Source organism: Leptosomus discolor, chromosome 9 (genome assembly GCF_034619465.1).
Source record: "Leptosomus discolor isolate bLepDis1 chromosome 9, bLepDis1.hap2, whole genome shotgun sequence".
NCBI lineage: Eukaryota > Metazoa > Chordata > Aves > Leptosomiformes > Leptosomidae > Leptosomus > Leptosomus discolor.
In genome coordinates this window covers 42,896,111-42,953,542 of record NC_141399.1, presented here as the reverse complement: position 1 = coordinate 42,953,542, position 57,432 = coordinate 42,896,111, and the positions used below count along the sequence as shown (strand labels likewise).

General features: G+C 37.9%; 1 protein-coding gene across 1 annotated transcript; it reads left to right on the top strand.

Moving 5' to 3' along the window:
- The first annotated feature begins 4,911 nt into the window (after positions 1-4,911).
- THOC2 (THO complex subunit 2) lies at positions 4,912-56,462 on the top strand. The gene is made up of 39 exons (XM_086470442.1): positions 4,912-4,994; positions 10,520-10,578; positions 12,863-12,954; positions 14,174-14,225; positions 16,351-16,421; positions 17,189-17,310; positions 18,108-18,241; positions 19,925-20,091; positions 20,721-20,813; positions 23,240-23,395; positions 24,221-24,393; positions 24,544-24,739; positions 27,144-27,185; positions 28,294-28,424; positions 28,512-28,613; positions 29,851-29,935; positions 31,238-31,331; positions 31,791-31,871; positions 32,151-32,247; positions 34,063-34,180; positions 34,947-35,126; positions 35,629-35,793; positions 36,483-36,758; positions 37,205-37,346; positions 39,763-39,920; positions 41,249-41,377; positions 41,894-42,025; positions 42,113-42,297; positions 43,057-43,241; positions 43,543-43,645; positions 44,022-44,458; positions 45,330-45,388; positions 46,937-46,972; positions 51,178-51,315; positions 51,651-51,720; positions 51,797-51,954; positions 52,615-52,691; positions 52,791-52,838; positions 55,611-56,462. Exons 1-38 carry the CDS (start codon positions 4,933-4,935, stop codon positions 52,816-52,818), a joined length of 4,785 nt encoding a protein of 1,594 aa, XP_086326568.1. The 5' UTR covers positions 4,912-4,932; the 3' UTR covers positions 52,819-52,838; positions 55,611-56,462.
- Positions 56,463-57,432: the final 970 nt, after the last annotated feature.

Sequence of the window (57,432 nt, the reverse complement as noted above, 5' to 3'; positions counted from 1 at the left end):
TTCACATGGACTTATAAGAAAACTGTTTCACTACCTATGCTTATTTAGTATTCTTAATTATTTTCATTAAAAACCTGAAAAGAATAACTTCGAACAGAGAATTGTAATGTGTTGAAAAGTGTACGTAATTCTGAGCTACAAATAATTATATTTACATATGAAAAAAAAAGTAATATATTAGGACATGACTTTGCAAAGCCTTATATAAGAGGAAAACTTTACTCATATCTAGTCTGTGCCGGTCTCGGCAGGTAAAATTACTCACCAGCATAAATGTTCATAAGAATAGGCTCTAAATGGATTGCAAATAACTTACAAGTTATCTACCACACAGAAGAATTGCAGCATATCAATGCCCACAGGTAATGCATTTCCTTTACTGTAAAAGTCCTACCATTCACCACCATTTCACTAGACCATTTAGTTAGAATAAAGGAAATGTATAGACAATATGGAAAATGTAGTAATGCTGACTTGGTAAAATTGTTGGACAATAATTAACTGTATTTTAATCCCAGGCCTAATTATTCCGTAATTACTTAAGTATTTAATAATCTATTTAATTAATAGCCCAACCCTTACAGTAACAAAATACTCTTCTACTGAGTCACTGTTGAGTTGCGGATCTACAACACTTACTGGTTTTCTGAAATTCCTTTCAGTGATATTCACTTTGTGAAGCTTTAGAAACCATGAAACCACTTCAATCTGTCGTCCTTGAAAAGCTGTATCACACTCTAATGACATTTTAAGTGCTTATATTCTACGATTCAGATATCCAAATATCCTTGTACGTTAAAGTTGCAGGCGAATGCCTGTGAGATAAACATACTGAAACCGGATAGTTCTGAGAAACCCACTGAAAGCCATGGGAGCCAGACAGCTGACCTACTTTTGCAAAATCTTTTGATGGTCTCAGCTGCATCTTTAACACCTTTGAAAATCTGCTTTTGTGTAATTAATTACTGTGGCTGCTAACTAAAACGTGAGTGTTAGAGAATACTACTTATTAGGGCTACAGGGCACTCTGCTGCTGTCACAGACCCAGACCACAGGCATTTGCTACAAAAATCCACAGACTTTGAAACAGTAAAAACTGGCATTGCACTGTACTGGCACACTATAAGGTCAACATTTAAAAAAAAAAAACAAACCCATACAGGATCTTTTAAAGGAAGTTTGTAGCTCTGGCCAAGAGGGAAGGAAGACAGTATTTTTAGTGAAATTGCTCTCAATGGTGGTTAAGAGATCTAAGCATTTGCAGCAGCAGTCAATATTTTGCAAGAAGGTGAAACACTGAACATTTGTCTACAACTGAGTAACTTGTCCACTTTAAAGCCAGACTCAATTATGTAAGCCCATATTTCAGTTTACAATACTTTGTCTCTGTTAGATTGTTCCATTGCTGAATTAACAAAATCCAAGTAAAAGAGAAGTTGGAGTTTTGCAATTTATAGTTATGACACTGCCATCGTGTTGTGTGCATTAGCATTTGAAGATACAAACATCGCTGTGTTGCCATGAAAAGAAACATGAAGTTACTGTATCGACCTGAAATGACTTTTCCTACACTTAGAACTCATGAGCAATGACCTTTGTATTGAAGTGATTATCTTCTAGGAAGAACCTTCAAGCAAAAGTACATGCTTCTCATAGATTTGATAGTGATTATTTGTTGTTAGGCTATGCTTAATTAGATTTTCAAATTGTTTCTGTCACATATAATTCTATGTAACAGCTCCCTTTATCTTCGGCCTGTGTTACCAATATGCTTCACAAAAGTGCTTTAGTTTCCGTGAATAAACTTGGCATCTAACCTTTCAGTCCTGCAATGACTTGATGGCTTTATTCTTCTGTATTTCTCCACGAGTGCCTTTTCATCCTCACCATGAAGGCAAAACTTCACATGTTCGCATTCAGACCTTGCATAGCTCTTTGCCTACATAAATCCTTGTTCTTAACACCTTTTGCTGGCTTCTTGTTTTCTGTTTGTGCGTCTCTTAGGCTTATCTTCTAAGCACACCTATTGCACTCCCTTGTAATACCTTCTCATGTTATTCCTTAGGCTTGAAATTCTGTGCCTTTTATCATTCACACATATGTTTTAAGTGTATTTATTTCATTGAACATTTAAAAGTAACCCACCATAAACACATTAGGCGCTTTTCATCCGAGCTTATCTTACCGCACTGCATACTATATGCCTAAAATGTAGTTTGTGTCTAATTTAAAATTCAAGTACTGGAGGCAGAGATTCTGTCTCCTCCTTTACTACTTGTGCTACTGCAGAGTTCAGGGGCTGTAATGGATCCCTTTGTAGTAGGTGTTGTACACCCAGATCAAGAACAACAGCGTTCTGTGTAGGACACAGCTTGCACAGGGACTGGCTGGGAATAATAATTAAAACAACACTATTCCCTCTCTCAGTCAGCAGTTCCATGGATTTGCTGAAATTCTGCAGACTTTCTGATGAGGGCTATTTTCAAAGCAGAACAACACTTCTAACAAAGCGCTTGCTGTATGTTTCTGTTAAATGGGGAGGACACAGCATGCAGCAGAGAAACCACAGCGGTGTCAGCGCTGAAACAGGCACAAGTGCACTTAGGACTCTTTTTTTTTTTTTAAATTTCAAATTCTCCATTTTCTTCAGTTACATCATATTTGTCAAGTGATTTACACATCAACAGAGGAGGAAGCATGCACAAGGCTGAGAAGGTAGGTGAAATAAAGGCTTCTTAACAGGCAAGAGGAATTTCTGGAGAAACTAAAAAATATGTGCTGTTTGATGAAATGAAGTATTTCTTAACTCATGTGTCCTGATCAGCAGCTGAAGGAAATTAAGAACAGCTTGGAGAGACTTACAAAGATGAATAACATGTAATAAAACGGGCATATGTGCGACAGAATCAGAAGAAGACATCCATATAGCTGGTTGTCCTGAGTGCTTATATCCGTAACTAAGAGGATGGACCATCTGCAAAAAGGTCAAGTTTCAAACATACTACAATGCATCACTGACACTGAATTTCTATTGGAGGCTGTAATAGAATGAATACTGCGATATAATCAATTAAAGAAATGAGTACTTGCAGCTTTAGGGTTCAATACTGCATCTTCTTTCACAAAAAAATACCTCACAGAGATGTTACATGAGCATGGCCATATTAAAAATGTCCTAGAAAGATATGTAACTAGAGAGTGTAGATTTTTCATAATAATTTTAATATAAAACTTTTTTTTACAATTTTTATTAAAAGAATTTACTGAATTTACTAAATGTACTACTCAATGAATGTAATAAATAACAATTTATTAAAATCATACTAACTTGTCAGGGCGTCATGAAAAATGTTTTAATTTTCAAAATAATACCTAAACCGCAATTGAAAAACTAATTTGATAATTTACTGCTAAAAGTGCCGTGACAAAAGGTGAAGAAAATCTGCTTATTATTTCAAAAGATAAAACCTCTTCAACTTGCAACATGGCCCACAAGGAATGCTGATGTTGTTCATCGTCACGGACAAGAGTCTCTGAATTTTGAATGACTAGAGTCATATTTTTCACACTTCCAGATATTTAGAACAACTGAACACACGCATATGTACCCCTCTGCCACGCATGGTTTTGCTTAATGCTTCCCACTACACATGCAGAACTTGAATAGCAAAAAAAATTGCTATTTGAATAGCAAATAAAAATGAAGGACTAGGTGAGGGCCGCCTAAGTTCTGAAAATCATAACATCTTCTTTATTTCTCTTCAATTCTTTTCTTTAAATCCTTGTTTGGTGTGTTAGCTCTCTGTTGGTCAGTTAGTCCGATGTTGGCTCTGCTACTTGTGTGGTGGTTGCCGACACATCGACACGAAGCTACGCACTACTTCCACGCTGCCTCGCTTTGGGTCACTGTGAGCTCGAGGGAGAAGTTGCTTACATGGGAAGGCAACATCCAAAAAGAGTTTATGTGTTTCCAGCTTGGCTTTATTAGAGGGATGGCGGATCCACGCTTTCAGCCTGTGCTCCTGGTTAACTCCCACCCTTCAATGGAGTCTCTTCAGCCATGGAGTTACACTCAGCTGACAGTTTTGCTGTGTTTTTGGGGGAACAGTAATGCAAAGCACCACGTAGGTTTGGGAAAACAGCAGAGCTTTATTCCCATTACAGAATCCACCTTTTTAAAGAAATAAAAGCTCTCGCTGTTTTCAAATCGTGGTGCTGGAAGCTGAACTGTGAGCTCAAGATTCGAAAAGTAACAGCACGCTTCTCAGCTGGCGACCTTCCCTGAACAGATTGAAGGGGAATCCATGAAGGATGCTTTGTGTCCCGCACGCATTCAACCCATCTCACACACGCGCTGCCGCGGTGTACTTCCCGAACTGTTTTTATGTTTGCAAGAACCCTCGCTTGCAGCATTTTCGCAGACTCGCGAGGCGAGCTGCCTGACCACATGACGCCCGGCTCTACGCTCAGCCTCCCACCCCACCAGTGACGAGGAGGCTCCCCCAACCCACAGGAATTTTAACCGCAGGCTGGGCTGACCGCGCTTGGGGCCGCAGCGGGGGGTGCCCGGCCGTGCCTTGGGGCGGCCCGAGGGGCCCCGTTGGCAGCCCGGCGGAAGGAGCGGGCCCGCCGGGAGCGGACCAGGCCCCGCCGGGAGCGGACCAGGCCCCGCCGGGAGCGGACCAGGCCCCGCCGCGCGCCGACCAGGCCCCGCCGCGCGCCTCCGCCGCACTTAGGGGCGGCGACCGTTGAGCGGCCGGCCGCGCGAGCGCGGGCTGACGCGCAGGCGCGGGGCAGCAGCGCGCGCGCGCGCGCGCGCCGTCTCCCAGGGTACGGCGCGTCCGCGTCCCGTCGTTCCTCGCGGGCCGTTGCGTCCCCTCTGACCCGGGCTCGGTGCTCCACCATCCGGGCTCTCGGCGCCACACGGGGAAGATGGCTGCGCTGGTCCCTGCCGAGTGGATAAAGAACTGGGAGAAAGGAGGCAAAAACGAGTTGTGAGTGCGGGGCGTTGGGGCGGGGAGGCGGAGGGGCGCTGCAGGCCGCCGGCCCGCGGGAGGGAGCGGGGGCTTGGGCCTCGACGGCCGAAGGAGGCTGGGGCGGGGGGTGGGGGCGGCGGCGAAGAGGTGGGAGCGGGCGGGGAGGACGTCGCTCGGGGCTGCGTCCTTGCTGCTGGGGCTTAGGGACGAACCTCTGGTCGGGCGGAGGGCCCAGGCCGCTTCCCTATCCGGCTCGGCCTCCATTGTCGGTTGTTAGCGACCTCCGCCGAAACTCGTCCCCCGTAGCCGGGCCTAGCTCTCCTGGCGCCCGTTGCCCGCGCCCCGAGCGCCCTCTTCCTGCCTCTGGGTCGGGTTTGTCGGGTGTCGGGCTCCTCTTTAGCCGGCCCCCCCCGGGGTAATACGGAGCCTGCAGCGGTCTCGTTTCGCTGGCTTCACGATGTTGGCCTTTCTGGCAGAGGTCTCGGCTCCCGTTCCCCCCTTTTTACCTATTCCGAGGGGACTAGCGCTGTATTCTTTGATTCAGGATCAGGTAGTCATTCCTTTTTATCGTGCAAGGTAATCTTTGTATGCTGAGGGGTCTGGTTGCAGCTCCCCAAATCAATCAGGGCCTTCTGTGTATCTGTTTTAAGTAATCTTGACAGGTTCACTAACTGTGCTGCGTGCTGTGTTGTAGGAGTACATCTGTTCAGGGGGTTCCTCACCAGTTTGTCTTTCATGTTACGATGTCATCTTGGATAAGGATGTCCTGTGTAGTAATTATATGTTTTTAAATGCCCTTATTTTAATTATCCTGTACACTTCTGGTTTTTGTTATAATTAAAAAATCCTATAGTTTCAAATTGGGGGATCACTTTGAGAAATGCCTCTTGATATTCTCTCTTTTTGTTATTTTTCTTTTGTTCATCTGCTTTAAAAGGTTGTGCAGCTATGGTAATGATCTTCCCTGTACGTGAAGGAAAAGGTAGTGGGGTAGAGAAGAGAGGGCATAGAAGCTTCCTGCCCAAAACACTGTTCTCCACAGACCCTCCATTTTGTAGTGAAGAGGCCCCCCTTTATAGCCGTGTCACTTTTGGCTTTGAGTTGTGCTAGAACCATTGTAACATTAGTATGTAAGTGTGTTTGGATGTGCATGATACAAGGCTAATGAAAATGTCTTCTGTACCCGCATTTCCAACAATAATAAACATGTTCAGGAGCCTCCAAACAATGCTGAGGTTTGCATTATGTTTTTAATCTGCTTAAGATTTTATGGCAATAGCTGAATTTGCATCCAGAATGGCAATATTATACAATAAACACACTTTTTAATGAACTTCAGTGTTTAGAAACTTCTGTATGAATAACAAAGAATAAAATGTATAAATGAATAGTGATACCTTTACAAAAATGCACAAATGACAATAATAAACCACATTTCCTGTTTATACATGACATTACATACGTGGAGCTGCGCTTGGTAGCTTTTCTGTAAAGGTCGTTAACATATGATTATGATTTTTTTAACTTACCCTGCTATGATCACTGAGATTGTGTGGAGTTTGCATGAGGACAGAAATTTCGTAGTTGATCATATAATGGCAACTACATTTTTTTTTAATTTGAATTCCCCAACCTTTTAACTGTGTAAGAGCCAAGTTACCTTAGCTTTTGGCCATGGTAGAACCTTTTTTTGATTCTCCCCTCTCCCTAGAGCAGTACTTCTTAACCATGATGGGAAGAAAGTGTTAATCTGCTGTGGGACCAAAATAAAAGGACAGGCTAGATTTCTGTATTTGTGGCATTTACACTTCATTTGGAATCCTGCTTATATGCAGTTCCAGGCATGATTTGAAGAGTAGTTTGCAAAAGAGGCCATACATTTTAAAAGAAATGTGATTGTGTCTGGATAGCAGTTGTCAGTTTTTGCAGTGATAGTTTTATAGGCATGTGGAATATGCATCAACTTACTTTCTAGGAGAAAAGAATGTATCTGTAGCCAATATCTAGAGAACTTTTTAGGAAACTTGACTTTTTGGGGGAAACTTTGTGTTTCTTTTTCCAAAACTTCTTATCCCTTCTTTTACTGGAGGAAAATAAAATTATAATGCTATTTTTCAAAAATGAAACACAAGAAATATTTTAAAACATTATTTAAAGGGAAATAAATTTAATGATACTTATTATTTTTATGGAATTATTTATTTTATACAAATATGCCCAGAAATGTAAATTAGGTCGAGGCCTAAGTCTAGGCCAGAATTTTTCAAAGTTAAGGCAATACATTTTATTGATAAACAAGTTAGAAAAGTGGGGAGTGGAAGGATACTGCAAAAGGACAAAACTGACATTTCCAGCAAATACAGAATTTGCAAAAATTTTTGAAGGTAGTGGTTTTTTTTTTTTTTGTCTCTATGGTAGCTTGGTCTAATAAAGCCTGTGCATGAAGTCAGAGAACATTCACTCTTGTATGGAGGAGTTTGTTTTGTTTTTAAACAAATGGTGGGCTTATTCACAGGGAGACAAATACCAACTTTGTTGAAAAGTGAGGATTACAGGAAAGAACCCCGCATAATTAGCAGAAAGAAAAGATTAGGTCTTGTAGAAAAAAATATTTATTTGCTGGAGCATGAAATGGCTTACACGATCTGACTAGATCAGCCTGAGATAGTATTTTGGCAGTTTCTAGTTACCTAAGTGAAATGTTTTGAGGGAATATGAAATTCTGTAGAGAGAAGTAATTGATTTGTTTTTATTTGGCATTTCAACTTCTTGCTGTGATGAGTAATGGATACCCAAGATGATCCCTGTATGTTTCCTTATGTTTTCTTTCTGAGCGGCATGGTGCTGTTCTGGCTGTCCTTGAAAATGTACAGGATTTGTAATATTGCTGTAGTCTGTGGGAGGTGCTGTTATTGGGGCTTACCCGATTTTTTAATTGCATTTTACATGCATTATGTAGTTTTATCTTTGGATGAGGGGATGTAGGTTTTAGTAGAGTGGAGAAGTCGTCCGTTGTAAGCTTGCGGCGATGAACTGCAAGATGGGAGTAACAGAATTTTCAAATGAGCTCTTAACAGCCAGTTTGGATCTGTTTAACTGAAAAGTCGACCTGACAAATTTCCGTTGTCCTGGGCGTTGTTTAAGTGGGAAAGTGTTGTGTGGCTTTTTTCTGAGTTGATTAATCGTACTAATATTGACATTTTTATTCTGGTTTTAATTTTTATTTTATTTATGATGTGCTCAGTTGCGACTAGATGAGCTAATCTCAGTTTAGTACTAGCAGGGAGGGCTTGAGCCCTGTGTTCATCCGCCAGGGCACTCTCTACTCTGGTGCTTGTCTGCCCCCCGGTAAGCTGCTTCCACTTGCAAAGTTGGCGGAAGGCTTGTTTCTGACCAGTTTTCTGCCAGGCTTGTCAGTTTATGTAACGGATTTAACTGACACGAGGGCTAGAGCTCTGTGGCCAAGAAAGGAAGAAGTGTCGGTGAATATGTCCATTTCTGCAGCAACCAGCTGTTAAATCGGCTCAGCTGTACTGCCTGGCAGCACCTTCCGGAAAGGCATCCTCCTCTGGGGACAGAGTGCCTGTGTGAAAGACACAAGCACAATTATTAAGTTGGATTCAAGGAGTAATACCAACATCTTCTTTTCTGCTACCAAAATTTTCCCAGGTAGACTTTCACAAAAATAACTTACTTTTTTTCCTTCCATTTTAATAATTCTGGGGGTTTTAATTACAAATATAAAGCAAGTTGTTTTACAGACTGATCTTAAATAGGGCTTCTTGTTACATCGATTCACAGATTTGTGTCTTCAAGTAGTGTGAAGTTGATGGTACTATTTTGGCATTGCTGGAAAGGGAATTGGAAGAGGTTAAAACTTTTATTATTCAGTCCAAGCAGACAAGGTTGTTGCTCAGGTAACCTGGTTGATGATATCACCTTATGACATAGGGGTCAAAGTGTGTATCTCAGTAGGTAATTTTTTTGAATCAGATGTTTCACTTGGTTGTTACTTGTACATAGAGCTTAGAAATGAGTGCCTATAAGGTAACTTCTTTACGGAGTAGTAATTAAAATTTATGAAAAGCTGACTTGGATCAAATTGGTACACCCTTTGGGGACAGCTGGGGAAAACCTCCTGTTGCTTCTTCAAAAAAAAAGTGCACTTTTCATTCGTGAAAAATAAAATAAATTACCTACTCCCCTATTGAGCTGTCTCTGTTCTGGTTATTTCCAAATATAGTACATTCTCTTCGATAGCATTTAGAATGTCTTAGCCATACCGTTGCTTTTTGCTGAGCTTGCATATTTCTGCTGATTACATTCTATGTGAAACTGCCCATTTCCCAGTTGTCTTTAAAGGTGCATATACCTTGTATTTGCTAATTATAATCCTTTGATTGCTGGAACACCTGTTTAGTCATAGAGAGGTAATAATCTCTGTAGGATGCAAATAGAATGAATAATGTATTGCTACAGAATCCTTTTTTACTGTTTATTTTTCATGATAAACCTCTGTAATAATTGCACATACCTGCCTTATTTGTGAACATGCTTAAAAATCGCTCCCACAGGAGACTGTAGTCTTGCCATCTCATGTAGGCATACGATGTAGCTCTGATACTGTCTGCAGTTTCTGCATGTGAAAGACTTTCTGATGAAAAATACGTGAAACTTTTGGTTGAAAATCTGCAAGTGTAAAGGAAGTTAAGGTAGTCATTGGTGTCTGTTAAAATATAGGTAAATCACTACCTTTTTTTTTTTTTTAAACACTGTTGCTTTTAGATGTGAAACTGCTTTTGAAGCCTTGTGGTGGGATGACAGTAGTAGTAGAGGAGAGGGAAATTCCTTGTAGCTTAGAAGCATGTCCATTTCTAAGCAGTCAGTGTAGTAGAGAAGCCTGCTCCTTGCACATCTGTTTTATAACACACAGAACTATTATTTCACAGAACAGTCTGTAGAGTATTTAGTGTACTTTTTACATATACTGATGTGATTGAGTGGCCCTCAGGAGTGACTAAAGACAATGTAACATGCCAGGTCTTTGCGTCCTGTAGTGGATTCTTAGTGACTAGAGCAGGTAAAATTCTGTCTTACTGTTGAGAAAACATTGCATCAGGAAATCATGCACATAGTTTAATGTTAAAAATTTTTTACAGGCCACAGTTTGAAAACAATCATAGTCATAATATTTATGAGAAGCATTTCCTCATCGGTTAACAACAGTAGGTTAATGCTAGCGCTTCCATGCAAATTGCCTAGTGGTTCACTTCTCTGTGTGTGAGCACATGTAGTGTTAGGAAGAATATTTCTTTTTCAGTATATGATATATATATGAGATCTCTTGAGAGTCTTGTATTGGTTTACTGTGTAACTTGTGTGAAGTAGTGTTTACGCTATGAAAATTAAAATTCAGTCAGCCATTTAAACTGCCCAAATTTAAAGTTTTTTTAGCCAGAAAAAAAAGCGCCCCAAAACATTTGATTTGGTATGCTAATATCTAACTATTTTATGTTTTTTCTTTTTTATTTCTTTTATTTCAGTGTGCAACTATGTCGCACTCTCAGTGAAAACAAAAGCCATGATAATATGGGTTTCAGAGGTAAGTTGGTGGTTTTTTGGTTGTTTTTCATTAAATGAAAAAATGCCTGGAAACAGTTGACCATGGTACCGCTGCATGTATCTGCTTGGAACATTAACGCTGATCGTTAATGCCTGCCAAAGGCGAATACTACAAATAGTAAGGCAATACACGCACAGAGCTAGGTTTGTCTTCAGACGCCCAGGTGAGAGATTTCTTGGAGAGTAGTAGGTGGTGTGCGGTAGTCCAGTATTTGGTCTGTGCTGTAGAAGATGGCATTCCATTTTTCAAACTCAACATACAACTGGATTTTATTCTGAAAGTTAAACACATGAGCACTAACGTATGCAGGTGTGATTGTGTACTGCAGAAAGTAATTTTTACAACCGTACCCGAGTAACAGACTTTTTCTTCTTTGTTGGTGAAAGACACTGCTGTCTTTAAGTTTTAAATTTGCACTTTAAGGAATCCTTGGTGTTTAAAGAAAAATTAAATTTTTGTTTGCTTTGCAGAATCTGTTGGAAGAAAAGTTTCTATGTTACAAATGTGCTGCGCTGTATAGCTGGTGTTTTGGGCTCTTGCTAAAGTAGTCATAATGGGCAATTGTAATAGCAGAAAAGATAAACCAAGACGTTTCAATATTAATTATAAGTAATATTATTAAGTAAGAAGCACTTGTTGTTCAACAAAGCAAAACCGCTATTCCCAAAGTTTTTGAAGAAAAGCCACCAAATGTTCTCTGTTCTAGACAGAGGTTGACAATTTCTATATGCTGTTTTCTTTTTCTTTGTCCTTGCTGTCAGGATCTAAAAGATCCAGTGGGAGTGACTAGATAAATACATGCAGTGGCTATACTGGAGGAATTAATAGACAGTAGAAATATTTGAAGTCCTTCTGGTGATGGAAAAGCCCCTGAAAATACAGATACTCAGGAGTGAGGTGCAGAGATGCTGGCTGCTAAGAATTTGTTAGAGTCCATGTGACGTGGATCCAGTTCTGAAAACTGCCCTGGCATTTGCATTTCTGCGGTTTAGTTCCAGAAAGAGGTTTATTGAAGTCCAGTGTGCCACAAGCTTATAGAGACGGCTCAGATTTGGCGGTGTACCCCTGTAACAAATTCTCCACAATGTGGGGAGCCACCTGAAGAGGCGTGTCTGAGGCTACGCTTGTGGCTGGTTTGGGTTCATCATAAATTGTTAAATTGGGTGCTGCACCAAACTGTCCTCTTGAATTGGCCTTCCAAGTAGTAGAGTCATGTTTTACATAGAATTGGTGGCTAAACCAATCCTGCTATGTTAAAGTCTTTAGCAATTACTGTTCTTTGCCAAAAGCTCTGTGATAGGTAAAATTAACCTGTCCATTTAAAAAAAAAAAACAAACAAAAAACAAAAAAAAAAAAAACCAAAAACCCCACCCACAACCAAGAAACAAAAAACCTCCTTTTAATGCAGCTACAGTGGTCTGCAGTCACCAAGTTGAGTGCTTGATTTAAGTCATTAAGATCTGTAACTTGTATGCCCATGGCAAATACTGTTTATTGAGCAAACTGCATGGTACAAGCACAAGGTGTGAGCGTGGGGTTTCATTATTTTTCCTATACTAAAAATTATAGCAACATTTTGTCGTATGAGTTAAGAACAATTCCATAGAAGTTTACCGTAGCTGTTTTTGCAACCACCATGTTTAACATTGCAAGGGTTTTCTTGAATGCAATACCTCTGTTTAGTGTTTCAGCTTAATATAAGCTTTTGTAAAACAGCGTTCTCCAGTTGTGGGTGCCTTTCCTTAAAAAAAAAAAAAAATACCCCCCCCCCCCCTTGTTAAGCATTTTTTCTCCAATTAAATTTTACTTTGTCCTAGAGAGTTTTGTGAAAGCGTATCTGTGATGAGATATGATTAAGAAAAAGTACTAGAATATTTTCTATGTGTTTCCAAATTTATTTGTATTACGTATGGTATGATACCTATATGAATTACAAGTTAAAGGTGTTTTTGTTAAACCAACTGCAAGACTCAGGTTATGTGCAGGACTGTAGTTTTTCATCCCACTTTACTGTTATTCCATAAACTCTCTAGGAAAAGTGGATCATCTCTTACTATCTATCTGCTTGTGTGAAGTCTTAGATACTGATCTCAAATTTAATCTGTCAGCAGTAATGAAGTAATCCCCTTCGTTGGTAAGAGAAGCATATCCTCTCTACTTAACAGGGTGTCTGAAGGCTACAGCATTATTGTGAACATTGCCTTAAAAGTTAGACCAAGGACTACCTAATGTGTTCCTTAATCATCTGTTTTCTTTCAACAGATATCCAGCAGGCTTTGTATGAGCTTGCATACCACGTTGTCAGAGGAAACTTAAAGCACGACCAAGCTTCTAACGTTCTTGGTGATGTCATAGTAAGTATAGATTTGTAATCATAGCACACTTACTAAACTTTCAGTTTGTTATAGAAGTCTGAATGAAAATCAGGCAGGGTAATACTCAACAGGCTTCTCTAAAATGTCGTTCATGTCAAGTCCTTTTTCTTCATCTGTGTGCACTTGCAATATACGTAGCCTGTCGGGTTTTGTTTTTTCCCTTGCTTTTTGTGGTGAGGAATAGCTATATTTATTTGAGCATGAATTAAAAATTAAATCATTTTTTAAGGGCATATGAAGACTGAAATTTTTAATTAATGCTAAAAACAGAATTCACTTGCTTATGCAGCATGTCTGTAATGCCACCTACTGGTTTTTATGATTTACATCTTTCTTACAGTGTAACAATGTGCGTGTCTGCCATTTTACCATTGAGATGTCTAAGTCCCAGGACTGCCTTTAAAATAATGCATTAGACTTATTTTTATTTGGAAAAGGTTTCTCTTAAAATGCTTTGAATAAATAGAGAGAGTAGGAAAAAGAGTATTTTCTTCTAAACCTCTAAGGTTATGAAATGTTGGTGTAACTGAAAACAAACCCAAACAAACAACAAAAAAACCCACAAAAAACCTGAAAAAATGAATTTAAAAACATCTTCTAAAACTGAGTTCTTATTCCCTGAAAGTTCTTAGATTGCTGTTTTGACATGTATAGAACATTAAGAAAAAATACTTTTGCAGTAATCTCTTCTAGGATAACTGTTTTAGGTTTTTAAACTTCTGCATTGAGTCTGAGAGAAGTCAAGTCTGAACTGCACCTTGCTTTGGGGTAGCTTGTGGTAACGTTTGAGCTTTAGTTACTGTAGGAAATTTGTTTGGTGCCTGAGAAAGTGTAGTTCACTGTACGGCCTGGTGCTGCTCTTCAGACGGGGAGTTCCATTGTGCTAGAGAAACGGAGGGAGTAACCAGAGGGTTTTGTCCCTGGCCACTAGATACTCTTAAGTTACATTAACATGTTATTTCATTACAGGTCAATAATTGGTACAGCAGTTAGGTTAGATATTCTTCAGTAATTTATCTTCTTCATTATTAATTTATCTGAATGATTACTTGTTGTTAATACAGTTAGTAATAATCTGCATTATTAAGTAATCTGAACTGTATGATGAAATATTGTTTTATGTAATGGGATAAGAATTTTTTAAGTGAACATATTGGAGCTTCTGTAATCACTAAGTATGATCCTTTTTCCTTTTCAGGAATTTCGGGAAGACATGCCTTCCATCCTAGCTGATGTATTCTGCATATTAGGTAAGCTGGGTTCCCTTCCTTTCAGCATTGTGACAGATTTGGAGAAATACATGCTTTGTGCATTTGCTTGTTGGCTTCTTCAGGAAATTTCGTTGAATTTGTAAAGCATGACTTCTCTTTACAGAATAGGTGTTGGTTCTTTCTCAGTGTATCTGCACTTGTTGTTAATATCTTTTTATTCTGTGTTGTTCTGTTACAGTTTCCAGAAGTTATACTTTTAAAGACAGTGGAAGTTGATCTGCCAAGAATAGTTAAAGGAGCTAGCTTGTAAGAATGTTGGATGTTAGCTAATGGAATCAGTCATTTAGTGTTCTTATCATTCGTACAAGTATTTTAAATAAAAGTTGACTTACTGGTGGGTAGATCTTCTGTTCTTGGAATGTGTTTTGTAAATATTTTTATCTGTATGGTCACTCTTAGTGACATGGAGCTTGTACTAATTGTCCAGAAATCTAAAGGCAAACAACATCGTTTGCCAAGTTACTATCTGCCAACTGAGCAGGCTTTAAAGACGTGTACTTCTCGTTCTGGTAATAACTTCTGGATTTTTATGTTGTAATGTTGATCCAAAGCTGTTTCTCTCATATTTTTAGAATTTTTATCCTGTATACTTTTTTACACATCATAGTTTTAACTGCTTGCAGTTTTTGTTTTGTTTTATGTATCTATGTAATTTCAACAAATTCTTTTGACAGTCTGCTCATCACGGACCCTGGTTGTTTTTTTTATACTGCAGGAGTGTGGCATCTTCTGTGCTGTGGCTGCCTGCGTACATGAGGCACCTCATTAAGTTTGCATGTGCAGCCTGGGTTCTGTAACATCCAAATGATGAATTTTGACTTTGTTTTATTCATAGTTTCATGCTGTGTCCTTGTATCAGCTTTTTGTGATGAGTATTTTTATAATGCAGTATTACGTTGATATCCTTTTGTTTTTTAAACTGGGTTAGAAAACAGATTTGTTGCTTCTTGAACTACTTGAATAACTGAAATTTGTGTATCTGCCTTTTTTTTTCTTCTTCTGCCACTCCTTCCCTTCAAATTATTGAAGGATAATGCTGTGTACCCGCTACTAGAAGAGAAATAGTACGGCTAAGGACCTAGCTTTCAAAGTTGACAATTTCTTGCTTGTTTTTAGTGAGTTTCCTCTAACGCTTTTTCCCTCTAACCAGTGCTTGCTACTATCAGGATTTTTTTTTTTCCCTAATGTCATCATCTTATAGTTAATGTGTTTCACTATATGAGAATTTTATTTTATCCACTCATCCACATTCCCTGGACTAATTTTTTTCCTGCAGATTCTTCTTTGGCTGAAGGACTTGGCTGCTAGGGTCCAGACTGAGCTGGCAAGTCTGTTGCCTCCAGTGCCACGCTGCTACGTCACTGGTTTTCAGTCTGTTTTGGGGCTTCTTTCTCAGATTTTTGTTGATTTCTTCTCTGTGGGTCTAGTTTTAATGTGGGTATGTGTGGGGTGGTTTTTTTAATTCTTCTTTTTGGTAATGTCTACCTTGCATTCTTTTATTCAGTTTTCCACTCCTTTTGAGCTCCTTGCTTCCTGTAACGCTATGCTTTTTTTTAAACTGCTTTAGACAAGTGTGCTTCCTGGGCCATTGTTTTGTGGCCTCTCTTCCCACAGGAGTGAATTTATGAATTGCATTCAGTAGCTGACAGTGCGAACGAAAAGAATGGAAATACGGAATCGTAGCTGGTAAAAGACTGCAGACCAGGCAGTGAACGGTAGTTACTCTGAAGACACGGGGAAAGAGACTAGAACATTGCGTTAAGGCTAGGACCACCCGCTTCTGAAAAGATTTGTATTTCTCTTCTTTTGTGCTTATTATTGAGTCTTAATGCTAGCCACAAACCTTATTGCAACGGAGAGAAGGGTGAGAAAAATGGTGGCGTCCCTCTGGTTTCTGTTCTACCTTTTCATGAGATTTGTGGATGTGTGAGAATTGTCATCAAAATATATGCCAGGCAGCTATCATGTTACAAACGAGCTGCTTTGCATTGTGTTATCATTAGCATTTATTGGAATAGTTATACAAAGGAGAAACTCTTATAAATTCCACAAGTAATGATTTCTTTTGTCATTTTTCTTTTCTTTTTATCATCCTTTATACTAGATATTGAAACAAGTTGTTTAGAAGAAAAAAGTAAGAGGGATCATTTTACCCAACTGGTATTAGCCTGTTTGGTAAGTTGCACTTAAAGTCTCTTGGTAAAAGTATATGCCAAAACCTGACAAGAAAAAGCAGGGAGTTTTGAAGCTGGTTTGTTGTTTTGGGGGCGGGTTTGGATTTGATTTGGTTTGTTTATTTGAGGAAAAGACTGTTAGAATGTTTTAACAAATTCCCGAATAATTTAAAAATGCGTCTTCACATGTTATGGTGGAGTAATATAGTATAGTTGTCCCTTGAATTCTTTAAAGAGTTTTGAGAGAACTTAAATTTCCCTCCCCTGTCAGTTCAATGGAAATTTTGCTTCTGAAATACGTTTTGAACTGGACCACTGTGCAATCTCCTCTATTTGAAAGTGGTGTTCCTAATCATTTGGAATAAATCTTGATTTGTAGGAAAATACAGCATATGGACATAAGGCTTTTCTCCCTGAATATGGGAGACTGGGTATAACCTTTGTAAATACACAGTTCTTAGTAATAATATCCCTAGATGCTGTGCAATGTGTACTATGTAACCAGCAGTTAGGCTCTAGGCCTTGTTTCTTCAAGGTGCTCTTGTATATAAAAATCTACCACTGTTAAATTCAGTTTCAGTTGAATTTAGTAAAAAACACGGAAGTTTTGTCCACTTCTGTGTTCGAAGCAGAATGCATTTGATACCACGGTGTATTATGAGATTTGTACTTTTTTTTTTTTGTAGGCAGAATGCATATGTAGCCTAAAGTGATAATGAGATGGTTTTGTAATTGACTAATCTGATGTATGTTTTTGGTGTGTTTTAGTACCTTGTGTCTGACACTGTCCTAAAGGAGCGCTTAGATCCAGAGACACTGGAGTCGTTAGGACTTATCAAGCAGTCTCAACAGTTCAATCAGAAATCTGTTAAAATAAAGACAAAACTATTGTAAGTTGTTTGGGGGAGTGGGTGGGGAGAGGCAATGGTAATTAGTCTGTAGCAATGTTTTCTAACATTGTATTTTAATAAAATACTCAGTTTTCATTAGGAAATGCGTTTTGTTACACTTTAACTTGTCATTGACAAAAAATGTTGTTAGCCCTCAGTTTCGAAACTCTTGAGAAATGGAAAATCTTTTTTTCATGTCAGCTGTTGCTATGCCTTTTGCTAACATTATTCCAAATGTGCAGATTAAATACTTAATATTTAATTGTATTTGTGAAAAATGTGAACTTAGAGTATAAGAAAATTAGTTGTTGTTGTTGTATCAGTTAAGCATAGGCATTTGTTTTCATAAATAAGTGTGGTTATGTTAGTTTTGGCATCACAGGATATGTTTTTGTGGGTATATGTTTGCTTTTTGTCTCTGCACCCAATGTTTCAATCTCAAAGAACACCACTTGAAACTAGAACAGGTCGTTAAGCACGGACTGTTACAGAGCTGTTCTCCAGAGTAGTGTGTAAGAGCAAGCTTTACTGCTAGGTGTAAGCATAGTCTTGCTTTTCAATGGCCTGCATTTGAAATAACAGAAGAGCTGGATTTGTTTGGAGAACACTTGCTACCTTGCAGGTATTCATTGTACTGCATCCTGTAATTTTTGTAATAGCTCAGTTAAATTACAAATTCTTAATAATGTGTCCAAAACTAACATTCTGTGTAACAAATTTAATATTGATAAGAGCATAAATAAGCTTCACTGTGGACATGTGTTACACAATAGTGTTTAATTTCTGTTTATTTGCAGTTATAAGCAACAGAAGTTTAACTTGTTAAGAGAGGAGAATGAAGGTTATGCAAAGCTCATTGCGGAACTGGGTCAAGACTTATCTGGAAATATCACTAGTGACCTAATCCTTGAAAATATCAAATCTTTAATAGGTAAGGAATTTGTTGAAGGAATATGGGCACTGGTTTTCCTACATGGTCTTATGACTGCAGAGAGTGACTACAGACTACTGTTTGAGATAGTCTGTGGATCAAATAATGTCATGCAGGCGTGTAGCGTGATAGTAACACATATTGGTAGATCACCTTGGATAGAATTATGACACTTGGAAGTTCCTGTTTCTGTGGCAAAATTAATTTAGGGAATGTTGCGTAGTTAAGCTTAGATACTGAATTTATGGTACAGCCTCAAATACACATGCTGTGATTTTTGATTCATTTCAGCATATTTTTTGAGGATGTGCTTGTCATCTCTTAGCAGGCAGATTGGAGCATAACAAAGTAATGCTTTTTATTATTTTAAGGTACTCAGTTCAACGCATGAATATTCTTTTAGTCTTAAAGAAGTTGAACAAGTGATTCCTTATGAAGAGAAATGAGAAGTAGTAAATGTTCTTTCGTTATCTAGTTCTGGTTGTGATTTGTCCATGTTTCCAAGTTGAGTCTTGGTGAGAGTGTCTCAGTCAAAGTGCAGAATACATTAAAACCAGGAAATATCTGTAATTTGCCATGTTTTACCCTTCCTTTTTGAATAAAGAATTTTATACAATATATTGATGTTTGCCCCAGTGCCTATTTCACGTCGTGCCAGTGCAATGATGGTCAAAAGACTACGCTACTGTTTTATAAAAGATAATTTTTCATCTATCGCAGAATTTTGCCTGAGACTGTCAAATCCCTATAATAATACTGGTGGTTTTGTAGGAGAGCTAGAGACGAGGATGGTTTTGCTAGTTATTACAGTAAAAAATACACACTCATTTTGAGGAATTTTATAGCTGTTTTCCTGTCTTCTGGAATTTTAGGAATTGCAAATAGCTTTTCTATAAATTGTCAATTATTTTAAAGTACTGACTTCCAGTAGGACCAGGTGTAGTGGAAAAGGCTTTTGGGAAGGAAAGACTGATGCAATTATATATCTGCGTAGTGCATATGCCTGGTTGAAACTTCTCATGGCACCATGAAGAAAATAGTCTAGATGTGGATTCTTTTGGTATAAGTAGTATTTCTATCTTGACTGTGTCTCCTGGAGTGTTAGTGGGAAAGTTGATATAGTAAAATGCAGGTATGATTACAACATTGGCTTAAGCTGATCTGTATCCTTGCTCTTGCTCCCCTCAAAATAAACAAACTGTTCTCCCTAATGCTAGCAGTAGTAATAGATTGACAGACAGTACAACTGGGTGGATCAGGGTCTAGCTCAAACCAGAACAATTTTTGGGGTTTAAAATAATTTCTAGCTGGCTGATTAGTGTGACTGCATGGATATGTGTGCCAGCACAAGGGGAGAGGAAGCAGCCCATGCCTTTTGCTGGCACTGTGGTATTAGCGAGGTTGGGTTTTTACTTAATAAATGTTTGCCTTAAGATGGTAATTTCTAGTTTTACTGTAGTCTGAACTGGAAGTCCTCTTTAGTATCTTTGCTTAGTTCAACATAAGTCAAAAGGATCGATGATGTATTTACAGATGATAAAGATTATTTTGCCGGAGATAAATCCAGGCTCAATTTTAACTGAGAAGAATTAACTTTGAAAACTAATGCATTTGTGGTTTAATAACAGAAAGAAGATGAAAAGTAGCAATGCTAAGCCTTTCTACTCTGTTCTTCTCCACCAGGATGTTTTAACCTTGATCCGAACAGAGTTTTGGATATTATCCTAGAAGTCTACGAGTGCAGGCCTGAGTACGATGACTTCTTTGTACCACTGATAGAATCTTACATGTACATGTGTGAACCTCAAACTCTATGCCATATCCTTGGGTTCAAATTCAAGTTTTATCAGGTAATGTATTTCCATTCTTACTTTTTGGTTTTGGTGGTTGGCTGTCCTCAGTGTTGAACTGCAGTCAGTAATAAGAGATTTTTGCTGCAGATTTTTTTTTTTTACCTAGAAATTGATTTCTGAGATGTAAAATTCCAGTATTAAAAGCAATAATTTCATTATTTGAGTGGAAGTCTGTAGTGCATTTTAGAAGAGAATGCTTAGCATTCTCCAAGACAGACAGCTGAAAACGATCTTGATGCTTCCATTTGAACTTGTATAGTTATATAAGGACTGACGTTAGCGAAGAGATTCTACCTTATAAACAAAAGACTTATCCCCAAGAGTGAAGGGCATGTTTGCAAGGGAGTTGATACTTGATAAAATACTCAAGTTTTAGATGTGTGTTTAGGAATTGCGTACAAGCATGTAAGGTGTGAAGATAATCAATGTTTTTGTTTCTGAAAATTCTGATTGGGTATTGCAGTTGAGTCTAGTGGCTTTAGAGTAATGGTGGTTAAATAACATGGTAACAAGAAAACTGTGGCTTAATGTGTTTCATCAACTTTGAGTATTTTCTTTTCTGTTTCGTGACCTGCAGCGGTTTTTTTGGTTTTTTCCTTGAATTTGCAATCTTGTCCTTTTTTTAGGATCCAAGTGGTGAGACACCTTCCTCCTTATACAGAGTTGCTGCTGTCCTTCTGCAACATAATCTCATAGATTTGGAAGATCTTTATGTTCATGTAAGTGACAGTGCTGCTCTGTCAAATGTCAAAAGTAAGAAAATTTTAAAAAAGCGAGCCAGGTGGTTTACCCTATTCCTAAAGCTTCAGATTAAGGACATACTGTGTAATACCTATAAATGTACATATTTTCTATCTTTTAAAATTTCCAACACTTCCTAACGCTGCAGATGAACACACACTGAAATATGGATGCTGATACACTTTCTTTGAATTATCTGTGTAGCGCCCTCCAGATTGTTTACCTCCTGCATGAATAGGAGATAGGAGTTAAATGCCTGAATATGCCTTAAATGCCTGAGTAACCTTCCTTAAGAACTAGACCCTCTGAGTGTTTTGCTCTACAAGATCAATTTCTGAAAAAAGTGGTAGGACAATCAGCTCTTAAGTCTTGTACAGTGCAACAGTAGGATTTTTTTTAATGTTACTTATCACTGGCGTCTCATTCCATCCCCAAGAATTCTGACTATGTGTTAGGTTGAAAGAGGAAAATGGAGTTATGTGTTCAGATTTAGTCAGAGATTTATCCTCTCCAGTCTGACAGTCTTATCAACCAGCCAACATACCCGTTTGGCAGATGGTAAACAAAATGTTACAGATATCGAACAATTTTACATTATACACCAACTCTTAATTTCAGAATATCCACAGATATTTTAAGACTCTCAACTCTTCCACTGAAATCAAGGAAATAAGCCCTAGTTACAGCTATGGAAACTTTGGAATGTAGTCCTGCCATTATTTGCGTGGCAGTTAATAGCATTAGTCACAATCTGGTGTGTCAATAACTGTCTTTGGCTTCTTAGGAGTATTTTGGCTAAACGTGTCAGGTGGAGCAAGGGTAGGAGGGTATGTCTCAGATAGTGTGGGGGGAGGAATGCAGGAGAGTAATGAGAGTTCATTAAGGTATGTTTGTACGCTTACAAAACAAATGCTCAGACTCAGAAGTACAGTGGCTTGTGCAATCTCAACTCAGACCGGTACAGGTACGGGCATGTTTTGTGACAGGCTCGTGGCTAGAATGGTCCCTGCGTTCATTTATACTGTTCATCTTCTTCATGTTGATTCTCAGTCTCACTTTTAATCTACCTTCATTCCAGGATCTCTTTGCCAGTCTCTCTGTCTGTCTTTGCACGTTTGGGATGGCATTTTTTTTCCTCTTTTCAGTTCATGCTTAATTTAACTTGCTATGGGAGTTTCAAGAAAATAATTAGCGTGTAGGTGTGGAGTCTTAAGGGGTATATATTGTGCAGCTCCTATACAATAGCAGCTGTCAGGGTTATCGTTCATATCAAGAATGTTCTCCCCCCTGTACCCTCCCTTCCCCTTCCAAGCCTGTAAGAAGAACTGTTTTCTATTTGTGTGTGTACACACACACAGCCGTGTATAATATGGATTGCAGCCTGAAGGTATGATTTACCCCTTGAAATTCTGCGCTAGGTGTTTCTTTGTGAATCTTTAGTAGGTCATGTGTGTCTTCGCATGAGAAAAATGTAGCTTTTTAAACATTTTACCTTTCCAAGTGGGATTCTTTCTTCCCTAAATTTCTATGAAATGGAGGAATTCTACTATCCTTTTTTCTGAAGAAGGTGGTGCTTAATCTTTCTTCTACTGTCAGCTGGGAGGAGAAAAAAACAGTATAAATCTTTCAGTGTTAAAAACAGTAGAAGACAAGATTACTGTATCAAAGAGGTCATGACTCTACTTATTTGCAGTTAAATTTTGAGCATGATTTTAGGAATCAAATTGAAGTTTGGCTTTGTGGGAAGAAGAGCATTTCTTCTGTCTCACAGCTTGACCTTTTAATTTTCAAGTGCAGGATTATCTTCCCCACCCTGATTGTTCTTAAGTACAGGACTGTGCTGAGGTTTTGTAGTAGCTATCTCTTAATGTGAGATGGTTTTTAAGGAACAAATGTTACATGTTTAATGCACATTACTGATAACCAGGAAATTTGGTAAGCTTTACATGGTATCCCTTTAAAATAAAGTGCAATCAAAACATGTGTCTAAGTAGGTTACCTGGTTTTCCTTGGTGATGACTTTTTTTTCATTTCGATAAGCAAGTGCAAATTTGTGCTTTTGAATATTCACTTTGTTTTAAGGCACTGAATTTTGTAAATGTGAATAAAATCAAGTATGTGCGTAATTGTCACCGTGTAACTACAGCTGAATGGTAAATCGGAGAGGGGAAGGGGAATTTGCACCACTAGTGGCTGTGAGGAAGTAGAACAGTGTTGTTTCTCACGAGTCCTTGATTTCGGAATACTTCTTTATTGGGATGGTGGTAGCAAGGAAAAGAATCTCCTAGGGAGTAAGTTTAGTTGATCAGTGACAAGGAAGGACAAACGTCTGCTTCAAGCTCAAGTGATCAAAAGTAGCAGTAGGTCACTTTAAGATACAATGTTTGTTTGTTTGTTTTTTTAGCTTCTTCCAGGGGATAATACTATTATTGAGGAACACAAGCGAGAGATAGTGGAAGCTAAGCAAATTGTCAGAAAACTTACAATGGTTGTCTTATCCTCTGAAAAGACCGAGGAAAAGGAGAAGGAAAAAGAAAAAGAGGAGGAGAAAACTGAAAAGGTGTGTGTGTGAATAGTTCTCTTTCCAAGAAAATAATTTTAAATTATTTTAAACTGAACATAATAATTGTTATGAAAACCTTTTTATATTTATGTGAAACATACAGGTACGTGGAAGGCTGGTCTCTGTCCTGTGATTGCTCTTCGGTTATACTGAATGGGCAAAACTGCATGGTTTGGGGGTTGTTCTGGTTTTCTCTAGGTCTAATGTTCTCGGTTCAATGGCTAGTTAATTTCTTTCTTCCTTTTTGTTGTGTCAGCGCCACGAAGTATGTCCCAGCATTCATATACTTCACAGTCTAACAGCTGTGTTTTCTGGGACCTCTGACAGTATAATCCTAGTTGATTTCTTAAAAATAAGGATGTTAGTAAGAGTTCATTCCTTATTTCTCTCAATCAAGAATTGCAAGAGAAATTAAGAGACTTTTAAATCCAGAACAACACACAACGCAAAAAGATTCTTAAATGCTTGCATTGTTCTTGAAATGTCATGTAAAGGAATAAGCTGCAGTAGATCGTGACATTTTGAAAAGTACATGATCAGACATATGTCAGACAACTTTGTAAACTTCTGTTTTGAACTTTATTTTTAACTTTTTTCTATGATTCAGATGTTAGCTTCTATGTGGACTGGTTTATTATTGCTTTTGAAGTGTGTTTATTGTCTAAATGTCTAGCTGAGTTTTATTTTACATGCTTTTTTATGACGTAGTTGAAATACTCGGGTGTTTTTCTAGCTGTGCATTACAGCTGCATACTGCTTAAGGAGAAATACTAAGATGACTTTCTGAATACACTTTTTCATTAGTTGTTTGTTATCTTGCAGCCTCCTGATAATCAAAAGCTTGGTTTATTGGAAGCTTTATTAAAAATTGGTGATTGGCAGCATGCACAAAGTATTATGGATCAGATGCCTCCGTTTTATGCTACTTCACACAAGTCTATTGCAATTGCCCTTTGCCAGCTCGTACACGTGACGATTGAACCTCTGTACCGCAGGTAAAGTGAAAAGTAGAATCCTGTTGCTACGTGGGGGAAAACTACTATTTCTTTATAAGCATGAATTCACTAATAAGCCTAACTGTATTGATATGTCTCTAAAATTTTCCCTTCTGGTTTATGTGAAATGCTGCACATCTTATTTTTCAGAGTTGGTGTACCTAAAGGAGCTAAAGGGTCACCAATTTCTTCTTTGCCAAACAAGAGGGCACCAAAACAAGCAGACAGCTTCGAGGACTTGAGAAAGGAAGTGTTCAACATGCTTTGTTACCTTGGTCCTCATCTCTCCCATGATCCCATTTTATTTGCAAAAGTGGTGCGCCTTGGAAAAGCATTTATGAAAGAGGTTGGTATGACGGAACAGCTTGTCCAAACTTGAAAAATACCAGTTCATCTGATGTAAAAAAAAAAAATTAAAAAAAAAAAAAATCAAGTCCTACTAATTGTGTGTATATTCAAATACTGAAACATAAAATTTCTTTGACTAAGGACGAATTTGGAGAATCTTACTTTAATTCTTGATCCTCTTCATGATCAATAAACGTTTTTATGAACAACTTGAGGCACTTCAGGTTTATAACCAAGAACACCTAGTGATAACTGCTTTCTCATTATGGTCCTTATCTTTTAAAACATTATCTGTCTATGGATTTTTTTTAAAAAAATAAGGACATATGATACTATCTGCATGGAAGCTTTTACATTATTAGAGTGACAGTGTAGACAATGGGGAACAACAACATGATACACATCCAGTACGTAAAATAGTACTTTCTACTCCATCTGTTAGGTTACCTGGAAAGTGTTGGATGTCGCATCTTCTTAATTAGTGGGGTGTCCCCCTGTTCTGCCAGTTAAAATGCTGCTGTTCTTGAGCTTGTGTCAGTGACAAATCTCTGGATGCCACTAAGGATGAGTTCCGTGTTGAAAACACCCTATAAAGCCTTAAGTTGCCAACTTGAGAAATAAAATGGCCTCTTGAGATTTGTTGTTGTCTTTTGACCATGACTTTACCATATATATATTGAAAGATCGGTTGTATAACCTGCTTTAAAAGGCTGCAAGTTGCATTTATATTCTGAACTCAACGATTGAGGATTTTAAAAAGCAGCTCAGAGAAACTTCGGAATTCATAGTTTTTAATGATTATTAAAACAAAGGCAAAAAACCCCCTCAAACTTAAAAATCACTATTTTTGTTACCTAGCTTTTAATTTTAACTTGTAACTGAAAGTTGGAGAGGTTGGTTGACCTAAACAGTATTGGAGGGGAGATTTTTCAGTTTATAACTTTTTTTGTTAAAAGTAGTTTTATTTCAACTACAACTAACAAATATTGGAATGTTCAAAATTGATCTACCACCTGAGGGGAAGCTTTCATGTCCAGCAGTACTTGAAGATGCAGAGCTAAGAACACAGATAATTCTTGGGATCGATGGTATTTCTGTCTAACTTGACAGACTTTTGTTCAGAGCATTTGCTCTCATCGGTTCTAAGATGGAGCGATAGGGTGACAGAAGCTACACCAGGTTTGGGTTCTGAGTAGCCCTGGTAATAAAATCATGGTAACTTCAATCATTTCTGTCTTCCCCTACTCCCATATTTTTGTAGGAGGTATAATTTCTCAGCATCTTCTCATACAGAAGGATAAGGTTTCCCAATAGTTAATGCACTTGAGTTACAGCATGCTTATTTCTTACTTGCCTGTGAGAAGATTTATATTTGAGTGATACGCTGTGTTGCACTGACAATGCAGTTAATTTGGAAATTATCATTCCAAGGGAGTAATTAATTTTACTGCTGTCAGCAGACTGTTAGGACTCCTCTGTAATTAAGTTCAGTCACCGAAGGTTTGTGAGAAAGCCCTTATTTCTTTGTTGGTATGTACGGTAGAATGGTGATTGCTTGGTTATAGGAATCTCTCATGTAGTTTTACTGTAAATATATGATTATAATAGTTTAATGTGTTTCTGACAAGAATGAGCAACATTTTAGCTATTTGCTTTAGGTCGGAACTGTGAAGAAATTCGTCAGTGACAGAGTGGTTAAGGTAACATAGGGAAAGTTATTCTTAATGCGCTATTGCCATCAGCATGTTCTAGTTATGAAACTACATTTAACACACAGTAGAAATACCTGTAACTGGAGGTGATTTGACTGCGAGTTAACCCCTACAGTAGTTTAAAAGTTAGGCTACTAACATTGCACTGCAGCTTTCGTGCTCAAGTGTACCTTTAAAATAATTGTGCACTTACTGGTGTGATAGCTTAATATGCTTTTCGTGGCGAGTGGAACAAGAAGAGAGAGAAGAAAGTAATGTAAATAATAAAACCCTCTGAAGCTTTTAGTCTTTATTTTAAGAAGAAAGATGGGGAAAATAATCTATGGCTGTTGATAATTGGGTTGAAAGTCCTGGGGTTTTTTTAGGTAGAGGGTGAATGCTTAGGGCATTTTTTTTCCTCTCCAGTAAGAATATTCAGTATTTCATATATAATAGTAAGTTTCCTTGATATTTTAGTTATTATCTCTCTTCGAACAAAAGTGTGCAAAGCCCCTGTATGGGTAAGCCATGCATTTCATCGATACGTTTGCATTTCTGTTCAAAAATATTTTAATGGTGACAGATCTGGAAAATTAAACATTTACGAGGCATGTGGCCCTTCAGGTTTATGCTTTTGCTGAGGTAGCCTTCTTTTGAAACCGTAACTGTAGATAATTAATGTAACAATTAACTTAATTGTCTTTGTTACAGTTTCAGTCTGATGGAAGCAAACAAGAAGATAAAGAGAAAATGGTGAGTTTCTTTTGCAGGAAGGTGTTTTTATGCGAGATTGTAATTGAGACCAAATGTTTAATAACTGAACAGCTCTTCTTTCTTTGTAGAGTTTTGTGCTTTAACAAGTGTACGTTATAGACTTCTCTTGATTTTTATAGACAAGTTTGAGCCGGTCACAGGGGTGTCTTCTGTACTCTTGTCCTTTTTTCTTTTTTTTCATTCTCTTTCGTTTAATAGTACAATGGCTAATTTTTCTTTATTGGCTAATTTATTTCTTTCTAAATTTTCTAATTTTTTGAGTTATCAAGATGGGTCACAATGAAACCCAAGTGTCCAGTTGAGATCTAACTTAGAAAAACAAGGGGGATTTTTTGTGTGGTTGGTTGGTGTTTTTTTTTTTTTTTAAATCAGCCAGCAAGTTTTCAATGCGAAGTTTGTGCAGTTTTCATTATTACTTTCATTATTCTTTATTGCTCCTGTTTCTCTCTTGTCATGATTTCCTGACTTCCTGAATCATTGCAGAGAAAGTTAATCTTTTCTGTTTGGTTTTTTGTTTGTCAGTGGGTTTTTTTTGTTTTGGTGTTTGTTTGTGGGGTTTTTTGTTTGGTTTTGGTTTTTTTTCTGCTACGGTTATTCTAACATAGCTCAATGGGAAAGAGAAATGTTTAAGAAAGGGGGAGGATATGCTGCTGGAATGTGTCAAAATGAAGCCAGGATACCAGCTTCAGGTTTTAATGTGAAATTTTGAAAACAGAAGTAGTGGCAAGGAATACCTAAATCCATTGGAAGCAGTTGCCAAAATCTGTTTTCTCCTGTTGCGCTTTGTGCAAGTCCGCAGTGTATCTGTTTTTAAATGGTTTGTTTGATTTGAAAATACAAGTGCAACTTGCTGAAAACTTCAGGGGCTTGGTTCAAGTATCTTATATAGGCAAATAAAATGTTGGCAGTGTATATGGTCCATAAATTATGTAATAGAAGATTTATGGTGGGTTTGTTTAGGAAGCCTTAACCTTGTGGCAGACTTGTCTTTTATCAATCTGAGATGTGCCGTTTGTGGGTATCTGCATAGCGTTGCTTCTGATGTACATACTTGATAGTTACCTTGAGTTTTTTGTCTTTATCTCAGGAGATACTGTTTAGCTGTTTGCTGAGTATTACCGATCAAGTCTTACTTCCATCTCTTTCTTTGATGGACTGCAATGCATGCATGTCTGAAGAATTATGGGGAATGTTCAAAACTTTTCCATACCAGTACAGGTGAGTAGAATAATTTGTTTCCGTTCTTTGGAAGTGATCTCTTGAATTGTCAGTACTAAAAATACTTTTGCTATATAATCTTTCAAGGTACCGTCTTTATGGGCAGTGGAAGAACGAAACATACAATAGTCACCCACTTCTAGTGAAAGTGAAAGCTCAAACCATAGACCGAGCCAAATACATCATGAAGTAAGTTGTAAATTATTATTCGGTAGATAACTATCAGCTGTGATACAACAAACTGCATGTCGTCAACTGAAGGGAAAAAACTCGACAAATACATTCCCATTCTAATGACTCAGGAGCTTCGCTGATAATCCTTGTTCATGAAGTGTTTAATGTACTGTGATTAAAGACTGTCAAATAAGTAAGGGCACGGGCAAATTTGTCACCAACAAGTGTATTTAATCTGTCAAAAATGTCCCATTAAATTATTTAAAACCATTTCCATGGGTTTGCTGTTGTTTGATAAATTGCTTTGCTTATGGAAATGTCAGAATGCAACATACTTTCCTTAGGTATGGAGACTCTTTAATCTGAAGTCTCAAAAATCTTATCAGAGTTTCTGTGGGTTTGAAAGTAGGGCAGTAAGTTGAATTGAATGGAATGATTTATTCTCATCTTCAAGCAAGCTCACAATTTCAGTTTTACCTCAAATTTAAGGTCTCTGACATCACTGCCAGGGATTCGGGTTGTCCATTTGTTCCCAAAAGCAAATGCTATGTTTTTATAATGTGGATAATTAGAACCTTTCTACACAGGCAAGACAGAATAATTGTTATTGGGTAAAAGACTTGGGACTTGCAGCTGTGAAAGCTAGAAACAATGATTTTGATTCTCTTCTGACTTGCTGCATAGCTAGCCTAGACTGTAAAACTTCACATCCCATCTCTTGCACAGAGGATTTCAGTTGTGCGGACGAGCCGTGGTGCTGTCAGTTGTTGAGGTCGCTATGCATGCAATTTACTGTGGGGTATGGACTTCAGGTTTCATGTTAAGCTCGTATCTTCAGTAGGGGGTGCTTTGGGAGTGTAACACAAGTAGTTTCTCAATGAACAGAATGCAACAAATGCAAAATGACTGATCTGTGGCTAAATTAAATTTGCAGACGAGAGTAACAGCATCACATGCTATTTTTATATGTGGTGTAGGTCCCACTGACAACCTCCAAATGCGAAGTGCTCAGAGTTGAAACTAGAGTACATAGCAATATGGGGACAGCTGGTTGGTTTGTACTCTCTGCATGTTAATAGGATTATGAATTACCAGAGGAGTAGTATTTTTATGCTTTGGTTTCTTAAAAACGCATCTGCTAGTGAGAATTTAATCTCTGTGACTAATAGAAGTGTTTCTTCGCTGGAACTAACCTATTGTTTTAGTGTTCTTTTAGCTCATCTATTGCAATAAAAGATGTTCTCTTTTACAGACGTTTAACTAAGGAAAATGTGAAACCCTCTGGAAGACAAATTGGGAAGCTCAGCCACAGCAATCCTACAATTTTATTTGATTATGTATGTAGTTACATGTATTTGAATACCATTTCATTTGAACAATAGGTGTTAAAGTATAGGAAGGGACCTGCTGTCTTAGTGAGAGGGCAGTTCTAATTTCATTATTTTTTACTTCTAATGCTTGTTCTCCCTAGTAACAAGTGATAGAACAAGGGGAAATGGCCTTCAGCTATTTTAGGGAGGTTCACGCTGGTTATCAGGAAGAATTTCTTTACTGAAAGGGTTGTCAGGGAACAGCCTGCCCAGGGAAGTGGTGGAGCCACCATCCCTGGAGGTGGTGAAGAGACGGGTGGATGTTGTACTTAGGGACGTGGTTTAGTGGTGTTGGTAGAGCTAGGACAAAGGTTGGACTCAATCTTGAAGGTCTGTTCCAACTGAAACTGTTCAATGAATCTATGATTTTATGAAATTTTAAAATATGGGAATCTGCTAGTAGTGCAGAGGTCCGAGTTATTTAATATGACAACAGCTCTTGAATTGCCACAACTGCACAGAAAATTACATCCAGTTATTTAAAGGAGTAAAGTATTTAATTTGAGGTAGCTGAGGTGGGTCTCAGAGGTACGGGGAGGTGCTGATCAGGTTATGCAGAATGCAAATCCAAGGTCAGTTGCTCTGGGTGTTGTATACGTGTGTGATGAAGATACATCAGGGTCACTTAGAAGAAAACTTAAATCTTTGAAGTCTGAAATACACCTATGAAGTTGAGGAGGATATTTAAGATTAGTTGGTGCTACAGAATGCTAGAGAGGTGTAAAAGTATGTTGATGGACCTCCACCTTAGTCACCAATGTGACTTGTGACTATTGATCTACCAGTTTTTAGATTTTACTTGAAGACATCAGTACTGCAATAAGACACGTTTGTGCATCATGTACCAAAGAGAACATTCTAAAATTTGATAAATACAGTTCACTTGTATTCTTTCATGACCTAGGTTCATTTTTTTATAGTCTTTTGTTACTATAAGTAGCAACAGAAACTCTTACTGCTAAGATTAGCGGTAAAAAAACCTTAGAAACAAATGAGTGAAATCTTTTCACAATTTTATTTTCTGATAAATGAAAAGAAAAATAATTATACAGAATTGCTTTTACGTGTTAGAGACATGTTTCACTGATATCTCTAAGGTACTATATAAATTCATCAGACTACCTATTACTTTGAAAATTCTGAAAAATTAATTTCAAAGCATGTTTTGTGTAGGTTTTTGAAGACAAGCAATGTTAAACAGTTCTGATTATTATGTGAAAGATAAGGCATACTGTTCCTGTTTAGCTGAATATCTGTTGTAACTTTCAGATTTTATCACAAATACAAAAATACGATAACTTGATAACTCCGGTGGTTGATTCACTGAAATACCTCACTTCGCTGAACTACGATGTCTTGGCATGTATCCTTTGATGTAAATCAATACATCTTGTTACTGATGAAAGTAACAAGATTAAATCTGTGGTCTGTGAGTATTATCTTCTATTGTTTTCTGTTCTTGCTGCTTTTTGCTGGAAATGTTAGTGAACTTTGCCAATACCTTTGCGCTCTTAGTGGGTTACAGAGCCCTCTCTATTCGTTCTTTCACACTGTGAAAATTATAGGGATTTTTTACTACTTCCATTCAGTTCTTGAAGGCATAGTGATCCTGTAAATAGTGAGATAAATACTCTTTAAATTACCATTTCTCTCATGATTTTATTTTTTTATACCATAACTATGATAGTGGATCCCCTATGTCACGCTTGCTATACTTCCATATCATGTTCATATATTACACATTGTGGAGCTGGAAAAAAAGATCTGTGTAACTTCTGTTTTTACAAATTGAGGAAAAATATTCTCCTTAACTCCACTTAAGACTGTATCATTGAAGCTTTGGCAAACCCCGAGAAGGAGAGAATGAAGCATGATGACACTACAATCTCGAGCTGGCTGCAGAGTTAGTATTTTTGTTTTATTTATTCCATTAATGTTTAAAATACTTCACCTTCCCTATGATCTTCCATACTATTGATCATTATGATCGATATTTCGCTTGGATCTACCAGGTAATTTTTTAAACAAAACAGAGAGCTGACAAGTTTAATCAATAGGAAAATATTTTTTTGCTTGTATTATAAAAATATATTTAGCTAACATTCCACATGTACATCGTTAATGCTTATTTGATGATTAGTATCTCATGAGGTGCAGTCACAGCCGTCTCTCTTTGCTTTAGGTCTGGCTAGCTTCTGCGGTGCGGTTTTCCGAAAATACCCAATTGAACTTGCTGGTCTACTGCAATATGTCGCCAACCAACTGAAAGCTGGGAAGAGGCAAGTCTTGCACAACTATTCTTTATAAACTCGGGTTTTGTGATGTATTATTTGGGTGTTTTGCTGATATGTGGGCACTTGATGTATTAATTGCTCTACTAGTGGTAAAACTCCATTCATAATACCAGGAAGGTTAAGAAATTTAAATAGCAGAAAGAATATCACCTTTAGTACGTTATTTTTCCTCTAATTGTATGGCTGTGACATATTATTTTTGAAGTACTGATTTCTTGTTTGTAACTTACTTTTAATACAGTTTTCTTAACAGCTAGCCAGATAGGGTAAAACCCCTGCTGGTCTGTAGTGTTGTCATAGAAAGTATTGTACGTTCTTTAAAAAAATAAGTATCAGTGGTACAAAAGGGTGTGACTGTTACAGTTTGAGTTTTTTCTTTCTCATAATGTCTCCTTTGCAGGGGTGGCTCTTAATTAACATTTTAATATTATTTTAAATACTTTGTCCAATTTGTTTAATGGCAGTTGAATTGCTTCTTGATAAGTCAGTGTTAAACAATTTTTTTAAAGAAGGTTTGCAATTTAAATCTTCCTTTTCCTTTTGTCCTTCCATCGTCATCACTTAGTATTGTTTCATTTATTTATTTAACTTCAATGTGTTATTTTTATCACATAGGTGAGTATCAACTTTTTTCTGTTATGAATCCCCATATGCTTACTGAAAGACAGCTTACCAGTGGAGATAACTCAGCATGTAATTTTAGGGTCTTTATGTTGAGAAATCTAGGGTTTTTTCCCTTCCCTGCAATGTAGACACTCAGTTTCATGTGCTCCCCTGTCCCCAATTTATTTTGTATTCTGATGATGGTACAATCACATTAAGCTACAGAGGAAGGGTAAGTAATGTTTCTTGTCTTTCCCCAGAATTTAAACTGTCAGTATTTAGGAAAAAAAAAAATATTTTTAATACTCAGTTTAGTGTTTGGGACCGTAGAAACAAAATGGATATATCGCTATGACCAGTTTCATAGGACTGGACTATTCGAGTATTTGAATCGGAGTATATGCTGGTGTTGCGTAGTTCCTAGTCAGAAAACACATTTTTTGATTGGAAAGGCAAACAAAAGTATAAACAATACACATTATTTAAATGTAAAACTTTGCCTTGGAGAGCATGGATCAACACTTTTTATAAGTAGGTCACACAAATTGCAGAAGTTACTGGAAAATATTGCTGATTTGAATGATCATGATACAGTTTACTATATTGTGTAAAGTCATTGTCCTTGTAGAATTCAGAGCAGGAAGTAGAGCCTAGTCTCTGGATGAGGTGATTATTGGAGTGTTTTGTATATTTTGTGTTTTAAGTAAAAATCTTTTCCATGTTCCAAATAGCCTCTCTGGACTAATTTTGCCAGTAAATTTCTATGGCCATCTACTATTCTAGAAATTTTTAATAAAATTTAAAATATTCCATGTTCGTGAAATGACTGTATAGATACAATATGAAGCATGTAAAAGAACAAAAGGGAGCAATAAACTTTATGATTAATTTTTGATACTTAAAAGTTAATAGCACCACGCTCACTATTATTTTCAAAACCGATGAAATTGTTTTGAAGGGGTTCTGAAATCCAGCTGTTGAATGTACCTGCATTACTCTTAAGTACTAACTTTTTACTTGCAATAAAGAAATCCTTGTGGGCTCAAGGTACTAGTTTTTTCTTCAGAAAAGAATTAAACTGTTAATTTGTTTTAACGTGCATCATAGTGTTACTTTGTACTGTGTATTGAATATCATAGTTTCCGTTTCTTAAACAAATTTTCTTGTTTTTACTCCACTTTTCTATTTTCTGTGCAGCTTTGATTTGCTTATTTTAAAAGAGGTAGTACAGAAAATGGCAGGGATAGAAATTACAGAAGAAATGACAATGGAACAATTGGAAGCCATGACTGGTGGTGAACAACTGAAAGCTGAGGTGTGTTTGTGTTAAACTTAATAATAGCTACTGCTTATTAATGGTGGTTCTGCTTCATGAACTCTGGCCGCATAGCTGAGAAAGGTGTTAGTGCCTTCCCCAGAGCGCTTTGCAAGCCTTGCAGCAGGCAGCCAGCACAGAGTACCCGTGAGCCTTCGCGGCTGTGCTTCGCAGCAGCTCGTGTTAACGAAAGCAGCCTTCGTTAGCCATGTGTTACATGACAGACCTGCGAATCACAGCAGCCAGTGAGCTTGTGGTTCGTGCAGTCCTACCGTTTTAGCCCTGCTCTGGGGGCAGCAGCTCCCGGTTGAGTGGAGTAATATCCTGAACTATTTTAACAGCTAAAATTGTTACAGCCTTGGCGTCAAAGACCCAGTTGAGTTTGACCTAGACTCGACTCCCTAGGGAATTGAATGGCTGTGATTGGAACTAAAATCTGAAATTCCTGTATTGAACAGAGAAGAGACTTTAAGCAGGTCACAGCAGACCTAGGTCTAAAATGCACTGTCATGATGCCTGAGCTGAAATGTCACTCTTAGTTTACTGGGTAAAAGACTAATTAATAGCGTGCAAGACTGGGTGGTTTCTGATTGTTATATACATACATTGCAGTACAGGATCCAGAGAGAGTGTTTTATTGATGGATAAGAAACTGTGTTGATGTTAATTCATCAGTATTTCTGCAGGCAGCATACATGGTTTCAGTTTGTGATGTGCTATTTCCAAACTTGGGTAACTTTTTCCTTTTTCTGTACTTACTATGCAGGGTGGATACTTTGGCCAAATCAGGAATACAAAAAAATCTTCTCAGAGATTAAAAGATGCGTTATTGGACCATGATCTTGCCCTTCCACTGTGCCTGCTTATGGCTCAACAGAGAAATGGTGTGATCTTTCAAGAGGGAGGGGAAAAACATCTGAAGTTGGTGGGAAAACTGTATGATCAGGCAAGTAAAAACAGTTGCATTTATAAGAACTCTTCCTTTTCTGTGATAACTTCTAGTGTGTCTGCACAATATAGAAGAATTCAGCACATAAATAAGAAAATACAAGAATTCAGCACAATAAATACAAATATATAAGAATTTTCAAAATTAGTTGCAGTGATCTCATTAGAATATAAGGGTGTATTAAATATGTATTATATTGACAAGTAACTTCTAAGTGAAAAATGAAAACATCCTTTGTAATGAGTTAATTTCTTACTTCTTAAGTCAGCTATTATGGTTTTCTGATCTTGCTTAGAGGAATTTTTATTTTTAGAGAAGCAGCCTGAATTCTGTTGCTGCCTTGGTGTACTATGTGTTACCTTTTTTAAAAAGAAAAAAAAAACCAACAAAGCAACAAAACAAAACGAAGAAGGCTTTCAAGCTCTCCCTAACTTCACTTTTGAACAAAATAATAAAATAATACTCTTTACCAACTTTTTCTTGTCACTTTCACATGTAGTGCCATGACACCCTGGTACAGTTCGGTGGGTTTTTAGCATCCAACCTCAGCACAGAGGATTACATTAAGCGAGTGCCTTCTATTGATGTTCTCTGTAACGAGTTTCACACACCTCATGATGCTGCATTTTTCCTCTCGAGACCCATGTATGCGCACCATATTTCAGTAAGTAGGACTATTCTCTTTGCCTGCTGTTAGTGCTGCTATATTAGGTGTTATCAGCCTATGTGTTAGGTTCCTGCTGAAGTTTAAGTTTGCCAAATAAAACTTGCAGAAGCTTTATGAGTAGAGATAGAAGGAGAAGCTGTGGGCTGGAACAGGTTATCCTTTATCTTCATAGAAGATATGGCCCCTGTGTCAGCTTTCACACAACTGTCAGAAGTTGTAGCTAATGGAGTCATCTCTTCTGATGATTTGGGTGATCAGCAGGAGTTCTCTCCCTCCCTGTTCCCCCGAATGTATAAGTTGTTCTGCAGGTGTTTTAGATGGATTTTTGCTGTGAGGAAAATGTTGCAGCTGACCAAAGGTATGGAATCTCAAGAAGTGTCAGAAATAAATTTGTCTCTGCATCTAAAATGTTAAAATTGAGAACAATTTTTACTTAGTGTAGTATATTGTATTACTGTAACAGTAGGTAGCAGCATCAGTGAAGATAAGTCCATCCAGTACAGATGAATACTAAAATGTTCTTGAGTGCTTTATGTACATAAATGACATTTCACATGTGTAGATGTGTGTTACATAGAGAGGTTTTTGAGAAAACTTACATTATATTGTAAAAGCTGAATTACATTATTTGTGTACAAAGATTACGAACTTTTCATTTTTCTTTTTTTTTTTTTTTTAATCCACAGTCAAAGTATGACGAACTAAAAAAAGCTGAGAAGGGGAATAAACAGCAGCACAAAGTTCACAAATACATTACATCATGTGAGCTGGTAATGGCTCCTGTTCATGATGCTGTGATTTCTCTGCACCTTCCCAAGGTGTGGGATGACATCAGTCCTCAGTTTTATGCTACATTCTGGTCTCTGACAATGTATGACCTTGCTGTCCCGCATAGTAGCTATGACAGAGAAGTCAATAAACTTAAAGTCCAGATGAAAGCCATAGATGACAATCAGGAAATGGTATGTTTATATAATTTTATGGTTCACGTTAAACTTTCTAACCTTGAAACACTTTTTTTCATGAAATCCTGTATTAAGGTTGTTTAGATCTGGGAGGTTTTGTCACCTGATTCATCCATTCTGACCTGTCACATTCACATAATTTGGATTGATTCTTCCTTATAATTCTTGTGTTAAAAGTATCAGTGACTTCACTAAGTGAAAATTATTAGAAAATCTGTGTTTCAGAAAGCAATCTTTGGCACTTGTATCTATGATTTAGCTGCTCACTTTTGTCTTAACTTTAGTCAGCCATTGTTCATAAAATCAGTTGATTACTAGGGCAGAACATTATATAGTGAAATAGAAAGCTTTTCAAGTATTCTTTAGCATTATCAGGAATTTAATTGCTCTATCTATAGCAAGCGTTAGTATAATACTAAGTGAGTTGCACTGACATTTTATAGCCTCCAAATAAAAAGAAAAAAGAAAAAGAACGTTGCACAGCTCTTCAGGACAAGCTCCTTGAAGAGGAGAAGAAGCAGTTGGAGCATGTGCAGAGGGTTCTACAGAGACTGAAATTAGAGAAGGATAACTGGCTTCTGGCAAGTAAGTGTGTGTAGGGGAAACACTCTGAATGTTTTTGTAGTCATCACTGTCCCCAGAACTAAAAGTTCAGGTTGCACGAATATTCTTAATGTTGATTTTAAAATTTGATCTCTTTATATGTTGCGGTACGTTGGCAAGGTAAACTTTTAATTGGAATGTAATGGGTATTTTGCTGCAAATGCGGAGCAGTTGGTTTTCAGAGGGATGTTTTGTTTCTTGCAATGTCAAAACCTTTTGAATACTGCACTAATTTAGCAAATAAGGGATTGACCAATTCAGTGGAAAGTTGTAATTGCAACATGGCTTGTGCTTATTTACTGCAGTTAAAATGCTGCTAAGTTAGGATAATTGCTACGTTGCAAGAAACAGGCACGTAAACTCTCAGTGAGTGGTTTGAGTTAACTAACTTGGTGTGCATCCTGCGATTAGGAGCAATATGCCAGTACTTGGGTGGTAACAGAAACCCTGTTCCAATGATGAGATAAGTATTGTGCCAGCCTAAAAGCACCACGGAATGAAACAGCATGCAAGTGTTTCATGTGGCAGATATGCAGGAGGAAGAACACACTGTTTTCTCTGACGAAGCCTCTGTAATGTTTCATATTGATTGTGAACTCTATTAGTGTGGTTAATCTGAAATGTTTTTCTCTGGTCAGTTTTCTTCTCTGGAAGAACTTTCTGTTTGTAACTGGAAGTAGTTGTTCGTCTGTCCCAAGGAGCCTAGCATAATCCAGTGGAAAAGCATTTTATTGCCCGACTCATGTAAGATACACCCAACTGATTTAATGGAGAAACACTGACAGTTAAATCTAGAAAGGTTATTCCCTATAAATATTTAATGTACTGGTAGAGACAGCTAATAAGATACATGAAATTACTGGTTGAAAAATTACTACCTGACTGAAGCTTGGTCGAGAACTGACTGATAAATTTGTCTGCTTAAGGAAGCACCCAAAAGTGTGTAGGTACGGTCTGTATATAAACATGTACTCTTAATACGAGCAGTTGTGGGGCATGGGGAATAGCTTACAGTTGGCTCTTGAGTGCTCAGGGTTCAGCTGCAAGAAGTTTCCCAGCATTGAATCTGGAGACAATCGTAATTTTTTCAGCAGTTTTCACATTGAAAGACATTATCTGTAATTGTGCTATTTGAGGAAACTGAACAGCATATCCACTGTAGTAGTATTTTTTTAATTATTTTATTTTGATAAAGTAGTTGTATCATCAAGAGTAGCTTAATTGTTGTCAAAGTAAGTAGACTGGTAGTTTTAACAATCAGAAACTAGCTATTCTGGCTTTTTACTTGCTTCACTTCGAATGTAAAACTTACACACTTGATTGTTCTGTGAGCTGTGATTCTCCTGGCTTAATTTCTTTTAAGTGTCAAAGGCTTGTTATAACCTTGGAGGGGTAGATACTAAAATAAAGTCAACATAATTTTTTTTTAGTTAAGTAAAAGCTGACAGAATAAACCTTGTTCAAGAAATGACTATGAGCATCACAGGATCCAAGGAAGTAACTCCTGAGTCTTATGACTTGTGCCCTGCAGCCCGCGTAAGAATTCCAGTGCAAAAACACCAGCTTCCCTCATGGGGATCACGACTGTTCTCCTCTGAAGGCATCCGTTTCCAGTCTTCAGCTCTGTGCTTCACCCATATGTTTGTTTTCTTCCCACCTTCCTTTTGTACTGTACCTCCCTCCCAGCTTGTTTTTATGCTCCTTGTTAACTGGGCTAGAGCTGCCATAGGACCAGTTTGGGTTTGTGTTCGGCTGTTGTGTCGACCAACCACTGGTCAAACGGAACAGGTAACTGTTGAGCATACAGCACAGTCTTTTACTCAGTGGTAGAATGAAACTTTCACAACATGTGTAGATGGGGATGGTGGTTTACTGAAGACTGGTTCTCTGTTTGAATTCCTGTAATTCTTTGGTTGATGGAAAAATGATTGTTGGGTTGTATACAGACAGCATGTTCTTCCATTTCTAAGGAAACGGAGCTGAAAGTCAGCCCCATCTAGGAAGAAGAAAACAAGTGTTCTAGAGGAATAGCAGATGGTGTTCCTTTTGCTAATGTGCAGAATTTAAGCAATTGGAGGAGTTTACCGAAGTGTGTTTTTTTTTTTTTTTCCTGAGCCTGTTTTTTCCCTCATTATGTAATAGAATTCTCCCAATAAGAAATAAAGATTTGCTACAACCCAACCACCTTCCTACCCTTCCCCCCGTCCTCAAACAGTTAAGCTTATTTTGACTTTCTGAGCAGAGCCAAAGATATGTCTGGAATAAAAGTGGCCTAATGTACAAACTCGAGAATACGGATGTGTGGTACTGAACTTGGGAAGAGAGTAGCTGAGTGTTAACCCATTAACTTTCTTTCTTTCTTCCTTTTTTTTTTCTCTCTACTTCTTTGTTTTTGAAGAGTCTACCAAAAATGAGACTATCACAAAATTCTTGCAGTTATGTATATTTCCTCGATGCATTTTTTCGGCAATCGATGCAGTTTATTGCGCTCACTTTGTAGAACTGGTGCATCAGCAGAAAACACCCAACTTCTCCACACTTCTCTGCTATGACAGAGTAAGTAGCTAGAACCGTGTGTATGTACCTATTTCTGTTGTGAGCATGCAAAACTATCATCTCCCCTGCCTCCCAAAAGAGGTAAATAAAATCATCATCTATGTTTATTTCTAGAATCTGTGACAATCAAGCTTCCTTTTGTACTTCAGATTCTACAAACCAACTTTTCCCAGAGCTTCAGGGGTTTATTTTCAAGAAATTTGGGGGTTGATTCATCCTAGTGAGACTGGAGTTTCAGAGCGGAGTGACTAGCAATTGTAAGAGTTGCATTCAGGTTTTGCAGCCTTCCAGTGGTCTGTGTTTCTGTGGCCTCATCTCACCCGCCCGTTGTAGCTGTGTGCCCTACTGCTGTTGGGTTAGCTTCCTTGCCCCTCCCCCAGCAGCATCCTTAGGACCCTTCTGACCCTGGTGAATGGTGCTGCAGACAGTGGACTAATTGGTATCACTGCTGAGACCCGAGAAAGGACTCCCATGATGACATGGCGAGTGACAGCAGTAGCAGCCTGACTTTCTGGGTCAAACGGGACGGTTGGAGGCATTTGTTCAGCCTGTTCTCACTGTTCATATAGCCGTTCTTTTTCTCCTGTGGAGGAAAAAGGTGAAGAATGTAGATGGAAGAATCCTGCAGGATGCACTCAGCTCCAACAGTGCCAGCTGACTGTACTGTTCTGGGCTATCAGAACCATTCTGGTGCTTGCTGCTATAAGAAGTCAAATGATTAAGTTAGTGCATCATCTGTACACTTACAACAGATTTGACTATGAGCTTTGATTAAAAGGATGTGTATGGGGCTGTTTTGTAAAAAAATTATGGTGAAGATTGTTTTCCTATGAAAAAGCAATTTAGGTTGTGTGGTTTCCTTCGAGATGAGACATTTGAAGTAGGTATCTGCTTTGATTTCGTGGGTCCCAAAGAGCATTCTCGCTCTCACTCAAATACTCAGTCCGTGTTCTAGGTGACAAAAGTAGGCAACTGCATGAGCTCTATCTGAACCTGTGCAGGCCAGGAAGAGAAATCCTTTTGCATCAGCTTGGCTAGGTGTTTAATTTGAAAACAAAACAGTTATATGCCAATGAAGACACACTTTAACTATGGAAAACTGTGTGTTACCAGCAGCAATATGCTTAAAATTCTGGGCTAAGTGTGAAGGACCAACAGTTGGGTAATGAAGTCTTGAAAACAAACTGAGAATATTTTATAAGAGGTCTCGCTTATATTTAGAAACTAGCTTAGTGGTTGTTTAGATGAGAGAAACTTAAAGTTCTTGTTGGGTCTTGTTCCTTTTGTAGTTCAGTAAAGTCGTAACCTTTTATTACTTCTGTTCACAGGTTTTCTCTGATATTATATATACGGTTGCAAGTTGCACAGAAAATGAAGCTAGCAGATACGGCAGGTTTTTATGCTGTATGCTGGAGACTGTGACTAGATGGCACAGTGACAGGGTCATATATGAAAAGGTACGTGAAGTTATTAGAGGGAGTTTGCTCGTGAGAATATACAATGGCCACGTGTTTAATTCGGCCTAATAGAAATGGTTTTAGTGAAATCGTTAGATTTAAAAACACGGTGTCGTTGAATTTTTCTGATGGTGTAATCGTAGAGTTAAGTTTCTGTAATTCATGTAATAGAAGTAATGTTGTACAGTATCAAAAAAATACAGTGGCTAAAAAAAAATTGTACTCTTCTGATTTTCTCATAGCTTGTCTTGAAGATAATTTAGGAAGCATATGGAAGCTCTCATAATACTCCTTACAAAAGCTAGTTAAAGTACAAGTATTCTCTCACCCACAACTAAGATTTCAGCATAAATAAGCTTTTTAAAAAAAAGCATGCAAGTCATGTAAAATGTGATTGTGTCTTAATCTTTAGGAAAATCAGTGAAAAAGTGCTTCAGTTACCTGATTAACTTTTGCAGAATTAGTGTTTTTATGCTTCCCCAAAAATATTTTTTTCTTTTTTTTATGCACATGTAGGAATGTGGCAACTATCCAGGCTTCCTAACTATATTACGGGCAACTGGATTTGATGGTGGAAATAAAGCTGATCAATTGGATTACGAGAATTTTAGACATGTGGTACACAAATGGCACTATAAATTAACTAAGGTAAATAAAGAAAAACGTAAGCTTTTGGGAGCTTTAATAAAAAACCAACCAAACAAACAACTTCATTAGATTTAATTTGTGTTCTAGGCTTCTGTGCACTGCCTTGAAACAGGAGAATATACACATATCCGAAACATCCTGATTGTGCTGACCAAAATCCTTCCGTGGTACCCAAAAGTGCTGAACCTCGGCCAAGCCTTGGAAAGAAGAGTACATAAGATATGTCAGGAAGAGAAAGAGAAGAGACCCGATCTATATGCATTGGCTATGGGGTAACAACACCTTACTTTAAGAAAGTGGTTAAAAGTGGATCATGAAAAGCTTCTAAAGACTCGGAACTGTTACAGTCCTAACATTTGATTTTTACCTTATCACAGAAGATTTCGCTATCCTGCATCTCAGGGCTGGCAGTGTGAATGAAAACTTTCATTTTGTGCTGGATGATCGCTAATTTCCTTTACAAGACTCTAGTAAAACACTTTGAATAGTAAAGATTTCCACTCACAAGAGCATAGCTTAATTTGAGGAGTAGTATAGCAGCAAGTAGATAGGAGGGAGACTAAAATGAAGAAAGCCAAGGGCTATTGATGCAAGACCGCTTAGATTTTGGAAGTTTACATGATTCTAAAATGCTAAACTGAAACACTTAGTTATGGTTTACATCTCTCTGTGATGAATGCAGAATCATCCACGTATGCTTGAGGGGCAATTCAGGTTGCCCTAACAGTTTTGAGTTTTGTCAGCAGGCTGTTTCTTCTGTGTGTTTGGCAGCTGTCTGCGTGTGCTGGTGGTGAAGTGGGTGTGGAGTAGGGCTGCTGTGTCTAGTGGTTGGTTTGTTTGTTGTTTGTTTTTTCTGTTTTGTTTTTTTTTTTTCTTTTGAGATCATCGATAAAGGGGGAAGAAACTGCGTATCAGTTGGGAAAAACTGTGAAATAAATAACAGATGAACTGTTAGATTAGATCCTCATTTAAAATTCAACCCATGTTTTGCTTTATGTTTGTGCATATTTAACAATCTGTGCGACTTGCAGCTATTCTGGGCAGTTGAAAAGTAGGAAGCCTTTCATGATACCTGAAAATGAATTCCACCACAAAGACCCACCTGCCAGGAATGCTGTAGCTGCAACAGTACAAAATGGGCCAGGTGGTGCTGGGATGCCAACATCTCTCACAATAAATACAGTTAGACTGGAAGAAGGCACTACTGAGGAGACTGGTAAACAAACCTATGATTATTATTTATTTTTTAGTAGAATTCTTCTGACATTACAGGCTACTCCCTCAAAATTTGGCTCATTAAACTGGAAAGACTAAAACTAAATGCGATGCTAAATAGGTTCAATGTGTGTTCTTTATTTTTAGTTGGTTTTGGGAGAGGGTGTTCTGCGTTTAATTACCTGTTTTAACTCTTAGCTACACATGATCTTACACGAATATGCTTAGCTACCTGTTTTATTTTAACCAGTAGGGTGTATGTTAACTTGTTGAAATAAAGCTGTTCTCTTTTTTTAAAACAGATAAAATGAAGGAGAAATCTCAGGGTGTGGTGAAAGTTATTAATAAAGCTGTCAATGCTACACCGAAGGTGACCACAAGCAATGGAAACAGTGCTTCTAATAGGTGAGAACTACTCTCTGACATTCTCTATTTTCTTCCTTCCAAATCATAGAATTGTACTTGAAACCGACCCGTTTTTTTACGGTCAGATTCCGTATAAATCGTTTCCATTTCTTCAGAGTTTAATAAATGAGGTTATTTCTTCCAAAATACACAGCTGTACTGATCTGACACTGTGGTTAAATGCATTCCATTTTAGCTAAATAGAGATAAAACAAATGAGAACGTTTGCTTGTTGCTGTTGTGACAGAGACAGCAAATCTGAAATCTGACTGACTACTGCAGGAGGTTCTGTCAAACTATCAGAAGCAAATTTTTTGTGATAAAACTAGAGCTGGTTTTGTATGTGTGCTAATTGGCTTTTTTACTTTTGATGCAGCAAAATTATTAAAGAGAAAGATGATAAAGAAAAAAGTGGGAAGGAAAAAGATAAAGAAAAAAAAGAAAAGACTCCAGCTGCCGCTCCAGAGATGAAGGCACTTGGGAAGGATGGGAAAGACAAACCAAAGGAAGAACGGGTGAACAAAGATGATAAAGCAAGAGAGATCAAGGAGAAAACGCCAAAATCTGACAAGGAGAAGGAAAAAGTCAAGAAAGAAGAAAAAGCTTCAAAAGAAGAAAAATCCAAGACTATTGTTACCATCGTTGAGTCAAAGTCAACTGCAGAAAAGGAGAGAGAAAAGGAGCCGTCCAGAGAAAGAGATATAGCGAAGGAAATGAAATCCAAGGAAAATGCTAAAGGAGGAGAAAAGGTGCCAGTAGCTGGGTCCTTGAAGTCACCTGTTCCCCGATCAGAAACATCAGAATCTGAGAGGGGTAAGTTCGCGTATTTCATTTCTGGTCTTTACTAGGAAAACCAGGATGTGTCACTGGAAAAATCACTGAATGTCCAAAAATGCTAGAGATGGTGAGAAGGAATTGCTGCATTACAGCTAGCGTTTGGGCAGTGGCTTTTAAATACAGGTAGTGCCTAAGGGAGGGAGCCAGCGTATCGCCAAAAGGCGAGCTGTGTGAAGGTATGACCTTCAGTATGTGGTCATTTTCATAAAGCCTATCACTTTTTAGTGTAAGTCTAAATGGTCTCTTAATAAAATGGTTTTGTATCAATGTGGCCTTTGCAAGTTCTGCGAAAAGGTGACGTGAAAACCTCAAGGGTGTACTCTGAGAGTTCCGTAATACCCTTTGAATTGAAAGAGAACGGGATGGAGAAGATACAGGCCTTTGTGTCCTTAGTAAGGACACTGTAAGCTTTATCAGTTCCTTCTTACATTAAAGGTTAACAAATCCTTAATGTTGATGGTTTAAGTTCTTATAATCTGAGGCTGATGTGAAGTTTTATACTTGCACCGCCTGAGGCAAAGCAAATAAAGGAGGATTGTAATGCTTTTCATGAAGTTCGCCTTTTCAGGGTCTTCATAGTAACTCTGAAATTCACATACAGCCTTACTTAAAACGGAAGTTTGAAATGAGCGTAATTTTGCAGCAGTCTGTCACGTTACCCTTTTGCTGTCAGCTTTGATAAAGAGGGTTAAGGCATGCTGATAACTCTAGATAGCTTAAGAAAACCAAAATTTACACGGTAGAGAAACTTGGATTCTAGCTTAAATTAGTTTGATACCTCAGCCCCGTTATTAGACTATCCTTTCAAATGTGTTTTAATAACACTATTGTTCTTTTCTTTCCTCAGAACAAAAACGCCGCAAAGTTGATACACATTCTTCTCCATCACATTCCTCAACAGTAAAGGTTAGTATAGCCTGAGGAAGGCAGCGCCCATGTTAGGCTCACGAGTTTGGGATGCCAATGTTCGACTTCCTTCAAGTTTTGTGCCAAGTATACTCTGGAACCACTGGAGGTTTTATGTTGCATTAGAAAATGCATTCCTTTTCTTTATTGGCGGACTGTCTTTTTTTTCTATAAAAATATTTTTAATTAACCAAAATAATGCTTCAAGGACCTAGCACAAATTTTGTAAATAGTGTTTGGAAATTGCAAGAGAATTTTTACACAGAAGTGCCTCATTGTTTTAAGCAGTCAGTTTTTTTGGAGTGCAATGGTAGCTACAAGCAAATGAGTCTTTGCAGCAGAGTGGAGCATATTTTTCTGCACTTCTATTGAAGAATCTATAGCACTGAAGATTCCTGGATGATACGGGATGTACGATACCTCTGAATTCATCAGGCTTCTTGATGAGCATCATACCGATATGTGCCTTCTAAGGAGGAGTCTTGAAAGGAGTTCCATTTTAAAGTCTCCTTGGTGATCAGTTCTCCTGTAGTTGTGTATATTCAGTGCGCATGCAGCTTCTGTTGTACCTTCCCTTCGAGGTTTGTTTATTTCCAATGGGTTCCCACCATGTTGAGCCCTGCGTTACGATAAAACCAGATGTGGCAACCAAGCCTACTACCCAGCAAAGAGAAACCCCAAGCATTCAAGCGCAGCACAAAACCATGGGCGTAGCCTACTTGAAGACTCAGGGTAGCCATTCCTTGCTCCATATTTATTTTATTTCTAAACCATCTATGTTCATGGAATCTTTGAATTTGCAGTACGTTGAACGTTTAAAACTGTAAGTTACTAATACTTCATCAAGAGCACTGTAATGGATTATGTGGGCCTTTAAACTTCACCATCTTGCCAACTTTAGAACAAGCTTTGCTTTGCTTTTCTTTTTTTTTTTTTTTTGTGGTTTTTCAAAGAGTACATCTTTTTCTATGTAAGATTTCCTTGAAAGCTTTAGTCTAATTTTGGAGAACTCAAGTAGCTGTTTCTAGTTCTGAAGAAGCAGGTGACAGTGATAACTGAAGGTGATGGGGGTTTTTCTTGCCTGTTTTTTGTAAATGGCAATGTAAAGCCATTCCAGAGTGACTTCTGCCACGCTTAACTGAAAGTGGAGAAGATACAAGTTTAAAATGGTTTTAAACCTATTTCACCTGTGGTTCAGCTGTATTTAGACTTAAGACTATTTTTTGTTCGTATTTTGTCCTGGCAGAAGAGTGGGGTTTTTTACTGTTTTATGAAGAATTAGATGTGAACACATCTTGTAGTTTACTTAATAACTGGGTTTAGAGATTAGATACGACTGTCTCTCTTTTTTTTTTTTTTTTTTCCTCCTTCTTTCTTTTTAAAAAAATATTTCAGTTCCTAGCTTTATTCAGTGCACAGTATTAACATAAGATTTATTCCAGAAGGAGTAGCTGGTTTTTGTTTCAAGGTACGGCCATGCTTCCCAAAGTTCCTCTGGTTTCTGAAAACTATTCCAGCTTACGTGTCATCTCCATTCATTTTCTACAGGACAACCTCAACGAACTCAAGGACTCTTCAGCAAAGGTTTGAGTCTTTTAGACACCATCAAAGTTTACTTTCATGTTTTGTTGCAGAGAGAACTTAACTTTTAGTCTTGTGGCAAACCCCATCAGAAAATTCAAATTCCATTCCTGTAAATGCTAGTGTAGTAACAGAGGCTATCTCGAATCTCTGTACAGGAGAGGGGGATAGTTATGTGGAAGCAGCATAGCAAAAAACCCCTGAATTTACCATTCCATCAATATTTTAAGAGATGAGTTAGTATCTTTTCTGGTCCTCTCTGAAACTTGTAAATTTATAGAAATGTCCTTATGATTAAGCCATTTATTTGGCTGAAGAGGTAATAGCATAGTTAAAATAGTTCTTAGAATAGGGTTTTTTGATACCAATTAAAACCAGTAGTTATTTAAAACCAAAAACATTTGAGACCTACATCTGGAATATCAGTACTGTTTCCCCATATACTGTTGTAATCATGTTTTAGTGCTGTAGTACTGTATCTCTAAGCATCACAGACGGCCTCCTAAATGATCATCTTTGTGCATTTGCTGTCTGTAAATGCACTTCAGATTCACTGTCTTATGAGAATGTACACTAAAGAATGCTTTCAGGAGTTCAGAGAATCACAGAAGACCAGGTTGGAAGGGACCTCAGGGATCTTGTGGTCCAACCTCCCTTGGCGAAAGCACGGCCTAGACGAGATGGCCCAGCACCCTGTCCAGCCGGATCTTGAAAGTGACCTATGTCGGGAACTCCACCACTTCCCTGGGGAGATGATCCCAGTGGCTGATTGTTCTCATTGTGAAATATTTTCCTCTTTTGCCCAGTCCCAATCCCCCCAGGAGTAACTTGTCCCCATGACCCCTCCTCTTTTCCATGTGACCCCTTGTAAACAGGGAGTCTCCTCTTCGTTGTAGCCACCCTTTAAATGCTGGAACATGGTGATAAGGTCTCCCCTGAGCCTTCTTTTCTCAAGGCTGAACAAACGTAGTTCTCTCAGCCTTTCCTCACACGGCAGGTTTCCCAGTCCTTTGGTCATCTTTGTCATCTTCTCTGGGCCCTCTCCAGCCTGTCCATGTCTGGTTTGGATAGTGGGGACCAAACTGGACTGTGCTGACAAGTGTTGAGCAGAGTGGGGTATGAGTTGAACAACACTCTGCAATATTGTATTTTAGACAGATTCTGCAGCTGTTTTATTGCCTTATTTAAACTCAGCCACTTGATAGTGACAGTCACAAATACTGTAAACTTGCTAATAGGTTAATTGATTAGGTAGTCAGTATCAATGTGTAACTAAATAGCACAAATGTTTATCACTTGGAAAATGATAACTTATGGATGTGTCGAGGTTTACTTACATTCACTTAATTTAAAAATGCATAATAGATTATCCCTTCCTAGTCTATATTTACACTGCTCTCTTACTTGTAGCTCTCTTTGTATAAACAAAATGTTCAGAACACTGTTAGTTCAGAGTAGCTCTGATTTTGTAATGGACACCTGCTGATGGGGTCTTCTTAAATCAGATCTTTCCAGTACCAGCCATACATGCTTACAGGGAGAGTGTATATAGGAAGCATCCATTGATTCTTACAATTCATGAAGTTATGGTGTCTGTAGATTGAATCCGTGTACTTTCAAAAAATGGTTTATAAATTGTTGTCATGATAGCTTGTCGTAAGTTTTTTAAAATTTGAAAATGATAAGATTTGTCTTGAGCTCACATCTCTTTCAAGTGTGGTATATGGTAATCTATATAATCTCACTTTTCCCTCCTTACGGTATTAGTCAAGGTTCAACTGATTAATTGAAACTTCACTTGGGTTTTCATTAGTTAAGCTACATTTGTATTTAAAACTATTTATTTTACTTAACACATTGATGTGGTAATCAAGCAGACAGTGGAGCTATTTGTAATTAAGTGATCAACAGACAGCTTTATTTTTCTAGTCAATTTGAAAAGTTAGATTTTAGAATTCACTATAACCTGTCTCTATAGATTTAGCTGGAAGTGTTTGGCAGTTGCGTGACTTTTTCATGGATTTATTGTTCGTTAAGTGCTCGGGGGATGAGGGGTGCCCAACCCTTTCCTCCTTCTAAACGCTGCTTTTTCATTTGTTCTCACTTAATGAACTAGTTCTCATTTTCCAGTGCCATTCTAACAGACTTAAGGCACTTCTTGACGATGTTCCCCATACATGGTGTAAGACAAGTTAAATGCTCTTTTCTGCCATGTTCTTGTTTGGGGAAAGGGTGGGATATTCAGAAGCCTGGAAGATTTATGAGTTCAGCTTCTACTGGAAGTTAGAAGTCTAGTGTGTTGTATGCTTACAGACTTTCTTTATTCTTGACTCTGCTTAATTTCTGGGGCCAGACCATTGAAATGTGGGTTTACATTGCAGGTTATAAAATGAATGGTGTCGAGTGTGACTAAGGTTTGTGTGTGTTCTTGTTTTGGCCTTTGCCGAAGTCAGGCAACATGCAGCAGCGCCCAGAACGTGATGATGTTTCTGTTAGCAGCATTTCTAGAAGCCAGTTGATAAAGCCTGATGAGCTAAACCCAGCCTTTGCTTGTAGAGAGGGGTGAGAGGGATGCAGGTTTCCAGAACTCTGGACTGGGATGGTAGAAGAGCAGTGGAATCTGTCAGGAACAACTATGTGAACTTAAGAAATGGACGAGGAGAAGGCAGAGCTACGTGTTTGCTTTTTCCTGCGGCAGGCATCTCTAGGAGACAACTGAGTGGGGCTGCGTAGAAAAAACGTATCTGCGAGTCACTGTTAAAAGTTGACAGCAGAAAAGGAGGGAAAAAAAGGATAAATTTACTTGTGGAATGACAGTGTAGGAGATGGAACAAGAAAAGAGGAGTGAGGGAAAAAGAGCAGAAAGAGAAGCGTCTAGTGAAAGGGATATTGAAGGTTCAGTCTGTGGCGTAGGAGGATAATAAAATTTCAGTGAAGTAATAAAGGGACAAGAGACCTAACATTGTCAGTGTGACTTTTAATATAGGACCAGTAACATCAAGTTTTTGCAAGTTAAACATTTACTGGAACTGGAGGACAGGATTAATTTAATTAAAGAATTAAAATTGTTTGAAACAGTATTTGGTTTGGTTCAAGTGATTTCTAGATTGTTGTAAACTAATCTTCCACTTACCTCTCTCTCTGGTGTCCTTTTAAGAAAGATGCCTCTCTAAAAAGAAATACAGAGAACATTTAATTAAAAGATACTATTTTTTTTTTCCCCAAATAAAACTGATGGCTTATGGAACTGGGGAAAGATTAAGGTATACTGATTTAAATCTGTGTGTTGCTGTAACTTAAATATATAAAATATCAAGGAAAGGTGTTTTAGTTTAAAATGTGCTCTTATTGGTATTCTGGGAAAAATATTTCTTAGAAAGATCTAACTGTATAATTGTATTTAAAAAGAATTAGTTACTGTAATTTATTGGTATTGATGTAGCATGTGCTACCTTATATACACACACACGCAGAGTAGCATTTAAACTTTGTCAAGTGTTAATTATTGTTGACATGACTGTGACTTGCTTTCTGTTCTCCTCCCTTGCGACGTCAGCTTGTATTAAAAATACTCAGCTTTGTGAAACTAGTATGTTTTACAGAGCTTATAAAAATTGGTTAGAAGAGAGAGTGGAATAACAATCTAGAATACATTACAGAACAAAACCAATTCTTTTCTATGTTCAGCTGCTTTTATCATTTGAAGTTTAGGCTTAAGGTGGACTTTTGTATTACTTCAGATGAAAAAAACACATTATTCAAAGTATTGGCTTAAATACTTTGTGGATTACTATTATTCTTCAAAAATTAATTAGAACCTGTTTAAGTAGCTGATGCCATTCATTCATTCATTCCAGGCAAGATTGCCAAGCGTTAAGTCAGTCCAGGAATCTGCATATCCTGTTTCAGTAGTACAGCTGTCTGATTTGCTTTGGTGTATCAAACCATACTGGTGAACAGCATTGTGTGTATTTAATGTGTTTCAGTTACAAGAAGGTGTTCTTGAATTTCCAGTGCTGAGAAGACAAAGCTACAGGTTAAATAGTAGATAACCAGTTTGAAAGTCTTCAATCACTTTTTTTTTGGTAGTAAAGTATTAATGTTTAATTTTGTTCTTTGAGCTAGATCTGTTGCATTAGAGTAAGACTTTTTATTTACACATCTAGGAATACATGTTAATCTTTGGTGATATTGCCTTAATTTAACAGCACTACATTAACCACACTACTCCAACACTGTCCAAGAGTAAGGAGAGAGAAGTGGACAAGAAAGATTTGGACAAGTCAAGGGAAAGATCCAGAGAGAGAGAGAAGAAAGATGAAAAGGACAGGAAAGATCGAAAAAGGGTTGGTGCAATTTTTATGAACTAGTTTAGAAAGTTGGTATGTACCTGGAAAGCTTTCTGTTCAAAGGCCTTGCAATAATAATTGGTTGTACAGCCTGTCCAAGCAGAAGTGATCTGTATCAGGGTTGGTTTCCTTTTGCTCTGTTACTTTTTCAAAGGTTGGTTTACATTAATGTATTCAAACCTTTTTCGCTTCAAAACCGATCTCAAGAAACTTTACTCAAGATGTAATAACTCGGTCACACTTTAAGTTCTCCCAAATAGGGTTATAAGCAAGTGCTACTTCAGAAGTGTGTTTGAGTCTGCTAACATCTGCGTCATTGTATTTGGTACCAGGATCACTCGAACAGCGACCGAGAGGTACCACAGGATTCAACTAAGCGACGCAAAGAGGAAAACGGGACAAGTAGGTATTTTATTTTGTGCCTGTGTGTATTAGGCTTTTACTTGCTGTGAACTACAACTTTTGCTTGTGTTTTTAGCTGGTTCTTCGAAACATAGCAAAAGTGAAAGTCCTTCTGATTCCCCTCGCTTAAACGAAAAGGAGAAGGAGAAGAACAAATCAAAATCTTCAGGAAAAGAGAAAGGCGATTCTATTAAAGCAGAAAAGATGGAGAAGAGCTCCTCTGGTAGCAAAAAGGTAAAATAAGCTGTTCTCATTTTGTTGATTTTAATTTTTTTGGTTGGTGTTGACAGAACAAGCTGATTCTTTTTTCCTAAATTTTATTGCTGCTTTATGGCCTAAATTAAAAAGATATGCTGTGAATGTGTAGGAAGATGCTTCTGGAAATTCTGATGTCTTGTGGCTCTAAATATTTCGGGAGTCAGTCCTGGCAGGATAAATTGGGGGAATAGTTCATTTTGGCAGTAGCCAGGAAAATTCAGAACTTACAGTTCAGGTTTTGAATAATCTAGAATATTTAAAGACTGGTTTGGTCAGCAGATATGTGAAAGCAAGGTTAATTTACATATAAACTAGTCTGCTTGTGTTCAGATTTTCAAATGCATGTGTCAGCACAGCTTTTTTTTGTGAGAACAGGTAAGTATGTTGTAGTCATATTTGTAAAACACCAAACAATAGTTCCCAGTTAACTCTGTAGTGGTCACGGTTATCATAGAACTGTAAAACCAAGTTAGAATAATCTCAGAAATCACAGAAGCCAATTACTGTCATTCTGACTGATGATTTGGTATTTTAGCTGTGGCCAGTTATAACTTTAAATATGGATAATCCTTCTAATCAGACTGTACAATGTATATTGTAATAAATTATTTCCCTTATGGGTATTTTTTTTTAAAGGAATCGAGACATGATAAGGAAAAAACAGAGAAGAAAGAAAAACGAGACAGTACTGGAGGGAAAGAAGAAAAGAAACAATATCCTTTTACACATTACCACTTCAGAAAAATACAGAACATTAGCTTCCTTTTATTATATGTATTAAAATATATTTTTTTCCTTAACGATTAATCTACTCATAAATCTTCAGACAAGCACAGATAATTAACATAATTCCAGTCAAGGTAAAAATTTTTATGATTTACTCTGTTTGGCTTGATATCTCCCGTGGCTCCTTTTGAATGGTAAAGGATATACAAACAAAACAGCCTGAGTGTGAAAGGGCTGAAATTACCCAGGGTGGGGTTTGGGGTTGGTTTTGGTTGTTTTAGGGTGGGTGGTTGGTTGGTTGGTTTTTGTTGTGCTGGGTTTTTTAAATTCTGTCCCAGGGGAAAAAAACTTTCCCCATCATCAGCATAGAGATCGTATAGATGCTCAGATTTTTTTGGCATTGACTATTTTTAAAAAGAAAAGAAAACTTCAGAATAAGTAACACATATTCAGACTGGAGCTTTTAGAAAAATAAGTTGTTCTTTGAAGCTGACAGTGTTCTGCAGTCTTTTTTCAGATCTGTGCAAATATGTGGAGACTTAAATTTAGTTTTAGGGGTATGAGGGTGTCTCTTTTTTTTTTCCCCTCCTCTTTTGTGTCTAGCCGTTTTAAGAGTCTCAGAATGTTTCATTTTCAGTTATTTGGGAAGGAAGGTGCCCCAGTGAACTTAAAATGAGTTCACCTGACCTACCCAACTTGTCACACACCGCTACCAATCTTTCTACATAAAGCGGTGGACAATTTTACATTTTAAAAAGTGTCTATATGTTGGGTAAACATGAAAAAAACTGACAATGTTCAACACATATCAAAGAATGTGGCTTCTCTCAGTTCACAAATTGTCCAAGTGCTTTATAATTCCTATGTTTGTTCTCCATTTAGAATTGATTTATTATTTCTGCTAAAATGTTGTAGATTCTGTGACCACTCAAAGTGAGCACAAGCAGAAATGAATTAGAAACAGTTTTTCACAGTTTGAGATTATTTACTTTCATAGAGTAATGTTGTTCTGACTACTGAACAACATTACAAGGCAGGTAGAGTTTTACTTTTGATCAGGCAAACTGATACTGTTACAGAGAGGGGGAAGACAACATTTTAAAAAGCACAAGTCCTCCTTTGGCTCAGATTTTGAAGAAGGATTGATGAGGCTGAAAACTTGTCTCATTTTCATGACTGTTGGCTGGTCTAGAAGGTGATGCCACCTTTCACAAACATGATTTGTTGTGAATTCCATTTAAAGATTGGGGATGGGGTTGGGGAGGGTCTTTTTACTGTGAGGGTGATCAAAAGCTAACAGTTTGCGCAGAGAGGGGGCAGAGCTGCCATCCTTAGGGTATTCGAAACCTAACTTGGCAGGCCACAGCCCTGAGCGACCTGCTGTAGTTAATTCTGCTTTCTGAGCAAGGGTGTTGGACTGGACAGTCTTCAGAGGTCCCTTCCAACCTCCTTGTTTTGGAAGTTCAGTCGTATGGGTATCATGTTTGAGAATACTTAAGGCACAACTTCCTGCAGAGATTTATTGCCTGTGGACTCTCAAATTAATATTGCTCTTTGTAGTGGCTGTACTTGCTTTATGTGTCAGAGGAAGAGTATGACATAGTCCCAGGTTCTTCTGTTTGCCTCTAACTAAAACAACAGAGACCAAATCTGAAAGGTGTAAATGCTTTGCTGTTGGGAATTCTGTCCAAGAGGCCTAAGGAGTCTAGGATGGCTTATATACGCTTAGAAGAATATTTTGATGAGGGCCCAACAAAACAAACAAAACCCCCCCCAAAATTTGAATTCTGAAATCTTCCAATCATCCAGAAGCATCTTCTGAAAAAAGTCTCCACGTGTGGATTGTGGCCTCCAAAGAGCATAAGGGTGGTTATTGGAAGAAGGGTCTCAGTTTCGTTTGGTGACGTTGCTCGTTCAGCCACTGAAGCTGAGGGCACGTGGGTTTTGGGCAGCAAAGCCCATGCTGACACCGTGTGCTCTTTGGAGGGTGTTGGCAGAAAAAAGGATAGGAGTTCAGGTTGCTTCTTAGTACTATTTCTTTTCTTTTTGGTTTATCTTCTTGAAATAATACAACATGCTGCTGTGAATACCTTCCAAACTGAAAATTATGAGCACTCCTTGGAAAGAATTTAGTGGAATTGTTTTTAGCCTTTGTCCTTCATAGCCATCACTGTCTGATCACTGCGGGTAGATCCTGTAGGGTGTTTTCTCATTTCTTCAAATGTTATTTTTTTGGGGAAAAAAAAAAGGCAGTCTTGGTAGATGAAGTTCACTACTGAGGACTTGCAGCTTCTTTAATAATGAAATGTGAAGTTTTATCTTAACCAGCAATTCAATATAAAGTGAGGATTGACGTCAGTTAAAAAAGGCACAACTGTGTTTATGACTATGTCATGATTTAAGCAACAGGTACTTAGGTGGACATCAGTTGCACAGTAAAATTCACATCCAGCTATGTAACGGGCTAAACTGGAGCGTCTGGCCTAGAATACTGTCAAGAGCCCGTTGTTTGCTGCGTAGTGAAGTACAAAAAAATGCTTTTAATGGAATCCAATCTCGTGCTCCTGTTTAAATCTTTTATAACATTCTTCCTAATGTACACTGGCTGACTGCATTTATTTCTTACCTAATTTAGAGATGGTAACATTTTGAAGGGGTTGTAAGAGTTGTTGAAAGAGGTTTTACCTTCCCGAGTGACTACTTGTTTGTTATTTGTATCTTTAAATTAGTGTTTCACTACTTACAACATTCTTGTTGTGGATTAAACGAGAGTTAGGGAATGAATGACTGATGAAAACAGTTTTATTTTCCCCCTCATTCTTTGAACTGTGAATGAAATAAAATGTTAAGTTGAGATTGGTATTCATTTGAACAACATCTAATTCCAATTATGTATGCCTTTGCAGGTGAGATCAAAATGGAAAGATACCCAGCTGTGACCAGAAATGTATTTTCCAGAGTATAGATTGCACAAAAATTTGTGAATAAAGAGGACCCATCTGCATCTCCTTAAATTATTCAGTTCTCTGTTTTATTTCCCCATGCTGAGGATTTAATTGTTGAGTTGTACATTACTGTATTTTAACTTGTTGCTTAGTTTCTTACACATTTATTTTCAGTACCTGGCTGAAAGTGTTACCTATTCCATATTTTAGCACAATGTGCTGCAAACAAACAGTTGCCATAGTGCAAATGAGGTTTCATGTGTACAGAGTTCCACTTTAGGTTGTCGAAAATACTGCCTGAGTTTAGTAATTCTTTAAATCTGAAATGCATTCTTTTAGATGTTTGAAAACCACGAATAAACAGTTATTGAACCTTTTTGGATTTACCTCATTTAAACTCAGTTTTTATTTATTACTTGGCCTGTTTTTAATATCGGTGACTAAAAAAAGAAGTCAAGTGGGAGCACTGTTTTCATGCAATGCTTAGGGATTATTTGTATATTGTGTACAACGTTGACTTGTTTAAAGAAACAAAGAATGAACCTTGTCCCTTCCATCCCAACCTGAACCTGTGCTCAGTTGTCCCTTGCCACACCTTTTGTTTGTCATGTTGTTTTTAGATTGATTGGAAATGCTCTCTTCAAAACTGAAATAAATTTAAGTTTCAATTACAGCTACAGGAGCTTTGTATTGCTGAACTTTAGTCTGAAAAGTTTCACAATGACATTTTTAAAAAAAAAAAAAAAAGAATTTTTTTATCTGCTGAATTCTACCAGTGTAACCTTTTTTCTAAATAAACAATAGTTTTCTCAATGGGTCGTAAATCATTCTCTGTGTGGTCACTTTATTGCTGTATTGTTATGACAATTTGATATTAGAGTTGTGCGAGGGTGTTTTCTGTCTCTGCTTGTGAGCCCTCTGTGCCTGCTGGCTGATCAGATGCCAAGGGTTGGACGTAGCGCAGTGCCTGCTGCAGTGATGGATGTGTTACACTCCTCCAGTGGTTTCAGGAAGCTCAGGGTTCTTCTGAGGCATTTGTCCCTCATCCAAAGCTCATTAAAATCTCTGGCACTTTTTTCCCATTTCCTTATTTTGTCAAATTAGACTGACTGAGTGTGTCTTGAAAATGTCTTCGTTTAGTTTGACCAGTTTAGTTTAATGGCTGACAAAAAAGCGACTGCCTGGCTTCCGATGTAGCATGGTGGGTCAGTGAAGCTGCCACCTCAGATGTTCACCTGGGTAAGAAATCTTCAGATCTGGAAGTCTTTTGTCACGTTCATGACTCATTTCCACCCCCCCCAAAGGTGTGGATTTCCTTCAGTAAAAATGATTGCTGGTTTGCTTAAACTTGAAAATGTGGGTTGTGAAGGAACACCCGTTTGCCTTCCTCGGAGAAGGGCACATTCCAGTGTCTTGTCTAGAGACTTCACTATTTAGTGATTAAAAAGGTGTCATTGGAAGCTGAGCAGTTTTGGCCTGGGTGCAGCAGTTTAAATACCCAATGAATATGTATTCACCAAAAAGCCGGAGCTCCTGTTAGGGCTAGATTCTTGTTAAGCGTTGGAGATGGTGCATCTCCCGTGCTCTTTCTGTAGAGCCAGTTCTCCCTCCAGGGACTGCGGGGCTGATTGAAACTTCGAGTGCGTTTGCTCCTTTGTTTGCCCAGAGCCCCGTGGGACAGACAGCTTCCTGTAAAGCCCAGCTAAGTCCTCCTTTACCTCTGCAGTCAGCAGGCATGGGAGAAGGACAAGTGGTGACCTGAGAGGGAGAGAAAACTTCTCCT

What these genes read in the sequence shown, in the direction of transcription:
- THOC2 (XM_086470442.1), top strand. Translation starts at nt 4,933, where the DNA reads ATGGCTGCGCTGGTCCCTGCCGAGTGGATAAAGAACTGGGAGAAAGGA. An exon ending in GTGAACAACTGAAAGCTGAG is followed by an intron (nt 34,181 to 34,946) that starts GTGTGTTTGTGT and finishes CTTACTATGCAG; the next exon opens with GGTGGATACTTTGGCCAAAT. An exon ending in GGATAACTGGCTTCTGGCAA is followed by an intron (nt 37,347 to 39,762) that starts GTAAGTGTGTGT and finishes TTGTTTTTGAAG; the next exon opens with AGTCTACCAAAAATGAGACT.